The following is a 72089-nucleotide window of genomic DNA, read 5'->3' on the forward strand; positions in this document are numbered from 1 at the left end:
ACATCTTTACTCTCCCACTTAGCTCATCATTAGGAGAAATCTGTGGGAAAGAATGTACATTCTGAGGTGTGGAATTTCTTTTGTTAAATAGTAAATACTTCCCAGATTATTAAGTGATAGGGGAGATTGAAAATGTCACTCAGAGGAGCTCTTGTGCTGCTGCTGAAGGCAATGACAAGATTTTAATTAACTGAAAGTCACCCAATGATCAAGAAGTGGGAGTGCTGTGTCATTCCCAGAGATAAATGGATAGAGAATTTTTATGGAATGGAGGCAGTTGTGTTTGTGGATAAAATTGTGATTTGGTTTGCAATAATCATTTTTGCAACCAGAATTCTACCTGCAGTGAGAGCTCCAGGGTCAAGATCTTTTTAAAAGCAGAGATGGGGAAAATTCTAACTGTGCTCATCACTGTAGCACTGAAAATGAGACATGAAATTGGATGAAGATTTGGATAAAAATATGCTGAAAAATAAAATAGGGGCTTTTTTTCCCCTCTGCAGTTATAACTCTTAATTAAAAAATAAAATAATTAAAATATATTTGCTTTAGGTCATGAAAAATGAGGCATGGTTAGGGTTATTTAATGACTGATGTAACTTCTGCTAATAGTACCTATAAAATTTATATCTCTGTAATTAGAGAGTGAGAAAAGTTTAATATTTCAGAAGTATCTCTGGATGTATCATTTCAGCTGATTCTCACAGTCCTGAATAAGGTCCTTTGAATTACTTTCTAAACAATTCTGGATAAATGATCAGTCACATCTTTTGTTGCTTTTTCTGGGTTGAAACCTTAATTTTCTCACATGTGAGATGATAAAATCAGATCAGCATTAAAATGCAGTTGAAATGTAACAATTTTGTAAGGAAAGGTGCTGCACAGGCTGTGCTGGAGAGAGGCTGATGAGGTGATTAAACATCCTGCAAGGAGGAATTTCATTTGGAAGATTGAGAGCTGTGGTGAGAACTCCTCTCTGCCTACACACTTTTACCACTTCTCACTCGAACTGAAGATTTATAAAGGGTTTATAAATTTAAAAAATTAACCCCAGCACTCCCAGACTTACAATTTTCACATGTGGTTCTATTAATAGTGGATAAAAATTAACTCCTGCAACCAGGGCATGCATTAAAATAGAACAGAGTTGGAAAGATCAGGAGCTGGTGCACTTTTCCAGGCAAATATATGGATTTGCAAGGAATAGATGGATAATTTGCAGTACAATGATGATTTAGTACAATAATAATTTCCTGGCTAGCTCTAGATCTTTGAAAAGAATGCCAGTGTTTTTAAAAAGTGAATAATGTAATGACCAAATTCAATAAATTACAGGAATTAAACTCTTTTTTTTTTTTTTTTTCTCCTGCTTCTCCCCAAACCACCACGTGTCCAAAGCCTCCCCAGCCCTGCACTTCTTACAGCATGCCTGGAAGCCTTAGTTAATCTCACCTGCAATCCAATTAAAAGCCTCTCAAAACTCTGCACCTGCACTAATTGTAGATTCACATCACTGCTTTGCAGTCATTAAGTCCACGAGTTAAAGTTTTGATGAGTGCAGCTAATCTGGTTTATCAACAAAGTGCTGCAAGGTTCCCGTGCTAAACCAGGAGAATCAGCAGGGGTCAGGCAGGAATTATCTTGTCTGGCCAAGCATTTCAAAATGGCTAATTATGTTTGTGCATGAAAGTTGGACCTAAAACAGCTGAAATCTGAGGGAAAAGCTTTGGAACTTTTTACTGGAAATAACTGATTTGGCTGAGGTGTTGGTTTAGATCAGAAAGTTCTGTCAGTGTTTTATTCTTCAGCAAAAACAAAGATCCTGGGGTTGTGTTTTCAAATTTCAGCAGGTAAAATCCCCATCTCCATGCTGCTGGGCCCATATTTCTATGGATGTCTGTGTGCATGGATGGATATTCCCCAAGAAACACACAAAGAGGTCCTCCCACCTCATAGAATAAAGATTGTTAAATATTAACCCTGCTGCCAAATTCCTGTTGTAGATCCCAAAGCTGCAGTATCCAAACTTCAATATTTCACCAGATATTTTTTTGTTAAGAAGTTTCTTTATGCTCATCCAGCTGCAATAGAAAACCCACCTAGATCTGTAGATGAGGATAAATAAAACCAGAGCATGGAGAAACACAGAAACACTTGTCATTCAGCCAGGAACTTTTATTTTTTTCCCTAAAGGATTCTTGCACCCATTTCACCTGGAGCAAAGGCAGGGAGAAAGGAGGCAGCTGGTAGCAGCAGAGAGCCTCCAAGGCTGAGCCAAACCTGCCCTGCTCATTCCTCACCCAGCTCTGAATCACTGTCAGATTCCTCAACTTATTTGGCAGTTCAGGGGGAGGAATTTTTGGCTGGAGTTATTGGAACAGAGACTCTGGGATATTTAGTGCCTCAGTGGATGGTGTTAAACCTTCCATGGTTGATCACTCTGGGGCAGATGCTCTTGTGTGAGGTCTTTTCATTCATTTCCCCCTTACTTTTTGGGTTATTTTCACACCTTATTTTTTATCACTCCCATCTTCTGCCACCCTTCCTTCCTTCCTTCCTTCCTTCCTTCCTTCCTTCCTTCCTTCCTTCCTTCCTTCCTTCCTTCCTTCCTTCCTTCCTTCCTTCCTTCCTCCTTCCTTCCTTCCTTCCTTCCCTTCTGCTTCCTTCCTTCCTTCCTTCCTTCCTTCCTTCTTCCTTCCTTCCTTCCTTCCTTCCTTCCTTCCTTCCTTCCTTCTCTTCCTTCCTTCCTTTCCTTTCCTTCCTTCCTTCCTTCCTTCCTCCTTCCTTCCTTCCTTCCTTCCCTTCCTTCCTTCCTTCCTTCCTCTTCCTTCCTTCCTTCTCTTCCTTCCTTCCTTCCTTCCTTCCTTCCTTCCTTCCTTCCTTCCTTCCTTCCTTCCTTCCTTCTTCCTTCCTCCTTCCTTCCTTCCTTCCTTCCTTCCTTCCTTCCTTCCTTCCTTCCTTCCTTTCCTCCTCCTTCCGTTCCTTCCTTCCTTCCTTCTTCCTTCCTTCCTTCCTTCCTTCCTTCCTTCCTTCCTTCCTTCCTTCCTTCCTTCCTTCCTTCCTGCTGCCTTCCTTCCTTCCTTCCTTCCTTCCTCCTTCCTTCCTTCCTTCCTTCCTTCCTTCCTTCCTTCCTTCCTTCCTTCCTTCCTTCTTCCTTTCCTTCCTTCCTTCCTTCCTTCCTTCCTTCCTTCCTTCCTTCCTTCCTTCCTTCCTTCCTTCCTTCCTTCCTTCCTTGCCGTCCTTTCCTTCCTTCCTTCCTTCCTTCCTTCCTTCCTTCCTTCCTTCCTTCCTTCCTTCCTTCCTTCCTTCCTTCCTTCCTTCCTTCCTTCCTTCCTTCCTTCCTTCCTTCATTCCTTCCTGTTTTTCTTCCTTTTCTTGCACTGTCCTTTTGTTGTTGGGACTTTTTGTTTGGTTGGTTTGTGTGAATTTTGGATTTTGTTCAGCTTTCTAATTTTTTTTTTTTTCCTTCCTCATTTATTTTCCTCTCCTTGTTTTCTGGGTTTTTTTGGAGTGTTTATTTTCTCATTTGTGAAATTCTCCCCTCCAGCAGAGGACAGTGACAGTGTTGAGGTCAGTGACAGCCCAGGCTGCTCTCCACTCTCTGGACACCCTGCAGGTGTAACTCAAGCACAATGATGTTTGTGATGTCTCCCTGAATAGCTCTGCTGATGGTGCAGAACTGGTGCTGAGCCAGGAGAAATGATAAAACATAATCAAGTCCCAGAAAACGAGGTTGTGGTGTTGATAGAGACAAATTTATATCCCTCCCTCCTCTGCATTATATTCAGATTAATCCATTTGGTATCTGTGTGTTATAGAAACCACTTGGTAATGATCTGGGATGGGAACATTAGAAGGACCTATTCTTTTATAAACTAATTTTCTCTCAAACCTTTTATTTCAAATAATAATTTTTTGTTTAAAAAAAAGAACAAACTTGAATTCCTTCTGTTGAAAAGACACCCTTCTGGCCCTGAGCTGGTGGAAATGAGCTGTCTCTCCATGAGGGTTTAACTGGGCACATATATCCATGTGTTTATAGAGCACAAATCTCTGCTCTATAAACAGACTGAGCCTCTACTGACCAAAGAAGGCCAAACCCCAGCCCTGCACTTCAACAGAAATTTCCCTTTTTTGGTGTGACAATATCAGGGTGACAGCCAAGGTTTGGGATGGCAAAGCCTGAACTGCCATTCCAAAAACCAAAGCTGGGAGGGGTAAAAGGCTTTGAGGGGATACAGGTTGTGAGGGTAATATCTGCAGCTGGGAGGAAGCCTGGAAATTTTGGGAGGGCCTAAATTGTGTTAGAGATTATTTTAGACTCTGCTGAAAACCAGAAATCTTCAACATTGGTTGGTCCAGCTTTGCAGACCGAGCCTGGATCAGGCACCATGAACATCCCAACTCCTCCTGAGTTTGGCACTCCAGCAGGAGAACAGGTTGGATTTCACACAAATAATTCTTACCTTTCATCTAACAAAAATTTCTTCAGACAAAACATTCAAAATGTGAAAAAAAAAAAAAAAAAAGGTGGGTTTAATTGCTGGGAAATGTCTGACTTAGTCTTCCAATGCCAATATCTAAAATAAGTGTGAAATATCTGTCATAAAACCTGGGAGATTATAAACCTAATGACAACTGGTTGAATGCCAACGTTTTTGTTGGCACTGCAGTTCATTTTGTTCTGATCTTTCATCAGCTCTGTGACTAAATTCAGAATTCTTGCTTTGGGTATCAGGGATAGTAAGAAAGAATCAACACATTTTCTCAGGTTTCACAGAGAAACCTGTGTTTCTTGGCTCTCAGGAGTGAAAATAAAGCATCAATTAACAACATTTCATCTTCAGAAAGGTCTCGGTGAGATATCCCTCTAATATATAATCATAATTTTCAGCAATCACAGTCTTTTTTTTTTTTTCACTCTTCATTACCTTAACCATTTACATACAAGTACTTCAGGCTTTCCTTGTTTTTTGTTTTTTCCAGATATGAACCATGAATGTATTGATTTCATTTGGATGATAAATGGAGAAATTATTTCCCAGCAGGTGAATAAATGCAAAGCTAACAAGTCACACCAAGAAAATCAGTAAAACCTTCAAAAAGTGGCTTAACCTTTGTTTTGCTCAAACAAAAACCACCTTTGCAACCAAATATTTTATAAGCTACTTCACCACCTTTCCAAAGGTTATTTTACATTTTAATTGGCTCAAATATTTTCCCCCTATTGATTAGGCTGATCAGATGGATCAGGAAATATTGCTGTGAATGGGATGGCTAAAGAAATAAATCTGCTTTGCTGGTGCTGTCACTGTGGCAGAGCAGCACCCATACCCATGAAGAACAGCACAAAAATAAAATGGGGAGTGCCAGAAGTGCTCAGGGATGGACAAAAAATTCAGCCCTCTGCATTTTATTTTCAGTATTACATCATTAGCCTGAAGAATATTTGATAAATACTATGCTAATCAATGTAATGGGCTAATTACCTGAGGTATGAACATGTAGTGCTACATAAAGAAGGGTTTTAAATCCCAAATCATTTCAAGTTTTGATCAGCATGTTCAAAACTGATCAGTGGTTTGTTTGTTTTTATTTTTTTTCTCTGTGCAGGTTTGACTGCAGCCTTTGAAAATCCTCTGCTAAAAGATGTTTTTCCATAATGTAGTCAGGGAAATAATTTTGTTCTCTTAGAAATAACTGGAAAGATGATAAGCCATCCTCTCTTGCAGAATTTGTCCTTCATTTATAAATAAATGCTTTCAGTGCAGGGATCCTGTGTGGTCAAACTGATTGCCAGGAAGAGAACACTCTCAGTTCATTATCTGGAGTTCTTCAGCTCAATCCAAGGAGGCATTTTGCAATCACTAGCACAGAAAATAGATGCACTGAGATGCTATTGCATTTACAGAAAGCTTCAGGATAATTTATTTACGAGATGGCTTGTTGCTCTTACATACTACTTACATTCATCAAATTCTTGGCATTTATTCTTCCCAGTTGGGCCAGTGAAAAGCAACCAATTAAGGTGGTGTTCAGGCAGAAAAAAATTCCAACCCCATCCAGAAGCAGGAAGAATTACCCATGGGTTTCTTTAGAAGTTTTTAATAGTTTCAGCTCGAGCAGGTGGACAGGAGTGTGGGAGGTGCCAGCTCACAGGGCAGGGAGCTCACCTGGCCATGGAAAAAAGTCCTTTGGGTCCTTCCCATCAACATCCCTCTGCAAGGATCCCATTCCCAGCCTTCCAACCAGGACATTTCTGGCCAGGTAACACTCCCCTGGCAGTTTTGGGGCTGGGAATCTGCTGACACAGAGACTGAGGCTCTCCTGCAGGTGTAAAAACCTGTCCCTGGTGGTCCAGTAAATCTGGGGTGGCCCTCAACCAGGAGGCAGCTGAGGGGACAAAAAAAAAAATCATAATTGGAGCTTGCCTCCATAGGAGGGACCATTCCTAAGGTGTCTGAGCTGGAAAGGTGTGAATTCATTATTTGTGAGTCCACAGTTCTTTACTCCTTGAAAAATGAGGAGTGTGGGAAAGCTTATTTCACTATAGTGCTTGATTTAGGCTTTCAATACACAGCTCAAATCCTCTCCTGCCATGGCTTGTCCTACAGATTTGGCCAGAAAAAAGCACTGATTCACACTTTTATAGCAGTCTTAAAACTTTTTGGACTAACAAGCAAATATTGCCTGGTGCCTCCAGCAAAGTTATTGTATCTTTATGTTTATGTCGATGAAATTATGTCTGAAACAAGGCTTGAGTGCGGTGGCGTTGCAGCTGAAGATTAAATCTGGTTGTGTTCTGCATGGCAATGCTGTAAAACTGTTATTTCTGTTAAAAATAAAAACAAAAAAAACTATCTCTCTCTAACAGATCACATTGTTTCTTTGAAGGGTGAATTTAAGCAGCGAGTATTTATAATAATATGTACATCATTAATCTCTAGCTTTTAATCTCTACAGTCCTACTTAACCCAGGGAAGCTTCAAAGGGTGTGGGTGCCTTATATTTTCTTTATTGAGAGAGGAGGTAAAATATAAATGAAAGATCTGAAATCAGAATTGTATCTGTAACATTTCCTTTTAATCTGTATAACATATTGTGCTGGTTTGAAAGCAAAACCAGTGAGAGACTCTAAGTCAGAAATACAATTTAACTGGGAAAAAAAGAGAAAAATAAAATACATGTATAGTACAGATTTTGAATACAACCTGACACCCCACTAGTTAGAGTGGTGTAGCAGTCCAGATGAAGTGGTCTTGTTGAAGTAGTGATTTTGTAGAACAGTCTGGTAGCTGCTGTCCTCTGGAAACCAGTGTAAAGAAGGTTCTTTGGTGTTCCAAATCTCAGTTTTTATCTGGGTAGGAGAGGCTTGGCTCCTGCCCTGGCTGGAGCATCTCCCAGTGGGATGATGGAATTTTATCAGTCATGCACTGGGACTCACTGGCCATGAACAGGAGATATCTCCTGGAGGGAGGATGGGCTGTGGGAAGATAAAGATGATTGCCCCAGCTGGTTTAACAATGGCCCATTAACAGGAGATATCTCCCACAGGGATAAGAGTCACTGGCACACCCAGTTTTTAACAATGGCCCATTAACAGGAGATATCTCCCACAGGAGTAAGAGTCACTGCCACACCCAGTTTTAAACAATGGCCCATTAACAGGAGATATCTCCTGGAGGGAGGATGGGCTGTGGGAAAGATAAAGGTGATTGCCCCAGCTGGTTTAAAGATGGCCCGTTAGCAGAGGATATCTCTCACAGTGATAAGGATGACTGCCCCACCTGCTTTTTAACAAATGGCCCATTAACAGAGGATATCTCTTACAGTGATAAGGATCCCTGCCCCAGCTGGTTTCAGCAGATGGTGATAGAAATACATAATTTTGGGCACATCTTTACATTGTAACCTAGGACACACATTTGGTGCTCGACATGTTGGGAAGCTACCTGGATATTTGCCTGATGAACAATTCTAGGGACACACTGGAAAGAGTAAACATATTAATTAGAGACTGCACAGCTCCTTCTTGCTGGTGTAATCATTAAATTGATTTTTCCAGTCTGACATGTAATTGTTCCAGCGATGGAATCCTGCTTTCCACTCTCGTTCTGCTTCATCAATATTTCCTGTAAAACATGAAATGGGTTACATTAATCTAAATTTGAATCTCTTTGTATGCTAATTGAAAAATAATTTTGATTATCAATGTCATCTGCTCCAAATACATTATGGAATGGTCTTTTGCTTCTTTTCTTAAACCTGGAATGACTGAAAATTCAGTGATTAGCATTTTGTCTTTACATCAGAAAGGAAGGAGTGCAAACATATCATTCTGGTAATAAATATACTTTGGATTTATATATATAATATACATTTTGGATAATTCTGTACATAAAAATCATAATTTCAAAGTATTTTTCCCTTTTTTCCCCCTCAAAATATTCCTTTGGTTCAATATACCCTGCATTGAATCCCACATACCCTGAAGAATAAATAATGCAAAATGAGAGAGATGCTTATAAAGATAAGGTGAAATCACAGCTCTGTTTAAGGCTGCAACAGAATTTCCATTGTTTTAACGGGTTTCAATGGATGTCCAGGATCTCGACTTGCCATAGAAAAAAAATCCCCAAGTTTAAAGCAGAAAGCTCACAAGTTTGGAGTAGGATACTGTCAAATGTGCACTATGTCCCCATAAGATCATCTTTTCTTTTCTTTTTCATATCCATCTTTAAAGCATTTGCCAAGTAATCCTGAGTCTCAATGAAATATTTATTGCCAAATTTGTTATAAGCATGGGAGCTGAGGGTGAGGATGAGAAGAGTCATAAAAATACAGCATTTATTTCACAGAGTTCCCAGAGTGTTTTATGGACAGGGATCCCTTCCTGCAGCCCCACGAGGTGTTTAATACCACGGAGAAAGGCAGTGGCCCTGCAGGAACACCACCAAAAATATGATAATACCTGCAGGCTCTATCAGCCTCTGATGCCCATCATTTTGTATCAGCTGTAGAGGTTAGGAAAAAGTTCAGGAACCATGGATGATCTGTGAATGCTTTATTCACCCTGTCCCACACTGGCACAGCTCACTTCCAGAAAAACTTGGGGATGCTGTTCCAAGGTAACAGCTCCATGGTTTGTTTATGCTCCTTTGGCTTTTATGTTCTTCTGCTGCAGCAGAGCCTCGGCCCTCTCCCTCCATAAATACACCCCTTCCCCCTTTTTTATTGCTCTGCAAGTATAACTGGTGATGTGAAAATGAAATACTTCTGTGTTTTACACATCGCTGGAGAAAATATTCGGGAGAGAGAGTTCACTGATTCTGAGATTTAGCTTGGAGAAGCATCCAGTAATTTGGTCGCTTATCTGCAGTTTAGCTCAACATTTCCAAACCTTTTTGGTCTGGAAATCCAGATGGCAATTTAATGAGACTTTGAAATGAGATTTACTTCTTGGTTCCAGCGAGACCAGAAATAAAACCAAGATACTTTATGTCCGGGAAGTCCTGTGCTTTTACATGCAGTCAAAAAGAAAATTGTGAAGAAAAAATATTGGAAAAAATGTCAATAAATTAACCACATCCTTCTCCCCCAGCTCAAAGTTGTAAATAAGCTTGGTTACAACAGAGATCAAAGGAAAGTTCAGATACTTTTAAATTTTTTTTCTGCAGGCCACAACTGCCATTAACTCAGAGATGATTTGGAAATGCTGGTAACAATAAAATCTCATTTTCATTGCTAAGCTATGCAGATAGAACTCAGAAACATGAAGACTAAACATGCTCAACATTCTGCTTTCCTGACACTAAGAACTCTCCTTTTCATTTATTTAATTTAAAGATGCAGTCAGGGTCTCAGGCAAAGCCAAATTTTTCACATTAATTCAAATAGATTGGTAATTTAGTGTATGAAGCAGTAGCAGTATTATTTAGAGAAAACTGCTTGAGCTGTGCTTCTCATTCTAGCCTTGATTTTGGGTGCTCAGTTTTATTTATTCAGGCAAAACTCTCCACTTATGAATTTAAAAAGGAATCTCAAAAACTTCTCTTCTTCAATTATTCAGGTGTAGAGGTGTTTAAAGTCTGCCCAAAGACATTGGAAAATCTCTACCATAGACACATCTTGAATTAAAAGTCACTATTCTGGAGTATAAATTATGGGGCTTTTCAGTCCTTTTTTAAAGATTATGGTGAACAAGTGAGCCAGCTAGAGAAAGAAGACATCAAAAAAATTCAGAGCAGCCACCATTATGAATCTAAAAGACAAAATGGGGATGGAAAACACTGAAACAAGAACTTGGATTCCCATTTGTTTGCTTTTCTTCCCCCCAGTGATAAGATCCAAATTGAAGTCACAAGTCAATGCATCCCATTATCACCAACATCATCAATCTCTGGGAGGCAACCACCCATGACTTAGATGAGCTGACAGCTGGGAGGCAGAAAATAAAAAGATTAGAGAGTCCAAGCTGACCCTTAATTAAAGCTCAGAGCCCTGGGTGGCTGCAGAGCCAGCTGACAGTGACAACAGGGAAATTTCTATGAGCCACTGGGGCAATCCCAAACTTTTCCTTAATTCCTGTTAGCCCCATGCAAAGCCCAGTGAGGCTGACAAGGAGAAAAGAGGAAATTTTGCAGGCAATGAATCAGTGCTCTGAAAGGTTCCAGTTTAACAGATCAAAATTTTAAAAAGGGATTTTTTTTTTATTATTCTTCAGCAACGCCAGCACAATCAGCTGGAATTTCCTCTCATTCCATCTATCCCTTGCTTTAATGGTGTTACAGCAAAGTTAAATTTATCACCATCCCATCCTTTGAACTGCTGGATGTGCCAATAAAGTGCTAATCTTGATGTTAACTGACAAAAATACATTTAGCATAGGGATAAAGGCCATATAGCTGTTAATTAATAAGGGATGACAAGTTGGAATTAATTTTTCAATCCTCAACAGCTCATGATTGCAGGTACCTGCAAGGTTCAGTACTAAAATAAAATACACAGGTTTATGCAGTAGATTCTTATAGTGAAAGTTTCTTCAAAAAAGCCCAGAAAAGAGGAAAAAATATATATATATATTGAATATTCTTTAACCACTCTTTCTGGATATCAAAGCTTAGTTAGCCACAGCAGTGTATTCATTTTCACGTTTTTAAGGGCTACAGAACCCTTTCTTTTGTTTTTTGTTTTTTTGGTTTTTTTTTTTAGTTCTTCCAGAAGTCATCAGAGCTCTCTGGGAGATGAATTATTCTAAGGGCTGTTATCTTTCCAATGGCATGGAATGAAATGTTGGAAAGAAATCAGATGGTTTAGGTACAGAAACTTCTTGCTCATAGGTGCAATGAGTAAAGTCTTTTTGGGAGGTGTGGTGGTAATGGTGAGGTTATTTGTGATTAATTCACATTTCTTCATGTATCCAGCTCTGTGGAAATTTAATTTAATTATGATGGTGATTTTTCTCTTTAGTCAATTTTAAAATATTCCAACAACCCTGAGTATTTATCTCTGTAAAATCCAGATACTGGTTGGAGTATCACAGCAAATAAAATAATTTTTGTTGCTCTTTGGTTAAGAAGTTGAACATTTCTCTCCTTCCACATTAAAAAAAAAAAATCTTTTCAGAGTGATTTTAAAAAGTAATGTATTTATATGACCAAGCTTGATTTCTTCATAGATGATACATGATGCAGTAATATCAAATAAAATAGGAAAATATGTATTAGGTACACTGAAATAGTAATGGAAGAGTAAATGGAAAGTTTGGCTGCCTGCAGTGTTCTACAATCAAGAGGAAACAGGCTGATATAAATAGGAAGGGCTTTAGATGCATTAAAGGTTGTGTTGAGGAGGTAAAGTCAAACACAGAGGCTTTTATAATTAACATATGATTGCTCTAAAAGCCACTTAAAAGTCACTTACTGTTTACTGTCCCTGCAGTGTGATCCTCTCAGCAGCTGCCAGCAGAAACCCTTCTGGTTTCACAATGGACTGGGGGTGCAGGGAATTGGGTAAAATCCGTGCAGGAATTGTGTCTGGTTGGAAATGAGAGCCCAGGTCTGATTGTCCAGTTTTTGTTATCAAGCTGGACACAAAACTACAGGTTGTGACTTGTGTCTTTGTTGATGGATTTATGAATTTAAACTGGAGGAGGAGACATTGAGAAACCTTCCAAAATCATGCAAACTACTCTAGAGTACCAGGGCATTATTTTAAAAATGCTGTTATTCTTGTGTTACTGTGAGAACCTTATTTTTTACTGATTATTTTCCTACCCCACAACCATAATAATTTTTTAAAAAATGTCCATATGCTGCTTGAGGAAAATGTGAATTATCTAACAGTAAAGATACATGTTTGTCATACATTTAACTGCCTCAGGGGACTTGTCTTACCCAGCCTGTGATGGGAACAGGCTGGTTCAGATCCAAGACACATTTGGAGTTGGCCTTTAAAGGCTTTAAAATCCCTCAGTGGGTGTTAAGGCTTGGGCTAGGAGAGGGTCAGGAATTAAGAAAGGGGTTACCAAGCACATCCATGGCAAATCCTGATCACTTGATGCTGAACAATCATAATTTCTGCAAAATAAGTTGTTTTGATTATCCTCTTTGGGTTCTGACTAGGATAGAATTCTGCTTTGCCTATCTGAACCCTACTTGAACTTGTAACAATGAGAACATAAAACTTCCTTACTTGTTCCCTGTCATCTTATATCACCTCATGTTAAAACAACCTTCTTTTCCTAAGAATATTTCATTAAAGGAGAAATGAGAGAACCTCAGAATAAGAGGAAACCTCTGCATTAATGGTGTGCACTGTCCTTTGGGCATAAAAGCAGAGAGAAAATGCAAAATAACATTTCAGTGAAAAGAATTATTGCAATATAAGCTATTATATCACGTTTGTACACAAGATTTTAAAGGGTTTTCTGTCAGAACTGGATAATATTGTATTGGGAACATAATGGAAATACTCTGCTTTTATTATTGCAATGTTTCAAGGACTGACAGATGACACAAAACAAGGCAGTGCCACTTGTTGACAACATTTTTGCCTCAGCTCTATATTTGGACCCAGACACGACGATTCTTCTCTTTTTGCTAAGAATACGCTCGTGAATTTCTTTTAATTAAATTATGTAAATTTATGTTGTGAGCTACCAAATGTGGCACAGTGATGCATTTATGTCTGCTGGCAGATCCTGAGTGTTGCTTCATCATCCCTCACCCCACAGGACCAGCTCTTCTCTCCCCCAGGATCTGCTCAGCTCTGATAATCTGCTCCCTCCTGCTCCACACGGGCTTAGTTAAGCTCAGCCCATTTCTAGGATCCACATTATCCCCTAGGGTTTCCCAGCCAGGTTAAAGGAATATGTAAAATAATTCAGTTCTCCTGGCTCAGCACAAAGTTGTCACAATCTTTGAAACCTCCCTGAAATCCACCCGTAATTGGGAACGCTGTGATTTTAAAATCACACAGTAGGCTTCATAAATTATTCATTTTACCTACTGATTCCACGTCTCTTGATTTAATTGAAAAGCATCTGTTGAATTGAGAGGGGATAAAAGTTGAGCCATAATACAGTCACAGACTCAAATGAGGAAGGAATAAATTATTTCAGAAGGAATCATCTGTGCACCATGACAGTTTACATATTTTTAAGGCTTATGTGTTTTTTAAGACGAGCACTCAAACTGAGTCTTAGAGAAAGATTTTAAATTACTAATTAACATCTTAAAAACGTATCTCATTTTTGAAACGAGACTTTCCCTCAGTCAAGCTGTGGAATGTGATTCCAGAGCTGCAAAATCACTTTATAAAATCAATTCCTTTTGAAACCCAGAGCACAGAGGCTTCATCTGTTGCTGGTCTTTGGTAAAACAGTGCCATCATTCTTCAACAAATTTGGGTCTTATTTGTTCAACTGACCTTAAAGTTTCAAACAATTATACTGTCCTTGGCAGTGAAATCTCATAAATCTGTTGTATACATGGCCAGAGACAAATCAATTCTGTTTTCTATAGGCAAATCCTGCAGCCTCTGGGTTGTGAGCAGTGACACTCCAGAAATAAAACACAGGGCTCTCACTTGAGCTGGAAACCAGAATCCCCTCTTGGCAGTGGCAGTGCACTTCATATCCTCAGGGGATCAGTTACATAAAATAGAATCCCATAAATAACAGATAATAAAAGCCAAATATAACATCCTGTAACATCCCACAGTTTATACAGAACATCTAAAGCCTCCAGAATTCCCAGTGCAAACTCTCCTTTAGCACTGATTTTCCTGCTCTCTCTCCAGCACCCAGGAGCCCTGGTGGCACCCCGACTCTTTCAGGGAGAACCAAACAACAGAGGTTTCAACACTCAGCATCTCACATTGTGGCTGCATCTGAATTTTTGGGACAGAAAAACTCCACATCACAAAGTCCTGGCTCTTGGTGTGTCCCCAGGTTTTTATCCTGGTACAAAAGAGGGTGGTGACCCCAAAGGCAGAAGCACAGGTCACATTCTGGGGTGCACCCTCAACATGGACAGTTTGATCCAACACCAAATTCACTTTTACCCAACTGAACAGCTCAGCTACAAACAGAAATGTAAAGATCTGAACTCAATTATCACATGAACATCCAGCAAATGACCCTTGCATAAAAGTTTTATTAAAAAAGCATCTAAAAGAGAATTTTTACCTGTCATTTCCACGACTTTGGGGAAAAAGTGTTTCCAGAATCGACACTGCCGAGCTCGTAGTTTTGTCAGAACCTCAGAACTGTTGGTGTTCAGTGTCAAATATTTTTGGTCAGTACTAGTGAAGATTGGCCATTTTTTTCCATTAGTCAGGGTCCCATCTGGAGCTCTAAATGAGAAAAAAAAAAAATATCACTTCATTTAGATTGAGAAACCATCTCAGCACACAATAAAGCGTGATTTGGGTTTATTTAATACTTGTTCATCTTAAGTGTGTTAAGTGTGGAATGGCTGATGTGTCCTTTTGGAAGCAACAGGAAAAAAGCCAGATAAACTTCATTTAACCTCATTTGAAGAAAAAAAATCATCTTTTGAGGTTTTCTGGGTTCATCAAAGGGAAAAATGTAATAAATTATCATGTTCAAACAACTTTTTGAATCTGGGGATTCTCACAGGAACAGTGAATTATTAGGGATGACTCTAGAACTAACCAGCCTGCCAGTCTGAGAGGTTGACTGGTTTGTGTTTTAGTTTGAATGCCTTTGATCCTTTCAGGTGAACAAACAGACTGGAATAAATGACTGGGATAAACATGCAAGTAAAGGTAGAAATAATGTCTGAACTGGGATAAGATCTGCATTGGGAGAGAGAACAATTATTCCTCATGAAGAAGGAGCTGTCATCCTGGAGGAGTGATTGGTCCTGTTTGTGGATGGCCAAATGGGAACAATCCGAAATCTTGTGGAAACTGGGAAGAGGTACAGAGGGCTTGATCCTTCATAAAACCAGCTCTGCATGTGAAAGGAGCACAGCTGTTGGTATTAAAAGAATTGTGATAAATATTTATAATACAACAGAATTCATAAGGCTCGAAGGACAGGCATCAGATTTCACCTCCAGAAATTATAGTATCTGTATGAGGGGGGAAAAATGGTTTAAATGTGTAGGAGAGCAACTAAATGGGCAGTGTTGCATTAGGGAACAAAAAAACAGAACATGAATTTTAGAAAAATTAGTAGATTTGTATTTTAAATAGTCACAGATCACCGTTAGCTCAGAAGAGGATAAGAATAAAAATTAAACACTTTATTTCAGTGCAAGCACAAGGAACCATTTTCTTTCCTAGAAGCTGATACCAAGGAATCTGGGATTTAGGGCAGAGCAAGAGTAAGTGATGATTCTTGGTGGGATAAATTATCTCTGAGCTGAGTTCATTTGGTTCTCTCTACTTTATTTTTCACCTTCCTGGAAGGCAGAAGCAAAGAGGAGTCCAGGGAGTGGAGCCCATTTGGGTTCTGCTTCCCAAGAGAGGGAGCAAGGCAAGAGGGTGGGAGCACTCAGAGCACAAGATGCTGATCAATATCTCATTTAATTCCCAATTAATCAACTTTTCAGCCCATGTTTTTGTGTTCTGGGGTTTTTGGCATTGGCAGCTTCAAGAACCAGTGTTGGAATAAGAGCTTCAGGCAGACATTTCCTGGACTGCTCCTTTCTTCACCGATTTTTCTTGCCTAATTCAGCTCTAGTTAACCCATGGCACCTTTTTTAAGAGCACATTTACTTGTGGCTCCTGAGAATGATGACTTAAGCAGAGCTGACTTGCACTTCAGCTCAAGATCAGGACACTAATGGTGCTGTCAGTATTCATTTAACAGCTTTTATGCTATGAAATAAATCATGACATCCCACATTATAATTTACAGGTGTGTGGGGGGATTACACAATGCCTCGATGGCTACAGATGTATTTTACTAAAAAATGATTGAAAGAACTGTCAGGTGAACACAGCACTTTGAAGCCCATGAATCTGCTGATTATGACAATCTCTGCATTTCTAGGAAGTTTACTGTTCAAAGAAATGCCCACTAATTTCCTTCTTGGCTTTATTATTGAAAATTTCCCAAGTTAAAAAGCAGCTCCCAGTCAGAGCAGAAGGGAGATCACAGGAGTATAATTTGGAACAAGTTATGATTATAACCTTGTTGTTCCCTCACAATTACTGTTCATTCCTTCTTACTAATAACTTCATGATGAGAATTGCAGTGCCCAGAATAGGCTGTAAAATTCCCTGTTCTTTGCACCAAATTCAAAGTCTAATAATATTCATGCAGAACAGTGAAAGTATGGTGGGAATATCTTCAGACAGGAATCCAGTTCCCTGCACAAATTTGTGGCTGCCCATTTAGGTCTGGATGAACAATCTTTGGTGATCAATTACAGAAACTTGTTTGTACTAAAAATAAACATGCCATTTGCATGGAAATCTCCATTCTATCATCTTTTATCAATTCCTTAAATCTCTGTTCTTTCACCTTCTGGTTGTATTTAATCATCATTGCTTTAGTAATTCCAGTTTGCCACTTCAGTGCTGGCATTGGGTCTGATGGTGTGTCCTGAAAAGGGTTTGGGCTGTGCATCTTCCAATATGATTTTATCTTATCAATTCACCTTTCTTGACAAGATTTATTCAGAGAAAGCCTTAATTTTGTTGGGAGAAAATGATCAAATGGTATGGCTTGGAAGGGAAGCTGGAAGATCCAACCTCCTGGAATGAGCAGGGACATCTTCAGCTCTACCAGGAATATGAGCTTCACTGAGGATCTTAGAAAGAATCTTTTTCCTTTTCCACCCTTTTTACCATTTGCAGGAGCAAGTCTTAAGGCAATGAAGAAATACAATCCTTTGAATTGCTCCCAGAAAAGAAATGCGAGACAGAAAAACAAAACAGAACAAAACAGAGCAAAACAAAAAACAAACTCAAGCCACCTGTGTTGAAACTCTGGTGTAAATAGAATTTGTCTCATTCCTGCAGTTATGTTTTTTCTCTTTGTATATGCCCTGAAATTACTGGCTGGATTCTCTGCTCTGCTAGTGGCACAGCAGCTCATTCATAGTAAATTATTTTGTTAAGATATGTCTTTAAGTGGAATTTTTTTAGTTGTACTTGTTGTTACTTAGATCATGTTCTTCCCCCTTTGGGTTTTTCCATCCACAATTGCCAATTACTTTTAGTTTTCAAGATTAATTTATAGCAATGTACTAAATTTGATAGAAGCATGAAGAGGGTTTTGGAAGAGCTCATTCACCAATTATTTCTCTGTATTTAATATTCATCTTCAGCAACTTCAGAAAGAGAAAGTTAATTTCATTCAAATGGAAAATGCAACATGACCAGAGCTCTGTTAATCATAATAAACATACATACATTACCATTCTCATTAATATGAGCAATATAGCCTGAGAAACAATAGCAGCTCACTGCATTTTTATTAATATTCACACAGCATTACCTTTACAAATGGTTTCTCATACAGATACACAAAAAAAAAAAAAAAAAAAGTAATTCATCATCTGAGTGGTTTTGGTAAACATTCAGGATATAAAGTACCTGGAAAATATTCCCTTTATTTTTGTGAGCAAGTTCTGAATCGCAGAGTGAAAACTCGCAGAGTGAAAACTCACAGAGTGAATTCCATTATTACCACAGAAGTTATTCTTTTGTAGTGTTAAGTTGCATTTTGAAGAAGTCCAGAATGGAAAATATTCTCTGCTAACCCTCCTGAAAACATGTTTAGATGCTTTAGGATTTACCTTTGTACAAGTGTCCTACAGTTGAGCTTGGACTGTCCCAAGCTTTCCCCATGCTCCTCTTTAGCTGCTCTGTTTGTGGCTTAGGTTGTGTGTTTCTCCAGAGGACAAGGAAAACAATCTCACATCTCAGTGCCCACTCAGATAAATCAAAATTAATGGTAATTCTGCTGCACCCTCCCTGTGTAGGAGGAATTGAAGTCCAGTGGAGACCTGTCCCTCCCAGTGTGGGTGGGTTGGCTTCACCCTGGGTGGAACTGCTGATGCTGATCTCCAGTTTGGCCTCTTTTCATTTAAAAGCTGGTTTAAAGGCAGGAGAGAGGGAGTGTGAATCCCTTGTATTGTTTTTTGTGATTCCAGGTGGCTGCTGGGCAGTTTCCATGGGATGGAGTTTTATGGAGTGCTACCATGGGCACAAGAAAACTGGGAGGGGGAATGGCCTGGGAGGAAATGCAACAGCAAAAATGACCCCAACTCCTGCAGATCTCCTGCTGCTGCAGTACAAAACCTCTGAGAATTATGGAAACAGCATCAAACCAGAAGGACAACCTAAAAGTTTCATCCCAAGGGTAGCTCTGGGAGCCAGAGCCACATCTGGTGGCTGGATGACCTTAAAAATCTAAACCAAAGAGGTGAAGCTTGCATAATTTATTTTTTTTTTCCCTCACATCTTTGTAGGAAACATTTGGCTGTTTTTCCTCTTTCCCACTTGGACAGGAGGCCACTCCTAATTAGCAGGAATGTTGATGATGAGCCCCAGGCTGTCCTGTGCTGCCCCAGCCCCACTCTGGAGGGATGGGAAGTGTTTGTGGCATTAGTCAGGCCAGCACAGCAGATGTCTCACATGATTCCTGAAGGCCAGGATGGGGGATATTTATATCTGTGCTCATTTTCCCCAGTGCAGCACACTGGCTGCCAGGTTAATCTCAATTTGGGGGGCTGGTGTGGTCCCTGGGGGGATGATGGGGTGGTGACAGCAAAAGGTTTTGTAAGGCTTTGCTTGGATGGCACCATGGATGTGAGAAAATAGTGACCAGTTTCTGAAAATACAAATAATTAAACATTTTACTTATAATTGATTTAAATTATCATATAATTTAAATTTTAAAAAAATATCTCATATAATTGTTCCTTAAAAAGTTGCTAACCCCCTGATTTTGTGGCATTTGAGCCATACTGAGATTCCCACAGTAAGGAAAAGAAAGGGCTGCTCTGATGAGCACTGAGTGTGAGGGATGTGCAGTCTCCAATCCTTCAAAGTCCCTTTTTAATCAGCTGCCTCTGGGAAGTTCATTACACCCTGCTGGGCTCAGTTCTCACTCCCAGATCACACACACCAGTCCATAATCCAGTGAGTGCAAAGTGTCCCTGAGCCAGAGTGAAGGAAACTGCTTTGCAAGTCCCAGCCTGGGTAAATATTATTCCTTCTGCTGATCCCTGAAGAAAGCAGCAGGATCCAGCTGGCAAAGTCCTTAACTGAGAGAAACTGGAGAAGAACCTTTGCAGCCAGCTTTCTTACACCTTCACAGCTAAATAAAGCTCAGGATATTCCTTCCAGATTCCAGCCTGGACACAGCAGCTGCCTGTTTAAATGCCTTTAACTATAAATTATCATGGCATGTGCTATTACAACCAATATCAGTTTCAGGAAATGAAGCAACAAGCTGTCATTCTTTTTTGTTGTTGTTGTTGTTATTTGTGCCCTTTGTTAAGATGTTTTTTTGTCTTGTGTTCTGCTCCAATGAGCTTTGTGGAGCACCCATTGAGTTGAAACAATTCTTGCTCGTGCATGTCATAAATCCCTGCTGTATACAAGGCAGGCCTCAAGGTGCTGGCCATAAATAATGGAACATTTGAGACTTTTAGATGCAGGATGTTCTGCCTCAGCTCTTTGCTGAGCATTCAGGAGCTGGGTGCTCCAAGCCCTGGTTCCTGGACAGAGAAATAATGAGTTTGAGCCAGAGCTAATGAGCCCTTCAACCCCTGCCTGCATTTCTGACCCTCTGAAATGTTCCAGCCAAGTTTGGGGCTCCTTCAGGACCCCCAAACTCCACACAGAGCATGGATGGGATGGGATTTCACCATACCAGGCTCTGTGTCAGAGCCACAGTGATGATTTCACATCTTCTCCAGGACTGGTGTGAATATTCACATTTCCTATTTACATCACTTTTGCACAGACATGAGAGGGGCAACCCTGCAGCTTAGTCCTTCTTGATGCTGAAAGAACAATTTTACCTTTATTTTTCCAATGTTCCTGTAAAATATTTTGTAAGATCCTTCTGCCCTTTTGTGTGGTATCAATTTCAGCTTTCAAGGGCCACTTTTCAAAGCTGTTATTTCTTAACAGTCCTGGCTGCAGGAAGAAATCAAATGGAACTATAGCTTTTAGTCTTAACTTGTTGGAGGGGGATATTTGGAAATGGAAGAAGGTCCTGAACCCCACAGAGACCTTGAAGGAGGAAGAACCATCCATAACAGGTAAGTAAAAGAATAAATAGACAGGAAGGCACATGGCACTTGCCCTTTTTGCCATCCTCTGAGGGTTTTTTATCTCCTCTGCAACCCCTCTTCCTCCTCATGACCTGGAAAAACACAAACTTTCACAGTGTTTTAACCAGAACTACTCCCTGGAACAAACCAGGGCTTCATCAGAAACAAAAAAGAGAGTGTGAAGGGAGAGAAAAATATTTTTATAGCCATAAAACTATTAATACAGTGTTTCAAATTCCCAGTGTCTTTGGTAAAATTTATCAGCCCAGCTGGTTTTGAGAAAGAGTAAATACTGTGCTCATGGATATTATTGCTGGTTCCATTCCTTCCTTTCTCTGCCATTAATAAAGTTCATCCCAGGCACTCAGAAATTGTTGGATAAATGAGTTCAGTGCTTTTCTTATCTCTAGAGACTAAATTTGCAATTGAGACTGGGTAGTTGATGCTATGCCAGGATATGATATTTGAGATTTGTTTTCAATGGAAATTGCCCTAATCATGATTTATTTTCAGGATGGATGCTCCACAGAGCCCTGCACCAACTAAAATCCTCTGGATTTGTCGTGTCCTGATGGATTTCATCACAGTGGCATTTTTCTTTATATTTTCTACTACTCTTTTATTTCTGTGAGTGGGAGGAAGTGCATGAGTCACAAACTTTCACGACCATGTAATCTAGGCCAAATTGAGCAGTCCTAAAAATGAAACTATTGGGTAGCTTTCAGAAGGGGGAATTTGTGTTACTGCTTCATCAGAAACAGAACCACTGCAGCTTCATGCTGGGGAATGTAAACAAGAAGATAGAGTGCTCTCCCAAACATAATAATAATAATAATAATAATAATAATAATAATAATAATAATAATAATAATAATATCATCATCATCATGATTTCTTATGGTATAAATTCATTGTAGGTTTGACATTGACAAGTGGAAGTTGAATATTACTTCCTTTGATAAAGAAATTTGAATTATGTCCCATTTTTGTAAATTCTGAGTCTCTGTTTTGAACTGCAGCGAAAGGGAATCTCCAAATACCAGCTTGGATTGAAGAGCCATGGAAGGGTTGCTCTTAGAAGAAACAATATGAAAAGAGAGGAAGAACCTCTTTGAAGTTATTTTCTTTCAAAATTGAGGGGGGTTTTTGTGGAAATTATGGTATGCAGATTATTTTATTACTAGGAAAAAAAACCTGGTAAACATCTGAGTATTTCCAGTTGTACAGAAAATTCACTTGGAAGATGCACCATGAATAAGATCCATGAGAGGCAGATGTTTAAAAGTTCATTACAATGAAAACTTCATTAGAATTTTAAAAATCACTGTGTTTAAACAGCTGATCCTGTAGGAAAAGGATCTCTTAGGTGCAAATTTGAGGCAATGCTCTTTAGGCTTTGCGTTTTATGAAATTAAGAAGTTCTCTTGTGTTCCTGCAAGGAAATGTAGAGGACACAGATGGTGGCCAGAGGTGTCTGGCAAAGCAGAGAATGGCATCTTTCAATCTTATATTTTTACAGAATTGTGCAACATCACCAACTGTGAGCACAGAATGTCCAATTTCTACCAACACTGCTTCATATTCTCGGGGGACAGAATCTCCCAAATCCCAGCACTGGATCTCTAACCACATTTCCCCACCACTGCCTCCTCCTGCAGCTGATTGAAAACAGAATTAAACACTTGAACACCACATTGTGCTCCTTTCAAAATGTGGTTTCAGGCAACCTCTGCTGCTCATTTTCTCTCCCCTCACCTTTGCCTCTTCCCTGGTACAGCCAAGCCCTGGCCTTGGGGAGTGAATTAAAACCTGCACTGAAAGGTTTCCATTCCTCCCATGAAACTTCTCTGCATCACTTCAGATTCGTGTTCCACCTGGAGAAATGGGGTTTGCAGACCTTTCAAACTTCCATTTCTGCCTTCTGCTGATGGAACAAGGACTGAGCTGCAGAACAGCAGCATGGAAGAAGAGAGGCCCTTCAAAAGGGGATTAACTGTGGGTGAGCATTAATTAGAATTTCTCGGTGCCTTTTGGAACCCTGTGTTTGCCTGCCTGTAAAATGCCTTCTCTCTGAAGTGCCTGGCTTTATATGTGAACCTGCCTCAGATACAGCTCATAAGTTCATATATGCCCTTCCTTCATTTCTCTCTTCTCACATTTGTTCTCCCTCTCAAATAGTTTGCAAGTCTTTCAGACATTTTCTGCTTTCATATTTCCATCTCTTTTTTTGTTCTTTCTTTGTGCATTTTTTTGGTCACCTGATGTCTTGCAGCAGTCACATTTCCCCCTCTTGCTTTTCCATTTTCCTTACTTCCCACCAAACACTAAATTGTTTCCATGCAGGCTTCTTACACCCACTCCCAAATTTGAGGGGCAATCACACCATGGTTTTATTTCACTATTGAAAGGTTTATTTCTCTTCATGCCTCTCCTTTTCCTTTACTGTCCAGTGCAGGCTCTTCAACCTATCTCAATTATGAGGAAAGGTAGAGCCACATCCAAGATCTGGATCCACAGAATAACTGAATTAGGCTGGAAAAGACCTCCAGGATCTTTAAGTCCAACTGCTGACCCAGCACTGCCAAGGCCACCACTGTCCCATGTCCCCAAGTGCCACATCCACGTGGATTTTAAATCCCTCAAGGGATGGGGACTGCACCACAGTCCTGGGCAGATTTTACCAGGGCAGGACACCCCTTTCCAGGAGAAATTTTTTCCTAATATTCAACCTAAACTTCCCTTGGTGCAACTTAAGACCAGTTCCACTTGTCCTGTTCCCTGGAGCAGATCCCAAATCCTCCCTCCTGTCGGGGAGTTTAGAGACACCAGGGTCCCCCTGATCCCCTTTGCTCCAAGATGAGAAAAGCTCCATTTCTCTCTCCATCCCCTCTCCAGCCCCTCAGATCTCCCTCTGTCCCAGGGCTCAGCATTTCACCTTGCCCAGCCCCACCATGGTTTTGATAAATGATAATTGAATTCAAACACTGCCAGTGCTCTCTTCCAGTCAATCCTCTGCATTTCAGCTCTAGGTTTTAGATTTATTCTCACTCAAAGACTCCAACAATATTTGGACATTTCCTTAATGGAAGTTCTCATCTCCTGTTTGGAAATAATGGTTTGACTCATTTGTTGGAGGGAGTAAAATCCATGTGGACAGAATTGTGTTTGCTGCACATACAGAAAGGAACGAGAAATCTTCTTGTAATCTGCAACATTTGTAATAACATCAAACCAATCTTAAAAATTTGTATCCCAGGCTTATTTTCAAAAGATATCTGAATCAAATACTCCTGTTTCCAGTTTTGGAATTCAATGACAGTTTGTTAGCTTGCAAGCTGGGGAGAGAGAGATTCCTGCCAAGGTGAGTCTCTGGTTACTGATATTTTCCATGATCCACTGTTTCCTATTATTTTGCTAAAAAGGTGTTTCCATTACTGTTCCTGAATATAACAAGGGATGTAAACTCTGGTAAAGAGGATGAGTCACTTTTAAGAACTCAAAGCTGAAGGTGGAAAAATAGGAGTAAATTTTCTTAATTTTTTTTCCCTTTATTTCAAGACCATAATTTCTGCAATTTCTTTGCACAGCTCAAAAAATTACTCCCAATGATTGAGAGAGCAAATATGTCCTTTTGGGCCAAAATAAAAACACTGATTTTCCTTAACATGGGGAAGAAACACTTTCCATATATATTTTTGTATTTTTGGGAACCTCTCTCCTGCTGTTTTTTTTTTTTTAAATCCAGAAATCTTTTCTTCTCAGGAAAAATCACTTGTTAAGATGAAAATTTAATTTTTCTGGAAGGATGTGAGGAGCAACAATCTCAGGGAAAGGCTCTTCTTGATCCTCCTGAGCTCTGACTCTGGAGTTTTTGAAGACCCTGTGAGCATCAAAGTGACTCCAACCCAAAAACTTTCCCCTACCCTGTGAACACGAGCGAGTCTCTGACAGAAATACAACCCACAGTAAATCCCTTCCCTTGAAATGGCTCAGAGGGACATAAAACTTCCAACTTCCTGAAGTATGGGGAAATTAAAAGTGGTTGGGGTTTTTTTATTTTTATTTTTTCCCAGTATATTCAGTCCTCCCCATACCCAGAGTATATAGGTCCCCAGTTCAAGTGCTGCCTGGACTCTATATGAGGCTGTTGGTTTTGTTCTCACTGCTCTGAAACTACTCTCTATAAACAGGTTGTGATAAGTTGGTAACAAAAAGCACTGAAATTTATTATGTGTCTAGCAGTGGAACATCAGGGAAAGGAAATAATAACCAGACAAAGTGCTTCACAGCTTTAGTGGGACAATCAAAGCCTCACAAATTCCCCTAAAACATAGGAGGGAATATTTCAAAGGCTTCACTTTATAGAAAAAGCTGCAAAGATTTGTTTCAGCAGTTGTAAAACTGGCATGGAGACAAGTTTTGCCCGTTTCCTTTTATCTGAAGCATTTTTCACAAAGCCTTAAAAAAAAATATTATCTTTGTGTGCTCTGTTATCTTCTGGAGTTTTCAGCTCATCTGATTTGTCTGGCTTGTGTCACTTTGCATGACTAAAGAGCACAAATAGAATGGATAGAGAAATGGAAAAGGCACCCACAGATTTGAGATCCCATCTAGTTTTTCAGGATAAATAAAATTTCCCCTTCCCAGAGCTGGCAGAGCATCCTGGTGTTTGGGATTTGTAGGAGCTGTTAGTGTGACCTGCCTGCTTTCAAAAGCTTCCTGAAGAATAACAAAAGTGTGGCAGAAAAAGGAACTTAAAAAAACCCCAGATTTATATATTTTCATGAGCGTGGCTTAAAAAATCAAATGTGCTGAGAAGAATTTAAGAGAAGGCCACTGAAAATTAACAATATTGCTAAAATAAATGTTATCTCACATAATCATAATCATAATTTGTCACTGTCTGATTTTCATGACACCACACTGCAGTTTTCTGCTGAATCCATCCTTTCCATCTCTCTTTGTCCAGGTGTGATGATACCTGGTATTTCATCAAATGATTTGGAGGCTATAAATTCATATTCAACTGCCAATACTCTTAAATGCAAGAATAAACTGAGGGGATCCCAGGTCAAGGTGAAGAGAGGAATTTAACCTCCAAGTGTAAAACAAGAACTTCGATTTTTGAATCTGTTCTTTCTTATAACCCAAATATTTTATTAGGTTTGATTTATTTAGACAGCAGGAGCAATAAGTCTCTTTTTTCCCTTGCTGGTAAAACAAGGATTTTTCAGGGTATGATAAAAATGTTGCTCTTCCAAGGCTTAAATATATGAAAAATAAAAGTATTTTATGGGATATCTTAATAGCACTAGGAGTGGCTGGGATATTTGGTCAACTTGCTTGATACCCAAATTCAGCCATGAAAAAGATTTTTTGAGCAGGATCTTCACTGAATATGTAAATACATGGCAGATTTTTAAATGTGACACGATTTTCTGGGATCCAGAAGAGAAATTGGAATCCAACAGCAGCACCAACTCAAGGCTCACAGCAGGAATGTGTGTTCCTGTCTCCTAATGAATCCTCTACATCTCCATTCCCTCTTTCCATTCAAAAATAGAAATGCCTACAATTTTCCAAGAAAAAGATTCAGTAATTACTGTTGTTTATTTTTTATCAGGATGTGAAATAGGAAGTGCCCAAAATTTGGGGAATTGCATCCACTCCTGCTGGGGATGGTGGCAAACCCCTGGGCTGGCTGTGTCCTTTTAGGAACTGAGAAATGCAGAAATCAAGGATTTCACACTCCTGGGATGCTTTGAAGGAGTCACTTTCTGTCCCTTGCATCTTTTCTTTTGTCCTTACATGACATTAAGGGTTTTTCACAAGTTTTCTTTGCTTTTATCCCTCCAGTTCTTTCCTATCCCTCTGTGTGGGGTTTAGCTGCTTGGCTGGGGTTAAACCATGACACAAACAGAAAATGCTCCCAAGTGCATATTTTTAATTTTCCTATCAGTATTTTCATCCCTCACATGATAATAAAACCCAGAGATCACTAAAATTTGGGCTTGAATGCTCCTGGTGAGAAGCAGCTCTGGCACCTCTCAGTCCCTCCCAGCCAGAAAACACCAGGAAAAAACAAGATTTCTTCCAATTTTGTTGACTCTACTTCATCTCCTTTCCTCAGCAGGCTGCTCTCCCCTCCCTTGTGCTTTTGTACTTCAGCACATTAGAATATTAGGTCAAACACCCTCACTAAAAAATATGCTGTACAATATTTCTCATTTTTGCTTGATTTTCTCTTCATCTGCTGGAGACATCAATGGTAATTTCCCCCTCAGAGCTTTGCCCTTTGATCATGCCTGAGTTTCCTATAAACATTATGCCAAAACAGGGCTTCCCCAGCTCCTTAAAAATATTTGCTGTGCTCAAATGTGCCAGGAAAAAAAAAAATAAAAAAATCACTTATTAATCTTGGAATTATTAGGAATTTTTATAACTGCTTGCCCACTCTGAATAATGAGATAGAGATCTTTAGGTGTCCCTGCTCTGGATAATGAGTAAAGGGTCACACACTAATTTTCTACTAACACAGAAATTGCTGGATTGCATTATTTTTCCCAATAGTCATGGTTTGGATCCTGGTGGTGGGAGCAGAGGGAGGGATTATTTGCTGTTTGCTGTGGAAACCACTTGAAATTCAATCTGTGGGGTAATCTAATTAGAGTGTGAATGATGATCAGAGTAGGTGACAGGACTGTCTTCCACAATCTTAAACCTGAATGTACCTTATGTTATCTAATTTTAGGGGCTGCAGTGACAGCAACAGTGCTTTGCAGAGCAGGTTATTGAGATATTTATATATATATATATATACACATAAATGTTATATACATGAAAATTAAATATATACATAATCCAGTGGAAACTCAAAGTTCAAAGAAATGTAAATATGGCTCTGCAAAATCAAATATCGACCTGAATTTCTCTTTTTCCACTAAGAAATAATTCTGTGTAATGGCAGGGTGTGCTGTCTCTGGTGGGAGCTCCCTTAGGGCAGGGTGGAACAAGGAATTTCCACTCAGTTTACTCTCCAGGGAATGGTGTCCCAGCACATCTTCAGGTGCAGGAAATGTCCCCAAGCGTTTCCCAACATCAGAATTCATCTTGGGAATCTATCAGATGCATTTTTGGCATTGGTAAATCAACCTCACAGCTCAATTCCAGACTGTGAACCCCACTGAAATCTTTGCTCTGCTTCACAGCTCTCCCCACCAAACTCACACAGAGGGGTGTGCTCAAGCTCTGAGCAGGAAGAGCTCGTGGATTAAATTTTAGAATAAATTTTACAATAATTAAAGCTGTATGAAAGCATTATGCAGTGATAAGTGCAGCTATTGGTACTGTTATTTTTTAATTTAATATGCTCATCTCCTCTGGTAAGGGAAATATTACAAGCTCCAGCATATAAAGGGTATGGAAGTTGTTAAAGTAATTAATTCCCCTACCAATCAAGGCAATCAATCCATTGATAAATAAATCTGTTAAGAAAGGGATGCACATAGAAATAAGCAGTGAGTTCACCATGGAGGATGAGGTGAAGGAACAACACAGGTCTGGGGGTTGGCAGCCACCAAATTTGGGGTGTCCTGGAGCTGGAGAGAGCCCAACCAGAGGGGGACATGGATTTGGGATGGAAGGTGGAGCTTTGACAAATGGCAACCCCAAAATAACCCCACAAAGCACAAGCAGTGCCTGCCTTGGGTGGATAAAAAGGGAATATCACCTTGAATGGAAGGGAGAGGTGACACCTGGAATTACAACTCTGTGGGGGTGGCAGTGTTTAATTCTGGCAGGGAAGGTTCCAACAAGGTGTGGATGAATCACAGGTTTAAAGGTGGAGAGTTGTTATTTGAGAAAAATCACATTAGTACAAGTTTCAGGGGTATGCCCTGTTTGTTTAACAAACATTTAATAAAAAGGATTAAGGATTATTTTAATAGATCCTTGTGGAACAAAAATCATCAAATGAATCTTACAAATTGTCAAGCAAAATGTAAAACCTAGAAAATGTAGAGTTAGAATAGGCAAATTCAGTCTAGAAACACTTACTTTTATAATGTAACATTTTAAGTGGAATTAAGGTTTAAAACAACCTAACAATGTTTGTTCTGGATTTGTAATCAGTGGAAACATTTTTAATCAGTGGGAACATTTCAGTGCTACCTGTGTTTGGTGTTATGTGCAAGGTTGGGTGGACTAAATGAGCACAGTGTTCCCCTCTGGTTTCTAATCTGTTCAAAAAATTAATTAGATCCTGTTCCAATGTTGATTTCAGCCTTTACAAATCTATATATCCTCAACAAATCAGACCAAAGGTCCACCTTAGAAAGAGAATTAATGCAGGAATAAAGTTAAATAAATGTTTTTAGAGTGTGAATTGACTGTTTGGTCGTGTGTTCTCCAAGGCACAGATTTTTGTATATATAATTTTCTCAGGAGAGAGCACAAACAAAACTTGTGGAAAAAGACACCTCCCCTTCCCACCATTGGGACTAATCCTGCATGATTGTTGTGGTGAGGGCTGGTTTTGTTACTGCTCTGAAATGTTTCCATTTCAAACTGAGCATCTCATTGAGAGCCCCCAGCCCTGCTGAGAGCAGAGTCAGCGTTTCCTGACTCCATCAAACACCCAAATGAAATATTCTTATTTTCTCTTTGTGCAGGCTGGGCCATATTTCACTTCAGAATGAGTGGACTGGAACTGGAGAGTGATTTTCATGAGCTTGCACTCACAGCACACAGAGATTTCCAAAATCCCAAAAACAGAGCACATCTCCCTGTTATACACCTGAATGTTCTGAGCAAATTGCATCCTCGAGGAAATTGGGTTTTTTCCACCTACTTCTACTGCTGGAAGTCCTTTCTAGTGTTTGAAATATTTTGTTTCTAACACTTGAAACCATTACCTGCCTTTGGAACAACCGCTGCCTTGGCAAAGAAATGTTTTGTATTTGTTTTTATGGGTGGATAAACATTGTTCCCTTCAGCTTGCCCAATACAGGGAGTAACACACTGACTGTTTACTTTATTAAAACAGTGTTTTTGTCAGAACTAGAATAGAAACTCCGGATAACTGAACAATTAACCTGTTCCATCATTCCAGTCAGGCTCCAAAGCAGCACTGGAACAGCCAAGCTTTTCCCCCCTGGTGAAACAACAACCAAATAACCAAACTTGCAGGGCCAACTCACCCAGTTTTGGCGAAAGTTGCCCAGTATCTCATCATGGAGCGGCTCAGGAGCTCCTCAGCTTTGGTGTAGTTGACTCTCCTCTCCAGGGGCAGCCCAAACACAAACTCGATCTCGTAGCCGTGCATGACCCCCATCCATTCAGGCCAGGGCAGCTTGGAGGAACGATGCTCAAAGAAATAAAAGAAGAGGTGATGTCCCAGCTGGGCAAAGCTGGAGCTGAACTCCAGCACGGGGCAGATGATGTTGTAGTCGCCGATGACGTCGTCGATGGCGTCCCGGTAGTGCTCCGGCTTCCCCACGTTCTCCCAGTCTGTGTAGTGGAAGGTGATGGACTCCATGGCCAGTTTGCTGATTCCTGGGAAGGCCAGAGCTAAAGCTGCCTCAAACTGGGTTTTGTTGATCAAGCCATCGCTGTCCTTGTCGAGGCCAGGCACCCCGTATGCCAGAAAGGATAACCCTTCGTCTTTATTGACGCCCACCAAGACCTGGGTCTGTTTGAAATTTCCCTTCTCCATCAATACTTCTGGCATGTCCGCCAGGAAATCGCCATCCACGCTCGGGCAGAAATACACTTGTAAAAGAGAACCATGTGGAATGACAAAAATTTCATTTTCCAGTATTTCCTTCGGGTCCTTGTCTTGGAGGCAGAAAATGAGCTCTGACTCATTGCTGGTGGGACACTGGAGCTGTTTGGCCAAGGCCACTGCTCTGTTCCTGGCTTCAGAAGATGTGATTGCAGCCCAGGGGGCATTGGCAGAGCCACTCTGCAGGATGGCCCTGGTGAATAAAGGGTGGCTTTCAGGAGAAAGGAGGTGATAGGTGACAGAGGCCGAGCCAGCGCTCTCTCCAAACAGAGTCACGCTTTTGGGATTGCCTCCAAAGGCTGCTATGTTCTCCTGCACCCACTGAAGTGCCAACCTTTGATCAAATAAACCTGCATTTCCAGGAGCCTTCTGGTTTCCTGGCAAGGACAGAAATCCCAATGCACCAACCCTGTAGTTCATGGAAACCACGACCACTCTTTCCACCCTGGCCAGAAACTTCCCATCGTAGACAGGCAGGGAAGTGGACCCAGACTCGAAGCCACCCCCATAAATCCACACCATGACAGTGGCATTCTTGGGCTTGGGAGAAGGAATCCACACATTCAGGTATAAGCAGTCCTCACTCAGGTTGGTTTTTGGGTTCCACATCTCTGAGCCAGCAAAGCCTGGGTAGGTTGTGTCTATGGGCTGGTAACAGGAGTTTGCATGTTTGGTGGCATCCCAAACATCTGCCCATTTCTCTCGGGGTTCTGGCTTTTGGAAACGCAGCCTGCCCACGGGGGGCTGCCCATAAGGGATTCCCAGGAAGGCTGTGACTGTCCCCCCCAGCACCTGCAGGCTGGTCCCTCTGACTTTGCCCTTCTTGGTTTCAATGATGTTCTCTTCAGGAACCACCTTCCTGGTGAACGTGGACAGGAGAAGAAACCCCAGCAGGAGCGTGGTGGAGGGACTTACATAATTTGTCCAAATCATGATGCCTGGAACACAGGACAAAAAATAAATTCAAAATTAGTGTTGCAATATATTAGTACCAAAGTGGTCTGTTAAGAGTGTGGGTCATCCCAGAGGCACTGAAAATAAGAAGCGGCTGCTACACAAAGCACAGAAGTTTTTAACAGTAAGTTCTTATTGTATTTTTTGTGCTGGAGATTGTGTTCAGTATTCAGTATTTGGTCAGTACTTCAGAAAAATTCTCTTGCTAAAAACTGTTGAATTGAGGAAGACAGGCCAGGAGAGATGAAATCATAAGACAGGCTCTGACCACTGCAGATGATTTACCCACCAACCAAAGCCTAAAACTAATTTCTTCTAAGATCTTTCTAGAGTATCATAACCAAGTTTACAACAGCAGAGTGATATGAGCAACATACTTCTAATATTTAGAATCAATATTAAGATGCTAAAACATGAAGGATTTTTGAATATATGAAGATAGCGCCTAACAATTTGGGTACAGTCTGCTCTTTCCTTCCTGAGAATTTTTCTGAGTGATAATCAGTATTACCTTAAAGCTAAGTATACAAGTGTTGATTATGTATCACATTTAAGCACCCTAATAATCTTATTTACCCCAATCTTTTCAGCACCATCCCCTTGAACTGAAAATTCACAAAAAGCCTATTTGCATAAATCTATTTCTATGGTTTACATATCTGAAAATGCTCAACAAAGCTCCCTTCTATTTCTTTTTTTTTGCCTCTTTCCCTGTCACACATTGGATGCTCTGTCCTGTCCCTTTAAACAGGCCATTCTTTGTTAATGAGGACCACTTGTGTTCTTAAAAGGAATGAGGATAATTCCTCTGGAAAATACAGCTGTGGCCTAATTTGAGCTTCTCCAGCTTGTTTGCCTGTTCTTGGAAAGAAAATGCAGCAGAGGGGAGGAAGGGAAGATTTTGTGCAAAGGGGTTCCTAACTTTGAGCCATCATCAGAGGAGCAGGGAGGAATCTTCAGGGACAATATTTTCAGCATTCATCTAAACAGAGAGAAAACAGATAAATTTTGGAAAACATAAACATTTACACTCTACTTGTTTATTTAAAATAAAATAGATGATGTGGCGAATGGGGGTGGCAGACTTCAGAGCTGGTCTTACACTCCAGCAAGTCTCCAGCTTGACTGACAGAAACCTGCAATTGTCCCCTTTTTGTTCAATATCAGAGATGTGATTTGTCAGCTCCTGGGGTCTAGCAGCTCCCAGGGAGTTTGGGGTCAGCACAACCTGCCCTGGCACAGGCAGGAGGCTCAGCCACACATTCACTGGCTTTTGGCTCCCCTCTCTCTGTGCCAGGCATGGTCATGGAATATTCTGAGTTTGAAAGAACTCCCAAGGATCATCCAGTCCAGCTCCTGTTCCTGCACAGCTGTAGGATATGAGATTATAACTCTGTGAGGTCTTGGTTTGGTTTGTTGTGTAGACATTAAATGTATAAAAGGTTTTGATTTCTGCAGCAGAGGGATCTCCTTTGGATGCACAGGGGGGTCTGTGTCACTTTGCTCCCATTGCTACAAGTGGCTGGCCCCAGTTGGGACCTCTAAGGAGGTGCAGAGTGTCCCACTCCAGCAGCAATCCCACTAGGTCAAAGACCTGGCCAGGAAGAATCTGGGAAAAAGATCTGGGGAAGGATTTGGGGAGGAACTCAGGAATCCAAAAGTGCACACATCTCACCTAGAGGGTGATTAGAGCAGTGGGAGCAAATATAGGAGGTGGAATATCCCTGGAACAAAGCAGGAGCTTGGGCCAGCTATGGTGGCTCCTACATCAGCAATCAGTTAACATGGCTGGTGTGAAAATAAGCACCCTGCTGGACTGGGTGTCTAATCAGGTTAAAGATTTTCCCTTCAACCAGAATCCTGGCACGAGGCTGGGGATGGCAATGCCAAAGCTTGCAGGCACTTCACTGAATGGGAACAATCATTAAAGGAACTCATGTGAATGTTTGCCATTTTGTGCCATTGGAAGGTAATTCCCCCAAACCCTCAGTGCCACCAGAACCTGTACATGACCCTGAGATTGATCCAACTCTGCAGAATTGCCTTATCCCAAAATTCACCCAAGCCCCACAGAAATCCTGCCTGGGGGGAGCCCCTCAGTGTGGAGCTCTCACATCAGGAGCAGCAGGCTCACTCCCTGCCCAAAGTGGTCCAGCTTTGGCAAAAGTGCCAGGAAGCCACATGAAGGGTGACTTGGTGGTCTTTACAGCCTGCCCAGTAATACATGTGCCAAACCAAAGGCTGGCGTGTGAGAATTAGATTATAAAGTAATTAAAGAGGATGCTGGTTAATGCAAGTAGATATCCTCCCATCACCTAAGCTACCCAGAGTCTATCAGTACATCCTCATACCTCACAAACTGGAAAGAATAATGATAATTATTCTAACGGTGATGCAGTCAGGCTGAGAAGTGTGTCCAACCAAAGTGCTTCAGGACAGAAATCCACCCAGCAATGCTATGAGATGGGAGAAGTTAATTCTCTAAGTCTGTTGTTGTGACACTGTTACTTCACTGAATTCGATCATGACCAAGCCACAAGCTGGAAATAATAAGATATTTAAAATATTGTCATTCTGAAGAGAAAATGAAGCTGAGAAAAGCAAGAGACTTTAAAGTTCCTCAAGATTAATCCATCTAAACAGTAATTAAAATTACTTTTCCTCCTGCACTTTCCTGGTAATTAAAATGACATAAGAGAAAAACAATGTAGCATTGCAAAATATAGAGGCAATAGCTTTAGGTCATAATATCAGTGAGAAAAAAAACTCCAAAAAAATTCAGTTCTGTATCTTTAAAATTAGCTCTGTCATTTCAAAGAAAAAATTGGCTCAAGCTTGGAAAACACAGAAGTTTTGTGCTACTGAATGAGAGGACTCATCTACTCTCAGGTCACTCTGCTAATATTAACAAAAGTAACAAGTGACAGAAGATTATTATTACACCTTGAATGCCTGGCAAATATTCCATTTAATAAGGATTTTAATCCTGCTTTAAACCAATCTCAGCAACGTGAAGCACACCGAGCAAAACAAACATTACTTGATTATTACAACGAGAGTAAAAGGGTCAGAAGATTGCTTTAGCTCATCAACACCAACCCAGCACAGTCATATCACACAGTGTGTTTGCACATTTTAAAAAGCTGCTGCTGCAGTAGTTTCCCCCCAGCAAAAGTTAAACAGACTCTACTTTTGCATTCTTATTCAGCGAGGGAACACCATTTATTTCAATGCCTGTTCCCTCCCCCTTGCAGCCAAAAAAAAAAAAAAAAAAATCTATACAAAATCGCTGTTTAAACGGGAAAGATGGTTGAATTAATAAGTGATTTCTAGCTCAGCTTAATTTACTTAGCCCAGGACCCCTTGAATAATGCCCAGAGCTGGCTGCTCACTCGTTCCATTTGCAGAGCAGAGGCAGCTGCCCCAAATGGGCAGAGCAGAACATTTCCAGAGATCCCAAATCCCCCTGCAAACCAAGCTGAGCTGCAAATTACCCTGGCAGGCGCAGAGAGAGAATCACTTACCCCACTCCTACTGCAAGGAGCTACCAAGTTTGTAAGAGCTGGGCTCTGGGGATCCCTCGGGGGAGATGCAGCTGCTGCTTTCAGCCTGTAAATTGGCCAGTGCTGACATTATAATCAACTCTTTCTGACATGGAGCTCGCGAGAGTTGGCAGCAGCCACTTGATCTGCAGGCAGCCTCTGCCTCCCATCCCACATCTGCTCCCAGAGCAGCGTGGAAACGCTCCAGGGACAGCCCCAAGCTGGGCAAAACCAGCCACACAGGCATTTGTTCTGTGGGGGGGGGCATCTATTTCACAAGAATCAATTGAAATGTAAATATAATTATTCAAGCCTCTCTTTCGTCTTGCTTAGAGAACTCTCCCACCTGTGATTTTTTTTTTTTTTCCTGTACACAAACCTCGTATTTTCATTGTAAATAAGTATTTATTTTTGGTTTTAACAGCTGTTGGCAGATAAAACAGGAATGTGACCTGCCTGGACATGTCAACAACTGGCAAGCACCAGCTGCATCACTTGGCTGGTGCCCATCCAGGCCATGGCACAGATCTGCATTGTGCCCTGCTGATTTTAGGGTTGAAAATGGGACTCATGTGCTGTCACATGCTGCTTGCTCTCTTTTCTTAAGCTTAACCTGTGCTGCTGAGCACACCTGAAATCCTCCTTTTCCCTGAGCATTGCTCCCACCAGAATTCCACGCTGCAGGTGCAAAGCCAGGCTGAACCACAGCTGGGGCAATGTCCTACAGCACAACAATAACATGCAAATATTCTGCAAGGTGCAGATGAAAACAGAGGGGTGGGGAAAATAAAATAATTCCATACACCACCCTTACAAACTTTCTTGTCAAACCCCCTTCCCCATGGAACCAGAAATCCACCCTCAGAGCTGGGATTGCTGTCCACAGCAGCATCTGCTCTCTTGGCTCTGCTCTGAGAAAAAAAAAAACAAACACATTTTTTCCACAATTTAAGCTATTTTTTCTGCTGTCCACAATTGCTTCCCCCTTTAGAGCTGAACACAATTACCTTCCCTGTTTAATAATCAAACTACAGCTCTGTTTCAATTACACAAAAGCAATATTTGGCAACGCAAAGGACAGGAATAAAGCAGAAATAAAAAGTTAAGGATGGAGTTTATAGACCTTAATATGGAGATTACAAGTGGGGTTTTTAAAGCCAGCATGGGAATTAGTGTTTTAACAGAGGGAAGTTCAAGAAAGCAGGATTATTTCATTTCTCCTGGTAATTTTACTGCATCCTTTAGGATCAGACTTTCCACAGGTATTTGTTCACTGGAGAGAATATGTCCCACCCTAAACCACCATGGCAGGGGCTGGAACTGGCTGATTTTTAGGATCCCTTCAACTCAGGATTCCATAATTCTGTTAAAAAATCCCTAAACTTTCAGCACAGAGCTGTCCAATACAGTGAGATTTCAGAATTCTTCACCAAGATTGTTAACTCAGCAGTGCAATAGGAATATTTAGTAATAAAATAGGATTCATTCAGAATTATTTCTGGCTGATCAAAACCTGTCAGATGCAGGAAACACTGAATGGGGCCCCTCAGACAGAGGCATTCTCAAGGTTTTAGTGTTCTCTGCCTTTCTCTGCTGCTCCTCAGCCCATTTGGGGACAGGTGACACACACTCCCTTCATTTCTGTGACATCACAGGGATGAATCATGAGCCCCAAATCTCATTAGAAGCCACTTTAAAGCAAATTTCACATGATTATGACCATGCTGGTGCTCTCAACCTCTCTGCCTTGAGCAGCAGAGAAACAGCAGGAGACTCAAACACTAAAATGCTGCTCTGCCTTCATTTGTTTTCAAATGTTGTTTTTTTCCTTCTTTTGCTGTCAGGGCTGTTCCTTCCCCTCCCTGCTCCTCTTCAGAGAGCCCAAGGCACCTGGAGCTGCCTCCTGCTCCAAGGCTCTGCTTCACTAAATGCAAAATGTGGAGTTTTCTGACAAGGTGACCCTGGGATAAGTGAATCCACTGTCTCAGGCTGTTTCCAAGGCACCAGGAAACTCCAGGTTCAGCCTTGGGGTTACCTGGATGTCTTCAGGTAAATGCCAGACCTCTCCCCTATTGTCCTTCAGCCTCATGTTAGACTATTGTGCTGTACTTTTAAAGAAAACTAAGCCAAATTCTACATTTTTCCCCCTTTTTAATTAAAAAAATTAACATATAAATTAAAGTTTCACAACTGTGTGCTGTGAGAGGAAACACTTCTTTTAGTTATTACTCAGCTTGCTAAAAATACCTGTGAGAAAATGAGAGATTAAATACATTTAATGCCCTCAGTAATTGTGTGGAGAGTCATCATTTTCTCAGTGATCCTATGGGAGAGTGGAAGAAAAGGAGGTGCAAACCAGTGGGTGAAATATTTTTAGATATATATATATATGCTGTACACCTCCATATTTATATGTATTTATACTCCTACTTTTATAGATTTTACCTTTTTTTAATATCTCTATTCATCTACCTAATGAGATTTTATAAGGTTATGTCATTTTTGTAATTTAGGGCATGGTTCTTAAAAATCACCACAAAATACAAAAGTGTCTTTTTGTTATTTCATGTGAAATCATTGCCACATTGACATAGGGGTTTGATCAAAGAAATGTCCAATTGTCTGAAGAAATGAAATTGAAATTGATATTTGTTAGTCTAAGAAGCTTAGAGAACAATAGGTATCATATGTAAATATATATGGAAATACAAAAAATATATATACTATAAAATAGAATATTTTATTAGGATTTATTTCACTATTAACTGCCCTTCAGGATGTTACCTAAGTATTATTAATATCCTAAGTAAGACACATTCCATATTATCACAGAATCATGGAATCACAGAATGGACATTAATTCCCATCCAGTGCCACCCCAGCCATGGCAGGGGCACCTCCCACTGTCCCAGGTTGTTCCAATCCCAATGTCCAACCAACCCTGGACAATTCCAGGGATCCAGGGGCAGCCTCAGCTGCTCTGGACACGCTGAGCCAGCCCTCCCCACCCTCCCAGGGAACAATTCCTGCCCAAAATCCCATCTAAACCTCCTCTCTCTCAGTTTTAAGTCATCCCCCCTTGTCTTGTCAGTCTGTGCTCTTGAAAATTCTCTTCCCATTTATCTTCAGGACTTAGCAGAGCTGAGAAATCTTTGAGAGAGAAAAATACACAAGTCAGGAGTTTCTGGTGGAAAACATGAGCCTCCCTCCCAAGGTGTTGTTCTCTGACCTTGCACATGAAGAATCCCATTCCTCAGATTTGGTCCTGCCCTTCCAAGCCATCCACAGCCCAAAAACATCACCTGGGCTCCTGCCAGGATAACTGGGCTGAAATCTTTGCAGGTGTCACCTCAAAGGAAAGGATGCCACACACCAAGAGTGACCAGGTCTGAGGAAATATATAAAAGTAGGAAACATCCTTATTTTTTTAATGGCTGAGAGAGAGAAATCAGAAGGCAAAGTATATCCAAATGATGCTGTCATTTCTGTGAAGATGTGGGGAGGCTGTTTTAAACTCCAGCCCTGCTCAGCTGCCCTGGGAGGGCTCAGCTCTGTCTCTGGATTTCCACCCTGAGCATCTGAGTGACCTTGGCTCCAAGCTCTGAGCAAACCAAACAAGAAAACTGGAGCTCCACAGGCTCCAGAGGGTCAGGCTGCAGACAGGGGGAAGATTGCTGAGAAAGGGACACTTAGCAGCTCAAGGACTTGTGGGGAAACATATCAAAGCTGCCAGCTGGGAAATTTTCAGGTTTAAAAAAAATAAATAAACCCACAGAAGGTGGGAGCTCAGCAGCAGTAGGGAATTACTGATGCTCAGCTCTCTTATTCTACTGTGAATATCAGGGAATAAATCATTGCCTTGTCCTCTGAGCTTGTGCTGCTTGCAGAGCATCTTTTCATGCCCAAACACAGTGACCCCAAAGGTTGCACCTCTCAACCATTTCTGCATTTCTTTTTTCCAAATCCCACCCTTGTTATGAGACTGCCCACCTGTGTATCCATGGATTTCAACCCTAAATAACTCTGGACAGGGATGAAGTGTTGCAGTGATGGTCAGACCCATCTTATTCTGCTTATTCCAAAATCCACACCCCAGAGGGGCTTCCAGGACCAGCAGAAGTGCCCAACAATAGATCTGAAGTGTAATTTGAAAATACCAGAAAAGTGTTTCAGATACACACCATGAAAATGGGTTCCTATTTATTAAGTATACAGAAGACACTAACACTCATGTAAGCCATTAAACATGATTATATTTTCCCTCTTATTGGTTCAATTATGATCTGCTGTACCTTTCTGCTTATTACTCTAATTATAGATCAGTATAATTTCCTCTTTATTAGAACATTTATGGTCTGTACTTGTGTAAATGACTTGGAGAAATCAGAGCCACTGAGAAAATACAGCCAGTAAAAAGATAAAGGCATTATTATTATTATTTTGAATGTTCACATATACTTAGTTCCTTGTGGATTTACACAATTCTGTATTTTGTCTTATATAGAGATCAGGTTCAATGAAGAAAATAAAAAATGATTGATGTGTACTTAACATGACTTGCACACTATTATTGCAGCTTGGTGTTTAGCTTGCAAGAAAAAAAAAAACTAATTAAATTATAAATTTTGTTTCGCAGATTTCTGCAGACAATTAATTAATTAACTGCATAACTTTTTTTCCCTTTCTGTTTCCTCTTTCTTTCCTAGTAAAGCTCTAATTGTTTAAAATAGAGATATTTGAATTCCCATGATCACCTAACCACAGCACCTTGAAATTCACCATTTCATGTCCTCCCATACCAAAACTCTGCAAATAACTTAGAAGTTTGATGGATCAATGAGCTCATTTGAATCTCTTAAGTAGAATTTGCATCTGAAAAGTGGGAATTCTTCAAATTCCAACAGACTTTGTCTAACATGATCCTCTGTCTTTGAGTTTCTGCACCCAAAAGAGAGACAATGTCTGATGGAATAAGGATGTTCAAAGGTTCAGCCTAAGCCACTGCAGTTTTCAGATTCCCATTTCATCCAGCACAGTGAAAACAGGAATGAAAAAATTGATCCTGACACCAGGACCTGCTGGGAGCTGCAGGTTGGAAGTTACAGAAGGAACAAGCTCAGTGTCCCAGTCTGTGATCCCATAAAAGGGTCACTGCTCCTGAATGTGTCACAGCCACGGATTTTAGTGGGAACAATGGGGTGTTTGTCATGAGATGAAGCCTTGGATCCACTGGTGCCCTGCTGTAGCTCTGAAGTTTGCTGTAATTCCCAGCAGATTTGATCTTTTTGGCTGTTTTGTTTCATGAAAGAAACATAACTTTGGGTGTGAGATATAACCCTGGAGGAGGTTGAGCTTATTTTGTTGTCCTGGAGCACCACATGCCGACCTCTTCCAAAGTGTGATGCCCAGATCCCATTGGGAAACAGGCTTGGGAAGATTATTTCCCAGCAGACAAACAAACTTCTCAGGCTGGGTGACTTTTCCACAAAAGGCCACTTTGTCCTGTGGGTGTGCAAGTGTTGTGTAAGCAGGAAAATCTCATTATAAACATCTATGCAAATTGTTCAGGAAGATTCTGTGATGGGCCAGGAGCAGAAAATCCATCATGGGACCATCTGCTTGACAAACAGCCCTGTCAGAACAGGTGGGTTCCTGCTAAAGCACAGCAGGCTCCCTCAGGTGTTGCTGTATGTTTATATATTAAGTACATAACATCAAGTGAAAGGTAAGATGATGTGCAAACGATGATGCTCAGTATGGATTTTGAGGGTACAAATCAAAATAGTGAGGCCACATTGATCCCAAAGCCTATCCATGGAGAGCTATTAGGAAATATTTTATTTTAGAGGAGTTAGAATTATCTTTCATCAGTTTAATGACAGTACATTCTGCTCATGACCATCCTGCCCTGTGCAGATCCCTGATGGTTCATGCACCCCATAAACTTTCCTTTCCTTCCTCCCACGTTTGTTTGCACTATGGAAACTGTACAAGCCTGAAACTTTTCCAATCCCTTGCCCTCTATCATGTCAGAGCATTTTAACTCCAAAAATGGTCCTTGAGTGTTTTTCCCTTAGCAGGAGTTGCAAGAGGTCAAAACAGGAAAGGAAATCTTCAGTGCAGTGCAGGAGAGCTGGCAGAGCTCGTGGCTGGGGAGAGTTAGTGGCTGCAGGAATGTTCTGATTCTCTGCTCATTTTCTCCCTTTTGCCTGGAGGCAGCTTCAGTACAAAATGCATGAAGAGAGTCCAGGGCTTGAAAGACTTTCTGTTTAAGTTGTCAGACCAAGGAGCCTGGAAAGTTGAAAGATGTGCCTGAGACCATAAGAAGAGACTGGAGTGCATTCAGACACCCAGAACTTCAGGACACCACCATCCTTTTTGGTTTGTTTTAAATACCCCACTTTTATAGCTGCAGTTTTCTAGATTTTCTCTCAATATATCACCAAAAATAAGGACCTTATGATGGCAATCTTGAATAAAAATAACATTTCCATCCATTCTCCACACTAAACAGAAGTCAGGGATTCAGAAGCTGCATTTTCTAGAAGTCACTACAAGCAATAACTATAAGATGCTATCCAGAATATTTCCTGGGGAAGGAAAAACCCTTGGGATCAGCCTGTCCAGGAGCTGCCAGTGCTTTTTGGAGCCAGCAGCCCAGCTGTGAATCCTGTGTGCACAACAATCAATCCCATGAAGGCTGCAGGGAGGATCCTGCCTGGAAATGGATTTGGGAAGCACAGATGGAACCTCATGGCACAAACCCCTGTGCCTTCATTTTAGCCAAAGCAACAACTTGCTCATGCTGGAGGAAACCCACAGGTGGGTGGGTGGGAGCTGCTGAGTTTCACAGGGATTGCCTTCCCACAGCTGCCAGAAAACAGAATCAGCATCACCAAGGCTGGCAAAGACTCTCAGTCCATTTCCCAGTGCCCCTGGAGGAATAAAGCATGATGGTGAGGACTTGCAGTGAAAGCATTTGTGATTTTAATCTTCCTGTTCGTGCAAAAGGCAAAAAAAATAAAAAATCAAGGAGAGTAAATCCCATCACCAGCTGCTGAAAACACTGGAGGTTTTGAATGTCACACCAAGAACTGGAAGTGCCTGTGGGGTTGCTGCTCTGATTGAGCCCATTTGTACCTGTACCACAAATGAGCTGCCCTCCCCACTGAAGGGGCATTTACCAGTGGTCAGGATTTAACCATTCAAAAGAGAAAAGCAATTTTCTCACCCTCCCGTGCTGCCTTTCCTCTCCTCCTCCTCCTCCTTTTATTCCACACCCCCCTCCCTAAATTTTAGTCACTATTCATGTTGCCAGAATATCTGCAGTGATGTCCTTCCATGCAGAGTGTAAAACAATTCCCCTAGTAAATGTTACAGCAGCCATAAAACAGAAAAATAAAATAGCACCAAGAAAAGCTACCAATAAAAATCTGTACAAAAATTAAATATTGGTGCATGAGATAGGAAAGGGCCAGAATTTGAGTGTTTTATGGAGAACCTGGAAGCTATCCCAGAGAAGATGGGCAAGGAGTAAAAGTTATCAAATGTTGCTGGGATAATTAAACCAGAACAGACAGGAAACAAGGTGTTTTACCAAAGGGAATGTGAATGAATGGATCCAGCTCTTTCTGTGCTTCCCAAATCATAGCCCTTCTGGGCTTGGGTGTTCCCAGAGTGTCACCCTGCAAATGATTTTCAGCTAATGCTGGGACAGGTGTTGCCTGGGCAAGGGGAATTTAGTTTGTGCTGAGCATCTGGTTCATGAGAAATGGGGATTCAGTCTTTGGGATCAGCACAGAGGTTCTCCAGAGCGGGAGAAGAAAAATATACATTTTTAAAAAAATATATAAGCAAATAAAAAGAAAGCAGAAAGCCTGCAGTGCTAACACCAGCAGAACATTTTTCTTGGAGAGCTGTGCTGGGCTGGATTCATGCAGGGAAGATCAGCCAGGAGCAGCCTCAGTGGAAAAAAAACCAAAACAACTTTCCATTTATGACAAGTGGCATGGGAAGCACTGAACAACAGAGAGGTGGGACAGAGCCAGCCAGAAATGGGGTCTGGAGTTTTGGCAGCAGCTGGAATCTCTCAGCAGTGAAAACAAGAGGTGGGATGAGGGCAGAGCTTGAGGAGGAACCTTCCCAAAGGCACAGGAAGGGCTCTGGCACCATCAGGATGAAACAAACCCACCCTAATCCAGTTATTGGCATTGTGTCCCTTTGACACCATGCCTGGAGTGCTTCTCCACGGGGCAGCTGCTGAACTGCATCATGTCAGAGCTATTAATGGCTTTTAATGTGATCCCCTGGATCCTGACAATAACTGCCATTAGGCAGGACTTAATCACAGGATCACAGATATTGATATGCTTAAACCATTAAGCAAAGACTCAAAATGTTCTTCGTTCACAGGAAAATTATGAAACTTCAAATTAAAGCACAGATCCAGTGCATGCTGGAAGAAATCTGAATTTTTATTCTGCACGTCTCCACCTATTCTTGGGTTAATGACTGAGAGCTACAACCAGCTTTACAAAAATATAACCAAAAATTATTGCTGCTCATTTCCCTGGCAGTCTGCTTGCATCACTTTAATTTAGGAAGCAAACCATGTTACAACAACCACAGACATGCAAATCAGGTAAAAAAATGGTGCTAGTTTTGTTGCTTTCCAAATTTAAGCTGACCTAAATAATTTAATACAACATTTACAGCAGTGAGGACACAGTTTGGGGGACAAATATGGGAACACAGTGAATTTGTAAGAGATGATTCTCTGTGTGTACTGCAAGCAGCTTTCACTCTGGGGACAAACAATGCAGACCCTCTCCATTATCCCTCAGTTTAGCAATGGAAAAGGAGAATTTTCTTTTTTCCCAGAAAACTGGGGTTGTTCTCTGAGTGGGTGTTTGACACTCATTTGTCAACATGAAGATGGCCCTGGCAATACATGAAATTATTGCTGACAAATCCTAACATGAAAATATGGAATAATTATTTTTTGGGTTCTTTTCACACCTTATCTTTTATCACTCCCATCTTCTGTCACACTTGCTCTCACCTTGGTTGTGGGATTTTCCCATTTCTTCTCTTTGAGGCCCTTCCTTCCTTCCTTCCTTCCTTCCTTCCTTCCTTCCTTCCTTCCTTCCTTCCTTCCTTCCTTCCTTCCTTCCTTCCTTCCTTCCTTCCTTCCTTCCTTCCTTCTTCCTTCCTTCCTTCCTTCCTTCCTTCCTTCCTTCCTTCCTTCCTTCCTTCCTTCCTTCCTTCCTTCCTTCCTTCCTTCCTTCCTTCCTTCCTTCCTTCCTTCCTTCCTTCCTTCCTTCCTTCCTTCCTTCCTTCCTTCCTTCCTTCCTTCCTTCCTTCCTTCCTTCCTTCCTTCCTTCCTTCCTTCCTTCCTTCCTTCCTTCCTTCCTTCCTTCCTTCCTTCCTTCCTTCCTTCCTTCCTTCCTTCCTTCCTTCCTTCCTTCCTTCCTTCCTTCCTTCCTTCCTTCCTTCCTTCCTTCCTTCCTTCCTTCCTTCCTTCCTTCCTTCCTTCCTTCCTTCCTTCCTTCCTTCCTTCCTTCCTTCCTTCCTTCCTTCCTTCCTTCCTTCCTTCCTTCCTTCCTTCCTTCCTTCCTTCCTTCCTTCCTTCCTTCCTTCCTTCCTTCCTTCCTTCCTTCCTTCCTTCCTTCCTTCCTTCCTTCCTTCCTTCCTTCCTTCCTTCCTTCCTTCCTTCCTTCCTTCCTTCCTTCCTTCCTTCCTTCCTTCCTTCCTTCCTTCCTTCCTTCCTTCCTTCCTTCCTTCCTTCCTTCCTTCCTTCCTTCCTTTCCTTCCTTCCTTCCTTCCTTCCTTCCCTTCCTGTCCTTCCTTCCTCACGTCCTCCTCCTTCCTTCCTTCCTTCCTTCCTTCCATCCTTCCTTCCTTACCTATCCTTCCTTCCTCCTCTTCCTTCTTCCTCCTTCCATTCTCCTCCTTCCTCCCTTCCTTCCTTCTTCATTCCCCTCGTCCTTCCCTTCCTCCTCCTTCCTTTCCTTCGCTTTTCCTTCCTTCCTTCCTTCCTTCCTTCCTTCCTTCCTTCCTTCCTTCCGTCCTAAACACTCCTTCCTTCCTTCCTTCCTTCCATTCCTTCCTTCCTCCTTCCTTCCTTCCTCCTTCCTTCCTTCCTTCCTTCCTTCCTTCCCCCATTCTACATTTTTCCAAAGCTCTTTGTACAATTTTTCAGAAATATCCTCACTGGTGCTCAAAGTACTTTGTCCTATTTATGCAACAATGTGTTTCTTCTGTAAAATCCCCAAGCAGAATAATAAATATTTTCATGGATTTCAGCAGAATCCATATGCACTGGGTCACAATAACAGAAGTGAAAGCTGAGAGGAAGCCTGAGAGTCAGTTTAAATGCATGAGTCACACCTCCAGTGGACTCCAGTGCTTTCCTGAAAATGATTGTGACTCATTCCTCAGCCATGGACTGGACACAGAGGGAGCAATGAGACACCTCAGCACTCCCCTGGGGAGACAATCCTATGGGAAAACTCACTGCATAAAAATAATGAGCCTTTCACCCCAAAGCACTTCAGTCCCCAGTGGCTTTGAAAGTCCCTTTGCTCAGCTCCAAAGGCACACAGGTGAAATCAAAGCTCTTTGTGGCAGCAGGACTGAGCAGGCTGGTTCAGGTGAATAACCCAGACAGGTGTGGGCTCCCAGGCCAGGCTGGATGGGTTTGGAGCAGCCTGGGATGGTGGAAGGTGTCCCTGCCCATGGCAAGGGGTGCAGCTGGGTTAAATTGAAGGTGCCTTCAAACCCAAACCATTCTGTAACTCTGTTATTCCATGAAAAAGCCTTGCCCAATGTCAGGAGCAATGCCAGCACTGGGATGGAAACCCCTCCCTAGTCCCAGTGGCTTTTGTCCCATCCTACATGACCAGAAAATGAACTCAATCTGTAGTTTTGCTATTTTATTCAGCACCCACATCTGCATTGCTGGCAATCACACAGCCTGTGCTTCACAACCAAGCAAAACAGAACATGTAATTAATTTTGTTTGAGAATTCTCTCTGTGCACATTTGCCACCCTTTTCATTTCACTGCCACCTCTGAAGTTACACTCTGACCAACATCACTTACCCTGAAGACATACAAGAAAGAGAATAAATATTATTATTGCTGTCTGAATATTCAATCTATGTAAATGCATTGTATACTTTGCTTGGCTTTGTCATAATAGAAAGAGCAAGGCAAACCTCCTGCTCACACTCTCCTTTTGTCCTTTTTTTTTTTTTTCCCAAAATTTTGCATAGTACATATTGCAAGATGTTTTGTTCTCAGTTATATCCCTCTAGTTATTATCTTGAAAGCAAAATTCAGACATATCCAGCACCTTGAGGTTTCAGAATCAGCGATGTTGGGAAGGACCTGTTACTTCATCTTTTTTTTTTGCATATGCCCTTGCAGTCTGCTGTTTTCTATTTATTCTGAAAACCTGGGGTAAAATGGAATCTTACAAATGAATTCATGAAAACGGGCTTGCAGGCAAGGAGCTGGGGAAGGGAAATTCCTGTGCAGATCCTGATGCTTTGCAATAAGCAGAAACCACCAGGTTGTGCTGTTGCCCTTAAGCAATGCTGTGCTCAGCTCCTGGCTGCAGTTTGTCTGGGAAGACCCTGAAATCCTGGAAAACCAATTCTCTCAGACTCATTTTCACTTGTGATTATACAGCTCAGTATTTTCCCCCGGATTTTGGCTCATTTTGAAAGCCACTGGCACTGTTTGCTGGCCTTGAAATGAGAAAGAATAAAAATAAATAGTGAAATTTAAAGGATTAAAACAATGAAAATAAAACAATAAAAATAAAATAATTAAAAATACATCAGTCATCAGCATAGCCTTAGGATGTAAACACAGTACAGCTTACCCAAAAAACTGGCAGATTTTTTGATAGTTTATACCAAATCTATTAATTTTTCTTGCAAACTTCTGAACAAAATCAACGTCAGGTTTCCCACTGCACATTTTCTAAGCAAACCCAGCTAAATTGAACAGATTTGTTTCTGCAGGATGAGCAACTCAGGCAGTGGAGTGACCCAGAGTTACTTTCCCATTCTGACTAAAGAGATGTGTTAATGGCAGAGGAGTAATGCCAGCTCTCATTAAATTAAGAATATTCAAGAATGGCCATGCAGAGTCTGAACAAAGGTAAATCATGGAATCATGGAATGGTTTGGGTTGGAAGGGACCTTAAAGCTCATCCAATTCCATCCCCTGCCATGGCAGGGACACCTCCCACTGTCCAAGCCACATCCAGCCTGGCCTTGGACACTTCCAGGGGCAGCCACAGCTTCTCCCACCTTCACAGGGAACAATTCCTTCCCAATATCCCATCTAAACCTCCCCTCTCTTGGTTTAAAGCCATTCCCCCTTGTTCTGTCACTCCACATCCTTAAAAAAATTCCCTCCCCACCCTCATTTTAGTCTCTCCTTCAATAAAGGTCACATAAAATCTGCCCAGAGCCTTCTCTTTTCGAGGCTGAACAGCCCCAGCTCTCCCAGCAGAGCTGTTCCATCCCTCTGACCATCCTGGACTCTCTCCAGATGTTGGGGAAGTTTGCAGAAGTAAAGTAGAAGAGCAGGCCAAGCACAGAATCACACAAGTAAAACTTTCTAGCCAACAAAAAACCTACAGCTCACTCAGAGGTGATGTTTTATCTCCTATTGCCACCCAGAGGTTTTTTCTTCCTTGAATTCATCTGAGCACTTTTGGCAGCCTTGTGAACATTCAGCATCAGGAACATCTGGATCCAGATCCATTGCATTAGTGAGAAATGCCACGAGCTGTGGAAAAACTTCCTTTTGGTTTCCTTTGGAGCCACCACCTGCCAGCCTCCCATGTGATAAATAAAAACCTGGCAAAGATTCAAATCTGGATGCCCATTATTACCCTCAGAAATGCAGGTAACTGGATAAAAGCAGTTTTATGGATTTGTGACATAACAGATGAGACCATCCCACCACAAAAACCCAAACTGGGACCTCAAATCTTTAGTTTTAGAGCAAATAACTGAGAGGCACATTTGGAGATGATTTTGTTGAATTCACACCACTATGCAACTGATTGTTTATTCTCCTCTTAACATTCCCAAAGATTTTAGGATTCTTCCCCAACTACCCTTGCAGTTTTTCCCTGGTGCTGAGTAACTTTTCTAGTCCTGTGCTTTCCTCCTCCACATCTCCTGCCTTCCCTCAAAACACTCCAAGGAAAAAAAAAAAGCTTTTAGCTTAGTTTGAAAAGAAGAAGGAGGTAGAATCCTTTCCTTTCATGCAGCTCAGTGGGAATACAGCAGATCAGGAGTTGTTAGAACACAAGGAACACAACTCAGGTTATTCAGCTCCTGGGGGGGAGCTGGGGCTGTCCTGCCTTGTAGAGCACAACTCCAACACTGCTGCATGGGGGTTTTCTCTCCTAAAATAATCTCCCAAAGGATACAACCAGGTTTTTAGCTACTGAAATTCACAGCAGCACGTCAGAGCCTGCTCCTGTCCATCCATTTCACTCAGGTGTGGATCTGTCCTTTCACAAAGAGGTAATTACATGTTGGACACTCTCAGATTTCCTCCTGTCTGAATTATCGACAAGCAGCTCCTGCTCTGTCGAGTTCAGAGGCTCGGATGGGCTGAAAAATGTGAATATTAAACTCCAGAATATCTACAAACTAGAGATACAGGGGGAAATCCTCACCTTCCCTTTGGACTCATTCAAAATCTGGCCCCAATCTGTTGAGTGCAATCAGGAAGATTCACAGAATTAAAGCAATCTGAAGGAAAACATCCAGTGGGAGTTTTAGAAGGCCTTTGACCCAATCTATCCCCAAAGCCTATTAGGGAAATTTGAAAACTGCAGGGTAAAAGGTAAATTTCTGCCAAGGATTAAAACACATTGGTGAGATAGGAAAAACAAAGGAGAGAAAAAAAGATTAATTCTTGACACACAGAGAGGTTAATGTGGAGTGGCCTGAGATTTGCTGCTGGGACAGATTTTTTTTTTTTTTGTCCCTTTAAATCCCTGGCATAAGGCAAGAAATCTTGGCTTACTCAGCAAATATTCTGCACTTCCCTTGTGTAATAAATCCTTGTGCTTGCTTTAGCTCAGGCTCCTGAGCTGCTGTGCCCCAAATTGTGACAGCCCCACAGGACAGGCAGGCACACGAGGAGGGAGCTCAATCTCAATGTGGTTCCACTTCATCAGAAATATCCCGAGGGGGGGGATCTGTATTACTTGTGATTTCTCATAAATCACAGCAAAGACTTTTTTTTTTCTTTTAAACATCCTGCCAGTCTGAAGCTCTGCAAGGTGGATAAAACATGTTTTTTCCTTATATATGTATTAAAAAAAAATAAAAAATTGGGAACCATGCTGGCGCTGTGGAAAATGTTGCTGCTATGTGTGAATGAATGGCATCAAAAAGATTCTTCAAATTCAAAGTAAATTTTGTCTTGAAGGTTTAAGTGATGCCATGCATGTGTGCAGATGTTCAGCATGGAAATTAGCCAGCAAGTAGAGCCAACTGAAAAAAACAGTGGAGGAATTTTGATGCAGATGAAGATTTATGAGTCTACCAATAGAGATACTGATAGATTCTTAAGAAAAAAAAAACCAAACTAAACAACTCAATAAAAGTGTCTGCTTATTCTTCAAAGCCACTCCAAAATGGTTAAAAAAAAAAAAAAAAAAAAAAAAAAAAAGAAAAAGATAAAGCCCAAATAAATGTTTGGTGCTATTGCACATCTTCTTGATTTTGAATTGTTTCAGTCATGAGACAGAAAATATAGAAAACATTCGGAAGGAGCAGACAGGGAGAGCAGACAGGAATGTCTTGAGGGCAGCAAGAGCTCTGGAAAGAGTAGAAGCAGTTTTACACAAGGTTCTGCTCCTTCTTGACCATTTCAGCTGTGCAGTGACCCCAAAAGCTGACAGGCTGCCATGGGCACAGTGATCAGAGAAACCTGACTCAAATATCCTGGGCACACAGAGAAAGATAAAAATCCTGGATACTATAAATGCTCATTATTCAGAACATAAACTGATTAATGGTCAGTCCAGCAGAAAGGTCTCTTGCAGGTGTTATTTCATAGGCACCATGGCAGAAAATAAAGCTGAATATTTAATTTCCATTGTCAGTTGGTGCAGTCATGATCTCAGAAATCCACCTGCATTGATATGTGGGACTCTGGAATATTTTCATTTGTTTTATAAATAGTGCTGTCAGGTGGAGAACCCCTAAAACACCTCATTTTTCTGAAAATATGTTTGGGAACTTTCCCAACTTACACAGTATTTTGACCCTTTTGAGAATAATGGAGAACTGAAGTCGATAATTGTATTTTTTTTTTTCAGCTTTTGTGTAGCACATGCAAAGAATCCACCTTCTATTCAAGATTAGCAGCTGGGAAGTTTTGATTGTCCCTTAAGGAAGAGAATTTGACAGTCACTCATGATTGGAAACTTTACTGTTCTTTCCAGATAAACCTACACAAATCTCTTTTTATTATAAATTTTACAATTACTTCCTGTTACACTCATATGAAGGAAATGCATTTCTAAGCCACTTCAACTTAGTTTCAGTTTTTGGGGATAGAAAAACAAAAATTTCTTTCCCCCCATCATCTTTTTTCCACTCTATCCTTATTTGAAAGCATCACTCTTGATGTGGAAGGATCAAAAACATCACACCATCATTTTCATTTTATTTCTTTGAGGTCAGGCTGGTAGAGCACAGGTCACCAAAAATGATAATGCCACCAAGACCTAAAAAAATAAATAATTTGTGGAAGATACACACACACACAGTGGAAACTTCTCCAGATACAATTTCTCTTCAAAAAGCTGCTTTATGTAATTCCATATTGACTGAAAGGATTTGCAGGGGAAAATACATCCAAATTAAAATCAGCCACTTTAAAAACATGGAAAGAAAATTGCTGTGCAACAGCCACACTTCTGCCAGAGAAAACCCAAGTGTAGAAAAGGGAGGAGAAGCATTTTTGAGGGTTTTACAGCTGGGAGAGCCTGGGAACTTTATTTTTCAGAATTCTTAGAAATGCAACGATTTGCTGCTGATGGAAAAGTGTTTATGGAAAAGCAGAGATTGAGAGGATGAGGAGCTCTGGAGCAGCCTGGCTTCTCCAGGATCCAAAGCACAAATCTATAAAATGGGATTAATCCCAGCAAGGATTTAAACAAGCAGCAGTGCAGGATCTGCAGCAGGCAATGATTACCTGCAGCAGGTAATGATTGACTAAATTGTGATTAACTAGATTGTGCCAGCCCTTGGGAGAGAAAAGGGAAGGGAAAACCTGAGAACAGTTTCTGTCCTGGGAAAGCTGGAGAAGAAGGAGCCACTCCTCAGGGTTATCAGGCAGCTTACATTAATAATTGGAATTTTTAACTGTAAAAGCTCTGGGATGCCTTTTATGAGGACTGCCTAAAAACAGAGGCCAGTCAAAATTAAGGGAATACAAAGCAGCTTCTTGAAGGGCCTTCAGGTACATTTAGGGTGGATGAAATGGACCATGGGTCAGGGGTTTGAGCCCCTGATCCAGTGGCAGAGATGGTCTTTAAGGTCCCATTGCACCCAAATATTTCTAGGATTATTTATTTTGTTTTTAGAAAGGGCCAGCACCACATTTTCCCCACCAGCAATCAGTACCAGTCCTTTGGGGTTCCCCCAGAGGAAGAAACCCAATTTCCTCCTCAGCTCCTTGGACCCCTGCCCTGTGAGCAGCCCAGTCCTGGCTCTGGCTGCAGTGCTGGGGTTTTGTTTTCTGGGTTCCTGGGGCTGGCTGCAGCTCTGAGCCCCTCCCAGCAGCTCTGATGTGGTGCCATGTGGGAGCCCAGGGTGCACCCCTGACCTCCTTGGGGGTCTCAAAACCCCCCTGGTGAGGGTCTCAAAGACCCCTGAGTGAGACCCTGGTGTCACAGGTGCTGAATTCTAACCCCTGGGGGAAATTACCAACACAGAGGCAATGGAAACAAGCCACCAAAATTAGTGAAGTGTAAATTAGATTGTTAGGATGTAGATAAATAGACTTTTGGGAATGTTTATGATAAGGGACACGTGGCCAAGATGGAGAATTTGGGGGGTTGGATACCTTTTCCTCCTTCTTCTCCATGTCATCCATGTTGGGTGACACGTTGGCATTTTAGATTGGATGGGGTCAGAGCTGGACCATTTAATAAAATTGTATTGTATTGGGAAAATTTTGTAAACATGTAATATGTAGTACAAACTATATAAGATTAGCCCTGCCTTCACCAGGGGGATTCCACCACAGATGCCAGGCTGAGCAGACCCTGCTGGCCAAAAAGTCCCAGAGATAAGAAATAATAAACAATCCCTGGAAAAAGAAAAAACCGTCTCCAGCAATCTCTCTTCAGCTGCTTCAGAGAAAACCAGAGTTTGAACCACCTCATGTCCCTCTGGGGTGATCTCAGGGCAAAGGAGAAACCCCAGCCTGGGACAGGGACAGTGCAGAGTCCAGGGCTGGGGACACCAGGGAGCACCAGAGCCCCTCCTGCTCTGCTGTCCCACCCTGTGCCCCCTGAAATGCCACAGCTCTGGGGGTGGCATCAGATCAACCCAGGGCTTGGTTTGCTCAGCTGCCTGTCTGATCACATCAGCCCTTTCAGCACCCTTGGATCTGAAAAAGAAGCAGAAAAGCACCAACCTTGAGAGCTGGGTTTGCCTTCTGGCTGTTCCTTCCTTTGAATAAAAGAGTTTTCCTGGGCCAAGAGCTGAGCCAAATAATTTCTGCCCAGAATTGCTGGTTAACCTGGATTATAAACAGGAAGATGAGGAGCCACATGACTGCAAGGATTTTTTTTATCTGTAAATAATGTGCTGAAATAACAACACTCTGGCAAACAAGTGAATGAACCAGACACATTTTTCTCAGCTGTGTTTGCATATCTGTGCTTTTCCCACTTTGCTGAGACCTTTCCCTCTTATTGAATATGTTTTGTAGTTACTGATAGGAATATATCCAGTTATTGATAGGAATTTGCATGCTATTGCATATGTTCTATAGCTACTGATAGCACCAGGGGTTTGTATTTGTTTAGAAATCCTTTACAAGCTCCCAAAAATCTACATGTATGTTGATTTAATTGTTTTCTAAAAACTTTTTTTGAGTTTTAATTCATGGGATTGATTGTCATTTGAGTGGAATTTAGATTCCACATTACTTCTATTAGAAATAAAGAAGTATTAACATCTAGAATAATTCAATTATTAAGTTTTCATGTCTGGAATTTCTTGGCTGTTGCAGTGTGGAACATCAGCTCAGTGAGAAAGGGCTGGCTCTGCTCAGGGAGCTGTTGGAGCATTGAACTATTTTCTTTTCCCCTTCCTATTTTCTGACAAAAAAGAAAACAGTTGTTCTGGGGCTTTTTAAAAATACTATTTCCTGTGAGAAAATTAATTGAATATAAAACCTATGGAAAGAAAATGTTTGAAAAATAATCTCAGTTGAAGAAACTGCTGTTCAGTCCTAATCAGATCTGCAGTTGTCACTTAATTATATGTATGTATTATGTGTGTATTTTCCATCTGCATTTCAGAACCTGGAGTCTGAGCCAATAATTTGCACCTGAATTTTGGCCACCCACAACAACCCCAGAAGTTCAGCACACACAACCACTCCCAGCACAAGGAGCTTGTTGTTATCACACTCTTGATGTCATATAAAATGAAACATTAAACATCTTTAAAAGGTCCAGAGGTGACCATGGCCAAAGCTGGAGAGAGGTGTGACCCTCAGGAAATGCTCAAAGTCAAACTGGAGGAGATAAAAAAGCCAAAGGGATCCAGAGAAGTGGAAATCCTGGGGGAAGGTGATGGGAGGAAAGCTGGGCCAGGGAAATGGTCTTGAGTTTGTAAAACTCGTCAGGAAACCAGACTGGACTCTCTCAGTTGTGATTTCTGTTTATATATAAGAAAATTTGGCTTGATTTTGTTTTTCAGTAAATATTATTTCACCTAAGAAATACTTCACTGATGCCAACAGTGCATTATTACATATAAGTAACTACTGGCATTTTTATTTTGATTATTAGTGTGTGAGAAATGTTCCAATATTTCACCTCTGGGTATCTGACTTTTGCTGTGCACATAAAGGCAGCTCTGCCTTTCAGTGTTGTAATTTGGGAAGACAATCTACACACACTTCACAAGAATTTACTGTCTCCCTTGATCCTTGACCCGTTTATATAGTAATTATTAACCAGCTTCGTTCTGAGAACTCTGCACCTGTTATGTTTTTACACGAGATATCTTGGCATGGTAAAATGATGCCTCGTACAAGTCAAGGTTGTTTTTTGCTCAACCAGAACAGCCATATTAATTCTAAATTCAGTGTAAACAAGAAGCAGAATAAATATTTTCCAAGTGGAGGAACAAACCTGGCAAGGAATAAAACACATTCATGCTTTTAAGGTTCATAATACAAATGTGTAGAAATGCAGAATCTTGGTTTTCAAGAATGTCAGGCATTTTGCAGTCCATGGTTTTTGTATTGTTTTCCCTTTAATTTGGAGCTAATTCTTTACTTAACCAGCCTTAATCCTTAATCTGTTTCTTGTCAGGTATTTAGGATTTTTGCATATATCCAAGACTGGATTTAATTCGAGTCTGATCCTGAGTGGTTTTTGGTTACTGTGTAAGATTAGGAAATGCTGAGAGAATACAGTACCAAGGTGCAAGAAAGAGAGCAAAGAACAATTTATTGAAAAAAGCTTTAAATTTGCTTTAAATGAGAGAATTTGTGCAAAACAAAATAGAAAAGATTCATTGGTGAGAGAAGGAAACACCTCTTTCTCATGGTTCCAACAGGTGTTTATCTTTTGTTATAATTCTTTCTCTTATGTTTGCATTAGAGAAATGTCTCTAGCTTGGGAAAAACCCCAGCTGAGCCTGAAGTTAATCCTCAAGATTTTCCCTGGGCCTGAAACAGCCACATCTTTTCAGGCAAGTGCAAATCAGAGTTTGAATTTACTGGGGAGGAACCAGCAGTGCTGCTCTCAGAGGCCGTGTGAGGATCAGAACAGTTACTGCTTTATTTATTTTTATAATTTATTTATAACTATTTATAACTATTTATTATTTTTTTAATAACTTATTATTGCATGGTTTCTCACATCAGTGCTTCCCTGATTTCCTGGAAGTCATCCCCTAAACCATTCCTATAAACCAAATACATTCAGCTTTTAACTTTCCATAAAATATCTTTTCTGGGCATTCCACTTTCCTTTTTCAGAATATTTCCTATTTCCAGGATCAGGCTGGAAAGGAGGCTCAGAATTAAACAGGTTGTTCCAATAAAGATCTCAGCAATGCTCTTGGGCAGATGTCACCTCTGTCCTGCTTTTGCCTTCAGGAATTGTGTCCTTGCCTTTCCTGCACTGACCCTGGATATTCAGCTTCTCATCTCAGGACATGTCGATTTTCCAGGCACAAATTTATGTACAAAATGTGTTTTGCTAAAATAAAATATATTGATTCACCCGAAGACATGGGAAACCTTCCCTAGTGCTCCCTCAATCCACAATTCATTGTATCAAATCAAGACTGAAATGGCCAAGAAGTATTTTTAAATGTGTTCTCCCATAGACTGTAGCAGTGTCTAAAGTCTAAAAACTGATTTATTGTTGTTTAAGCTTATTATTGATCATTAAAACTGGTTCTAAAGTGAGTGAAGTCCTGTAATTTACCACACACTGGAATATCCCAGGCTCTGGATCCTCCCCCAGTGTAAACAGTCATGCTCAAATCAAAATTAATAAATTTGGGATCATTTACACCAAGTGAGAACTGGCATTTCCCATGTTTACAAATATTTAGCTGTATTTAAAATTGCCTTTTCCACATTGAAAGGGAAAAAAAAAAAAAGCCTTCCTCATTTATCATCTGAAATTTGTCTTTGCTTCCTACATTTGGTGGAGAGCTGGGAAATAAAATGCAGGGGGTGGAAAGAGGCAGGAATTGCTGGATGGAAATAGCTCCCTCCCCACCATGGACTGTGTGATGGAATTCAAGTCAGATTTTTATATTTTTCTCTTTGACTAATATTTTTAATCAAACTCTTTGCTACGTGAATGAGTGGGCACATGCAAACAAACAAATTTACTAATGGTCTTTAGTTTTAGTAGTTCTAGAATCTAATGACCTAAAAAAAAAAAAAAAATGAGGCCAGATAAGAAAAACTCCAGAAAAGAAGTCTTATACCACCTCTAGACAGTATTTCCAGAAGGAAAAAGAGTATTCTGAGACAAATTGAGGTAAAAAAATGTCCTCTACTAATAAATCTCTGGGTTATTGCTGCAAATATCCCCATTTCCCACCCCGGTAAAGCTTTTCTTTATTTTTCCTTTTTGGATTTTTTTTTTTTTTTTTTTTTTTTTTTTTTTTTTTTTTTTTTTTTTTTTTGCCTGAGCAGACCAAAGCAGTTTGAAGTACCCCATTTGAGAAAGGGCTGTGATCTCAGACAGGGGTGGGATCAGATTGCTCACTCAGAAGATATCAGGAGTGTTTATTCCTTATTAACAACAATTTATCTTCTGATATTTCTGCATCTCCTGCTGTGGGCTTCCAAACACGTGGAGCTTGCACAGGAAGGGGCCAGGAGAAGATCCTAATCTTTCCAAGGCAGATGCATTTCCTGGTGTCCTGGGGAATTGAAAAGATTCCTCTCTGCATTTCAATAGCTGGCATTTCAATCTGAGTTGCAGAAATCCCAGACCACAGGACTTCCATCTCCTCTATTATTCAACAGTTTAGTATTCAGCATTTCCTGATATTTACATCAAATGCTTTTCTTCCCTCATAATATATTCCCTTCACCTGTTCAACTCGTTCTGCCATGTAGCAGAGTGAATAATTATTATCCTTTATACGAGCTTATGTCCTCAGACATTTGAAAGCTGTTATTGTGTCCCTGCTTATTCCTTATTTGGCCAAATTATAACTGCTTAATTCCCTTCATTTTTCTTCCCACTTCAGTTCTCACAAAACCCCTGCATTTTTTATTCTGCCTCCTCTCTGATTTGCTGCCAATTTTAACATCTTTCTGGGAGAGCATCTCTTATTGCTGCATGCAGTGGCCAGAACAAGGCTGCAGATAATCCCTGTTTTGGGACTGCCAGCCATGTCCAAAATCCTTTGAAGTCCATGGCTGCACTTCCATTGGAAGCAAAGGGCACTGGATGCTGAACTTGTATTTTACTTTTTATAATCCCTGTAGCATCCACCTGCTCTCTTATCCATTGCCACTGTCCCATCCCTAAAACATAAACTATTGTTCATCTCTTGAGTTAGTTTGTGCTGGTTTTGTGTTTGCAGTAAAATAATGTTCTCCCCTTGATGAATCTATTTTGTTCATGTTTTATCCATGTTTCCTATCAATTCTTTTTTTATTTCACTCTCCTTATTGACACTTCAAACCTTCTAGGATGAGCATAATCTGTGTATTTAATAATGATATTGTTTATATCTTTTTTCTAAGCCATTAATGAAGATCTAAAGTGAACTCAGACTAACAATCAGAGTGTTTTACCCCACTGGACATTTCCACCCATCTTGTGACCAGCTGTTCAAATGTTGTTTATCAGCATTTTTTTCATTTGTGCTTTAGCCAGTATTCAACCCACACACCATTGTCTGAGCCAAGCTGACTTGAATTAATTTTTCAATTAAGATTTCATGAGACAGTGTCAAATGCTTTACTAAAATCCAAATATCTGTCAACTCCCATACTGAGATTTCATCTGGTTTTATCTTATTTGACTTTTTTTTTTTTTTCCCCTTGCTCCCTCTGTTTAAAGCTAATTCTTCATACAAAAACATCAACAACTCTTCCATGTCTGGATCACTTTGAAATTGTGCTTGTCAGAGGTAGACTGAGGTGTCTGTGAGCCCAAAGTCACCCAGCTCAGGGTGTGCAGAACATGAAAAGACTTTGCTCTGTTCACTCTGCAGTGAGCTGAACCAGGGTTTTCTGCCTAAATCCTCTCTCAGATTCCCATCTCTCTCCATTATTTTAATTCACACAGCCAGAAAACACCTTCTGTCCATCCCTTTTCATACAAAGAGCAGCAGATGAAGCTGTAATCCCACTCACTGATTTTGATGCCAGTGAGATAAATCTTTCTCCATCTCCAGCCATCACCTGGTGTCTGTGGTGTGCCCAAATTACCAAACTCAGGCTCCTGAAATCCTCTTCCTCAAGGGTCCAAAGATCTGAATTTACACAATCTCACTGCTGGACATCAATCCTCTGTTTCTGTTGTTTTCAGAGGGACTAATCTGCTGCTTATTGTTAATTAAAATAATCCAGTCTGGCTGTTCTAGAGCTACTCTGTGTATTTAACAACTAGTTAATTCCTTTCATTCACTGAAAATGTAATTATTCTTGTCTTTATTAACTCACTGTATCATCAGTCTTTACTAAAGAGCATTTATGTGGTTAAATAAACAGCAACTTTCTATGAACTTTCTTCCATATCCAAGTAAATCTCCAGCCAGCACTATGAATTTCTAATTAATTCATAGTAACCAGTTATAAGGTGTTCCTTCATTAATTCTGGAAGGGTATTACCAGAAAAGCATTTTATAATATATTCAAATTCCTGCCAACAGAAAGGAGCCAATAAGCAAGTTTTGAAGAATTAAAATGCTTTCTCCCTCCATGAGGAAAAATACAGGAGAACCATCAATACCCAACTTTTAGTAGCCAGACACTTAGATTAATTACTGAAGGATTATCTATTTCTTCTTAAAAAAACCCCAGATTTGAATCTATGAAAGATTTAAAGAGGCTTTTGAATAATGAAGAAACTCATTGAAATCAAAGAAAGCCAATGGCTTCTATTTTATTGCAAACATATTTTAAGGCTTGACAACAGTTGCAGTGTTCCCCTAATTTTTGCTGTAAAAAGGAAGTAAAACAACAGTTTATTGTGGCAATACTTCATAGTGCCCTACTTCTGTAAACTGCCTTTAAGCTCTAGGGTAAGGATGGAACATTCATGTTTTTAAATTGGGTCCAAAAGCTGGAGCATGTATTGCCATAAAGAGACTCCCAAATTTATCTGATGCTCTGTAAGCTGGGAAGGTTTTTCTGCCTTGCTTTACCTGCTTGTGCTCCTTTTAAATGTGTTTTTTTTAATGTTTGCGATGCAGAATACAGACTTGGAAAGTGTTGGAGGAAATTCTTCTGGAAGCAGCCCCATCCCAAAGTTCTGCAGGGTTTTAGCATGGCTAATTTATAAAATAAATTGGCTGAACTCGGTGTGGCTGCAATTCTTTCTGAGGACACAGTGCTCCACATGCACTAATGGGGACAAAATGACATTTATGAAACTTTCATGGGAGGGCAGCAGCAGGGCAGGGACAGTACTGAGGTGCTGCTGCCTCCAGGTGCCACCAGGGGTGACCAGGGGTGGCTTTGCCTCATCCCCCAGGGCCAGGTGACAGCAGGTGGCAGCTAAGGTTTTATTTATTTATTTATCTATCTATTTATTTTAAGGTCCTGCTTTAGTTACTTATCTAAGGTCCTACTGCTTTATTTATTTATTTATTTGTTTTAAAGACTTTCTTATTTATTTATTTAAAGTGCCTACTGCACATTTATTTTTTTATTTATTTCCAGGTCCCACTGTTATATTTATTTATTTGTTTGTTTGTTTGTTTGTTTGTTTGTTTGTTTATTTATTTTATTTATTTATTTATTTTAAGTTCCTACTGTACATTTATTTAGTTAGTTAGTTATTTCGAGGTCCTGCTGTTATATTTATTTATTTGTTAATTTTAAGGTCTTATTTATTTATTTATTTCTCTATCTATCTGTTTATCTTAAGGTCCTGCTTTAGTTATTTATTTAAGGTCCTACTGCTTTATTTATTTATTTATTTATTTAAAAGTATTTCTTATTTATTTATTTATTTAAAGTGCCTACTGTACATTATTTATTTATTTCAAGGTCCCACTGTTATATTTATTTATTTATTTTAATGTCCTACTGTGCATTTATTTATTTAGTTAGTTATTTCAAGGTCCTGCTGTTATATTTATTTATTTATTTATGTATTTTAAGCTCTTATTTATTTATTTATTTAAAGCACCTGCTGTACATTTATTTATTTATTTATTTATTTCAAGGTTCTACTGTTATTTATTTATTTATTTATTTTAAGGTCCTACTCTTTTATCTATTGAATTATTTACTTAGTTTGAGGTCCTACTCTTTTATCCATCTATTTATTTAGTTATTTCAAGGTCCTACTGTTATATTTATTTATTTTCTAATTTTAAGGTCCTTCTCTTTTATCTATTTATTTATTTATTTTAAGGTCCTACCATTTTATCTATTTTATTATTTTTTTTCCTTTAAGGTCCTAATGTTTTATTTATTTATTTATTTATTCATTCATTCATTTCTTCATTTATAAGAGCAGAAAGAGCAGCACAACTCCCACCTTTGAGAAGTTTCCCTGGGATTAGGGCTGCCTGCAAGAAGAATTTTGCATTCCCACAGGGGAACAAAGCCACTTGTCAACTGCAAGATTAGCAAGAATCACCCCGTGTTTTAAATAACAGGAGAGATTCTGGAACAAGAAAACAAATTAAGCCTTGCCATGGATGAGAAAACCTTACCTGAAAATTCTGTTGTGTATTTAGAGCTTAGCAACAGATGCTGCACCTGGAAAAAAAAAAAGGAATTTACAGAGCTGCCTCTGCTCCTTCCCCCCAGACTGCTCCAAAACTCACAATAATTGCAAATTCAATTCCAACACAAGGAGTGTGTGCAAGCACCAATAAGGGGAAACAGCTTCTCCTTTTTTCCTGAAATTAACACATTAACTGAGGCTTTGGATTATAACAGAACACTTTTGAAAATGGCATAATGTGTTCTTATTTGGGTTTAGTGCCTGGGTGTGAGTTTTTTTATTTATTTATTTCAAACTGATTCATGAAACCTTGAATTTGTTACAATAGGACAAGCAGCAGTTTTCTTTATTGCTGTTTTCTGCTTGAAGAAATAAAACTGAAAGACATTTCTATCAATGTTTTTACATAAGAAGAGACAGCAAAAATCACGTTTTTCCTTTTTTTTTGAACAGTTTTAAAATCCTATTTTTAAATAAATCCTATTTTTCTTCAGAGGAAAACTTGGTTGTCCCTGATATTAACACCCTTCAAAAATTATTTCCAACAAAACTGAAAGTCTTCAGCTATAACATCCATATACTGTTGATAATTGGATTAAGTCTTGGACTCTCTTTTAGGAAAGAGAGAGGTAAAACCCTTTTTATGAACTAGGCCTACAATGGATTAAACCTCAAGGCTGGGCTTAAAGAGGATGGAGCTGTGGCAGGTGAAGCTTTTCTCATCCTCCCAAAAGATAAGGGCAGGCAGGGGAGAAAGGGTGAGGAGGTGAGATACCCACAAATCAGGCTCTAAATACCTTTACAAAAATTGTATTTCTTATAGTAAAGGAAAAAAAAAATCATCAAGTGATTTTTCTCTATATTTATATTATGTTTTTTTTTTTCCTAAGGCTGACAGTGCTATATTTACTGAAACTCTTTACAAAGTCCATTTATTTCTAATGACATTCAAGAAAAAAGTGAATTATGGGCAGCATGCTCAGTTTATTCATCTTTCCCAAAAGAGTCAGGGGAGAACTGCAAACATTGGTACCTTAGGCTAAGAAAGTTTGGTCCAAAATATTCCAGGAGTGGTGTCCTGCAGCAGGTTTTGGTGTTGATTTTTTGGTGTTGTGGAATGATTTTCCCTCAATATTTGGTGTATTGTAGAAAAAAATGTTGCCAGAGAACAGAAACTGAATTTCCCACTCATCCATAGGATAATAACAAGTCAGACAATGTCAGATAAATCCTTTATTTTTGGTGGGGCTTTCCCTGGATAAATATCTTCATCTCCCTGTGATGATCAGGTATCAAATTTCTGCTCTCATCTCATCTTGGCTGCTTTGGGTGGATAAAATGGACAAAAAGCAAAGAAAGTTCCATTTGCAGTAAAAGTCCTGGCCAGACAATGTTCTATCAACCCACACTCAGCACAAGACAGACATTTTTTGCAAACTTCTTGTGAACATTCAGTTTTATTTATTTTCTTTATTTCTACATTTATTTAGGTAAAAATCCAGAAGAAATTGCTTGAACATTACAGAAGAAGGAATTTTTATTTGCAGAATAATGGCTCTTATCTATCCGTCCATATCCCAATAAGAATTCCCAGAGATTCAGACAATTTATTAAAACTCATATTCAAGCTATCAAAACCTGATTTCCAAGTTCTTCCTTGTGAGGTGTCCCAGGAAATCAGTCAGAATTGTCCCTCTCACAGACCTCAGCTGCAGGTGAAGTATTTTCTGCTCCCTCTGCAGAGTGAGAAGCAAATCCTGTTGTGCAAGGAAGAGGAATTCTGCATTTCCCTGGCAGCAGAAGGTACAGAGGTGATGCTCAGATGTGTTTTCTCACCATCAGTGAGTGCAGAGATTTCATCTCTGTGAAATACCTCCTCCCTTCTGTGCTGTAGGCAGCTCCAAAACAGCTCTGCTATTTTATTTCCTGCTTTCTAAATAATATCTGAGAAGCAGATAAAGAGGTAATTTCATGTTTTGCTTTAAGTGTGCATCATTTTCCCTTTCTGTTGTGACATTGATTTATGTATTATGCCAGAAATGGAAAATGTGTATGGAAAGAGCAGCAGCATCCCACACAAAACCACTCAATTCAGGCATTGCTTAGCCTGGAAAGTCACAGGATTTTAAATCAAATCACAGGGGTTTTTGCTCTTAGACATCACCTTTCAGTACAAGAGAATATTCTGTTTTTTCCAGTGTCCTTCCACCCTCAATTGATCCAGTTCTCACTGCTGTGTAATATAGTCATTAAATATTTAGTCTAATCACTGTTCACTGTGGTGGTTCTTGATTCCTCCCAGGTTCACCAGCCCTCCCTTTTGTCACCATCAGAAACTTTCCCTGCTTTTCACAGGAGCAGGAGGGCCAGGACCCTCCTGGAAAAGCCCCTGGTTTTGCTTTTTTTGCCATTTACTGCTTGGCAAAATCTGACTTTGGACAAGGGCATGGAGTGACAGGAAAAGGGGGAACAGCTTCAAAGTGATGGAGGGCAGGGCTCAGGGGGATATTGAGGAGAAATTGTTCCCTCTGAGGCTGGGGAACTGGAATTCCCACAGCAGCTGTAGCTGTCCCTGCATCCCTGGAAAAAACCAGATTTGAAATTGGGATTGGAGCAGCCTGGGACAGTGGGAGGTGTCCCTGCCATGGCAGGGATGATCTTTAAAGTCCCTTCCATCCCAAACCATCCTGTGGCTCTGTGATCATGAGTAATCAGTAAATAAAATATGAAACGGGGTCAGCACAGAGAGGGGACAGCACAGAAGTGGCAATAAACTGCCAGATGTGTTGTCACCTCTGGATTCCTAACGAGCATCTCTGTGCACACTGGGGGTTGAAAATCTTGTGGCAGAGCCAAATTTGTACCTGGGAGATATTTTGTGAGGGTTTCCCAGTGTTAAAAAGAGCTGTATTACATTAAAAACCCCGTGTTATGTTTGGAAAAGCTAAACCTGAAAGGTCCTGGATGTAGCAATTAGCACCATTCCTGGCTAATACTGCTAATGCAACATGAATAATTCCATTCCCTGTGCTTTGGTGCTCCTGCTCAGGGACAGTTCAGCACAACAGTTCAGCAATAGTTCAGCAGAAATTGGTTTTAAGAAATACCAACTCATGCAGTGCAGGTATTTTTTAATCTCTGTATTTCTATCTGTAGCTTTATCTATGTTTACAGCTCGTTCCACCACATAGAAATTATGTTTCTCCACAAAACAACACTGAAAGCAGTTTCCTTTAAACTCACAAATGTCTGAGGTATTTTAGAAAGCAGATGCTTCTTAAATACTCCCAAGTTCAGCCTCATGGAGAGAATACTCCTTAATAATTTGGGTTACAACAATAAAAGGAGATGAAAGTGAGCCCTTCCCATAAAAAATTCCAGACAACCACAAGTGCAACCCATAAGAGGAAATGCTGAAATGCTTTTGGACCCCGTGTTGCCATCTGGTGTTTTTTACTACATGTCATCCTGGATATTTCCCCTGTACTTAGTGCTGCAATTCATAAAAATCCTCCTCTAAAGGTAACGAGGTCTGAGCTCCACTTCCAGTTGAGACTGTCTGTTGATTAAAAACTACTTCACAACAACATTAAGCTGCAAAGAACAACTCAAAAAAAAAAAAAAAAAGAAACTAAAAAAAATAAAAATTCATAAGCCCAAGCCACGCACTGCCAGTCCCCATAGATTTAACTTTAATTAAATGAGAAAACTGCAGGACTCTCTTTGTTCACACTGAAGATTCCCAGAGCTATCCAGGAGCTGTGCTCAGATATTGCAAGGCACGGGCTCAGCCTGGAATATTGTTTGCTCATTAAAGCTGCCAGTCCCCCCCATTAGGTCTGGCAGCCAAAATTCAACTTTACAACTCCCATGGTATGTCCTGGGTCCATGGGAGGCAATACCCCACTTCCCCCTGTGCTGCCAATAAATTTGATATTCCCCCCACAAAATATATATTCTTCCTAACCCCTGCAAAGAATTTGCTGTCCTTTGAAATATGGAATTATTCATTTGACATTTCACCTTGTCTATCTACCAGCACCCTCAAGAAAAATGTAACATCTTTAAGCCCAGTTTTCTAATTTTTTAAAATTCATTTTAGCTTTAATGTTTGTAGGTTTTCCCTTCTCAAAGGCAAATTAGGGAATAAATGAGCCTGCAGACCAAGCTGAGAACATTCTATTCTATTCTATTCTATTCTACTCTATTCTATTCTATTCTATTCTATTCTATTCTATTCTATTCTATTCTATTCTATTCTATTCTATTCTATTCTATTCTATTCTATTCTATTCTATTCTATTCTATTCTATTCTAGCAGTAAGGCAAAGAAATGAACATGAAAATGTCATCAGCATCATTGCCACACACCTTCTTGACAATACTTCTTTTTTCAGAAAAAAATTGGTTTATAGTGTTGGAGAGAGGAAGGGAAAGAGGCTGAGGAGATGAGAAAAGAAAAAAGAAAGGAGAGAGCTGGACAAACTGACCTCCCCTGTGCTTCTTCCTTCCAGAAAAAGGTCATTCTTGTCTTTGTAACTGCTGAATTTTTTAAACTGGCCTGCTCTGACTGTGAGGAACTGTCCTTTTGAGCAAATACTGTGACTTTTGCAGATTAAAGGCCAAACCATGTGTTCATGAATTTTAATGTAAACAAAACCAGTTTTCTTTCTTTTTTTTTTTTTTTTTTTTCTTTTTTTGTTATTTCCTTCCCCTGTTTTTAAGATCTTCCTGGGCTTTGTTGTGGAGGTGAAGGGCAGAGGAGCAGGATGGCCAAGGGGTAAAGCTGCAGCCTGCTGGAACATGTGTTTTCATCTCCTGCTGAATCTTATCCTCCATGCTCTAAAGAGATCACATTTACAACAAAGAGACCTGAGAGACTCACACTGAACCAGCACCTGCAGCAGAGCTTTTCCAAGCCACCACTGCCAGAAAAGGAATAGGAAATGAGATTGGCCCCTCTGCTCTCACAGGTTCCTCTGAATCTGCTGCAGTTTGTGCTCTGCTGCAGCAGTGGTCATTAATAACACTCATTGCCAGAGCATTGCTACCTTGGTTTTAGGGAAGGATTAAAGAGATTGGACCCTTTGCTCCCTGGGGAAGGGGCAGGGATGCTCTGGTGAGGGTGAGGAGCTGCCAGCTCCATCCCAGCCCAGCTCAGCCAGCACCCAGCTGATTCCCAGGGCAGCTCAGACAGGACTCAGCCCAGCAGCAGCAGAAAAACCCAAATTTCCCCCTTTTTCTGCCCTCTGGGCTCCTTGGGCACCAGTGAAGCTGTAACATCCTTCAGCATCCACAATTTATATCTGCAGGTGGATGTGCTCCTTACACTGATTTTTAGGAATAAAACACCTGTCACTATGGATTTATAGTTCTCTTTCCTAATTTTTGTCTGTGTTTACATATTCCCCAGCCATGCATCTTGCATGGGCTGCTGTAGCTCACAAATTGAATAATAGGAGAGTAATGGTATTAAGAATCATGAACTTTTACTTTTGATTCACATCATATTTTAATTGCAGCTGTTTTCCTGTGGAAATGCTGCTGCTGGGAGGGAAGTGATGGGGAAGCTCAGGAAAAACCCAAGCTGTTAATTTGAGCTCTGTACCCACCACAGGGTTTTTTTTTAGCAGAGCTGATTTTGCAGGATGACTCCCCTGGCCACATTTTCACCTTTGAAGCTCCTCTGAGGATGCTGACACACCCAAAATGTCATTGTCACTTAGGGGCTGGCACCTGCCCTGCTCAGGGGTGTGAAGTACCTTCAATTTATTTTATTACTCAATTTTAAGGGCATATATATATATTTTTTTTTTTGTCTTATTCAAAATTAAGAGTCTGGATGAATAATTACATTTTAAAGTGTATTTGCTCTGAAATAAAAGGAGTAATGCAGCTGGTTTTGTCACCTGCAGAATAAAGGTACCAAAATTCTGAAATTGTAAAAACCACTATAATTTTTTGTAGTGAAAATTGAAATAATTTTAGCAGTATGCAAAATTGCAGTCAAGTCACCAAAATGCAGCTGAATTAATATTTGACTCATTTGAGCTGGAAGTGTTCACTCCAGCCTGGATTTCTTCAGCAGTTCATAGAACCCCAGAATGGTTTGGGTTGCAAGGGACTTTAGAGATCACCCAGTTCCACCCCTGCAGCCTCTTCAACCTCTTGAAATTTCTATTCTGTGTCTTAATAATTGGAAGTCAAATTTATTTGCACACTCTCCTGGCTTCTGTTTGTAGTCTTCATTTCAGCATCATATTATCTGGTTTAGTTATCAAAATACAGGCAAAATTAACCTTGTTTCTCCATTCTGCACTGGTTTTTGTACAAGTTCAGCCAGGTTTGCTCATAGGGAAATGCCAGGAGTTGGAAAATCCCAAAATGTCCAGGAGACACAGGGGTGAGGATGCACAGGAGCCCTGCAGCTCCCATTGAGGAATCCAGTTTTTATCTGATTGATACAAAATCGATTCAGTGGCACAAATCACTGAGGGATGATCCATTCAGAATTGATCCGATGACACAAATCATTGAGAAGTTATCAATTTTATCAATTCAGAATGGATCCAGTGACACAAATCATTGAGGGATGATCAATTCAGAATTGATTTAATGACACAAATCATTGAGGGATGATGCAGTCAAAAACTAATTCAGTGATACAGATAATTGAGAAATAATCAATTCTGAATTGATTCAGTAATGCAAGTCACTGAGGAATTATCCACATCCTGTGGCTGCTCAGGTGTGAAAGCTCAGCCTGGGAGAAACACACTTTTGGAGCATTTATTTGAGAACTTGTTGAGTGTTTTAAGTTTCAGATCTGAGATTAAAATTAAAATCAAACTGATTTTAACTTTGGGGGTTTTTTTTTGGGGGGGTTTAGCCTGAAAAGGCTAAAAAGAGGGAATATCAACCCCCACCCCATCCCCCTCCCTGGAGGGAACTGTTTTGGTTCTGTGAAGCTGATGAGGTTAAAGCTGTGTGTGTGTGTCTTATATTCTGTTCATTGGAAAGGTTACACAGAATATAAATAAGTTTAATGAGAAAAAGACATTGTAAAACAAAGCAATGCAGTGCACCTGCTTTTAAATTACTTTTGCTCCTTGTTTCTGACACAAATAATGGCCAAGACACGATGCTCTTGCACAAATCATTTCCATTCCAATGAATCAGCTCTTACCAGCAGGACAATATTTACATTTTTGCTTGTTCCACCAGCCCCCAGATTGCAAAAATCAACTCAGAACAGCAGCTAAGCAAAAATCTTTTGGGAAGCTACAAAATGAAAAAGATTTTCTTGGCCAAGAGAGAGAAAGCTGGAGGGATGAACTCTAACATCTCTCATTTAGTGGGGAAGGATGGCAGCAGGATTGTGCTGAGTGGACAAAAATTATTTCCATTCAGTTCAGCTGCCCAAACTATTTTGGTTCCAATTAAGCAGAGAAGAGAAAATGCAGAAGATTGGGCAAAAAAGCATTGACAAAAAGTACTGATTAGCTCAACTGGAGAGGGCAGGATGCAATGGCCCAGCTCCTCAAGGGCAGAAGAGAAACTTGAACCTAAATTTGGAAATGACAAGAGCTATGGAATGAAAGAAGAGGGTGGTGATATTTACTTTGGTTTTTACAGTTCTGTCTTGAAATATTTTGAGGCCAAGGCACAGGAAAGATTGCCAGCAAGAGGTTCCATTTTACTGGTCAATGATTTGGCTCCTTTATAGGAAAAAGAAACCCAGAAAAAGCTTAAAAATAAAATAATTGTGGCCTTTGATCTGTCATTTTCCCTATTGATAAACCATATAATCATTTTATAAAACACAGCGACTGTTCTTTCATTCTTTCATTAAATCAGTTTATTTGCTGTGCCAAGGGGGTGATGGAACCACAAGTGGAAAAGTGGTGGGAATTAGGAAATTGTTCTGTGTTACAAATTCCTTTGAGTCCCTTGTTGAAGCTGTCTGGTATCAGCACCAGGGAATACATACATAATACATAATACATACAAAAAACAGGGAATTCCCAGCTGGATTGATCAATCTATCTGCAGCACACCTTTAAAAAAATATATATATATTTTGTTAAGAATTACCTATTGTTGCTTGATGTTTCAATAGGTTCCTTATCCATGAATATCACATTCCTATTATCTGCTATACAAAATTGAATTTAATGTAAATATTCTGCTTGAAAATTCATGTGGGGAACTAAAAGAAGATATCCTTAGATAATGCAGATCCCTCTTTGCAACTGAGTTTTGCCACGTGTGTTAGAGTGGAGTTTTTGGGATAGTGCTCAGCCACAGGGTGCTGTGTCACAGTGTGGGCTGTGAATAAAATCCAGCCATAAAAATCAGAGTTATGAACAGATCAGGGACTGCCAGAACAACAATTTCACTTCCTTCCTGGTACAGGTCACCCACTGATATTTGTTCTTTATGAAGAAACCAGTCATTATTTTCAGTTTTACTCTACCTTGAACAAATCTTCAGCTTAATTTTCAATACTCTTGAATAAAATTCGACCTTCCTGAGTACCAGAATCAGGCCAGATTTACTGAACAGTGTCTGCTGCACATAAAAATTCAAATGATGGTGAGGGAATTGCTCTGCTAAGTTTGCTGGAATCCAGTGAGAAAAGTATTTAATGGGACTAGTTAGGAAATTGTTCCATTTTTAATTAACATCTGAAAAGAGTAGTTTCACATTAAGTTTTCAGTCCAAAAATGCTGGGTTTTATATTAAAACACTTCAACTGATTGTGTTAATCAGTTGTGTTGATTGCTAATTCTGTTTTCCCCTTCCAAATGTTTCACAGCTTTGGAGCTTCAAAGCAGAAGGTGTAGGCTGGTTACAAAGAAATGTGAGTTTATTCTTGTTCCATTCTGATTCCATTCTTGCTTTATTTAAATTTCATTTCCCCACATTGTTTTGTTGGCATTGGTTTTGTTTGCTGCCATAATCTTAATTTCTCCAGCGTTTTTGGCTGATGGGATGCAAAGATTTTTGATAACTCTGCCTTGCAAGGTTTTGCTGCTGCTTGAACTGGAAGGGGAAATTGAGCTGGTGATGTGACAGGAGTAGCACTTTTATCAGTTTCTTTAATTTTCCAAGGAAATTGGTGCACTCTGCTCCATTCTGCCTCCTTTCCATGGAAGTGAGGTTCAGCAGGGGAACAATCACCAAACCCCCCAGATTCTCCTCTCTGGACCATCCTTTAAAATCTGGATTTGCACCAAAGCTGTGACAGTTTGACACCTGTTTGGTCACTTGAACAAACAGAATAAGTGGCCTCCATCCAGCTACTGCTGCATCCAAATATTTAGATTAAATTAGCACCTTTATCTGGAAATCTGGGCAGAGCTGAATGTCAGGGAGATTTGTCTCAAGAACCAGCTCACCCAGATTCCCAACCATTCCCAGGATGTGGGCAGCACATCTTCCCACTTTCCTTCCATCTGTCCTTTCTAGAGAAAAGTGTGATAATGATCACACCCATCACACTGGACCAGGCACCACAGTATCAGCTCCTTGCTTTACAACTCATTTAGTTTTGGGGTTTTTTTGCCTTAATCCCCCAGTTCTAAGACTGAGAAGCAGCAGCAGCCCCAGGATAACATCAGCATCCCACTGCTCTGACAGTATCTGTGAATTCCCTCATTTCAGTGCCTTCTGCACCTCCAGCATCCCCTCAGATCCCCAAGGATGTGTGAGCTCATCCCACAGCAGCCCCTGGCATGGAGTGACCCCTCTGAGCTCTCCCCATCCCCAAACCAGCATTATTTCCCATGCTATTGCAGCAATGCACACCCAATTTTCTTTAATTAAGCACTGCTAGCAGGCTGATGTCACAGAGCTGTTGTGGCCAGGCAGCTGGCAGAGCTCCAGCTCCTGGCTGGAGTGAGTTTATTCTGTGGTTTATTCACTCAGGGCTGTGTTAGTGCCCCATAAAACAAGCAGATAGCACTATTATCTCTTAATTATGCTCCAAGCTTCCTCAGACTTCAGTGTCTGCCATCCCACATCAGCCCCAGCACATTTCTCTGAACCCCAGAATGTGTAGGAAATATAAATTGCTCTGTTGGAACAAGGAGGAATAAATCCCAGGAAGCTGTTTTGTCAGTGCTGGGAGATTTATCAATGTATTATACTCAAAATGTGATAAATTGTTGCTTCAGAACAAGCCAACGAGTGCATTCCTAATAGAATTAATTTTAACAGATAATTCTGACTCATCACCTGTAATACCTTACAGAAAAAAAAAAAAAAAATCCCGGACACAGCAATAGGTTACTTATCTAGGGAATGAGGATTCACTGAGCAAAAAAAAATATAAAGAGAGAAAGAAATGTTGAAATTTAAACTGCATTATCATTAACTCTAACAGTTTGGACTGCAATAGGTATTTTTGAGGTAATTTCAATAATAAAAATATGCAAATGTCACACATAACTAATTTATTCCAGGATATCAAGTTTCCCAGTATTTTTTTGTGTGTTTGATGACCAACAGACTTTTTTTCTGTGTTGAAGCACTTGTTAAAATAAGGAAATATTGGTAAAAAAGATGCAGATACAAAAGCCAAATGGAAACAATATCAATGTCTCCTAAATCCTGATTATTTTAGGCAAATTTAAGACATAATGGCACACTAATTAGTGTAAAGCATAGGATTACTTCTTTTATACCTTATTTTTATAGTAGCCGTTATTGATTAAAGACAATAATTTATTTATTCAATTTGAAATTCATGCTGACTGAACCAATGTCTAAAATGAAGTTTGAGCCAAGTTTATATTGAAATGGAAAGCTTTTACAGTATAAAGGTATTAAATAATCCATATCTGTCTTTGGATTGGCAAAACTGTTAGGAAAGCTGGCTGGATTTCATTTCCTTTGAACCAGGCTTGGAAATGGGAAGATTTAACTTAAATTATTAAAGAAAGATTCACACACTTAAGTTTAAAAGTTATAAATGAAGGGTTTTGTCCAATTGTCTTGGTTTATTGACTTTATTGGATCCATCAGGTCTTTCAGGTCCCTCCTGTTTTGGTGGGGGATGCAGGGGAGATGAGTTCAGATGGGAGAACAGAAGGAATAAAATAAATAAAATCCTTCCCAAGCAGTAAATTCTGATCCAGGGAAGAGCTGCAGGCACTCAGGAGCAGGGCACACATGGGATGCACCAAAATTCCCTCACTGGTGGCATCAGCAGGGAAAAAAAAATCCATCTGTACCCTGCTAGAAAATCCAGAACAGCAGATTCTGCTGATCTCGTGGCCAGCTGCATTTTCACTGTGGAAAACATGAAAATAAAATTAATAAAAATAAAATTAAAAAAAAAAAAAGCTGAA

The 72089-nt window shown here is 40.3% G+C and overlaps 1 protein-coding gene across 2 annotated transcripts; it reads right to left on the reverse strand.

The window, feature by feature from the left end:
• Positions 1 to 7883: 7883 nt before the first annotated feature.
• On the reverse strand, positions 7884 to 52852 carry BCHE (butyrylcholinesterase). Of its 2 annotated transcripts, none has more exons than XM_079314748.1 (4): positions 52743 to 52852; positions 29966 to 31487; positions 14690 to 14856; positions 7884 to 8132 (listed from the first exon to the last, which is right to left on the reverse strand). In XM_079314748.1, exons 2-4 carry the CDS (start codon positions 31480 to 31482, stop codon positions 8011 to 8013), a joined length of 1806 nt encoding a protein of 601 aa, XP_079170874.1. In that variant the 5' UTR covers positions 31483 to 31487; positions 52743 to 52852; the 3' UTR covers positions 7884 to 8010. The 2 variants fall into 2 exon arrangements, with proteins under 2 accessions (XP_079170874.1, XP_079170875.1); XM_079314749.1 differs by lacking the exon at positions 52743 to 52852 and adding an exon at positions 35028 to 35233.
• Positions 52853 to 72089: the final 19237 nt, after the last annotated feature.

Source organism: Erithacus rubecula (assembly GCF_903797595.1).
Source record: "Erithacus rubecula genome assembly, chromosome: 11".
Lineage (NCBI taxonomy): Eukaryota > Metazoa > Chordata > Aves > Passeriformes > Muscicapidae > Erithacus > Erithacus rubecula.

Bases quoted from the DNA above. Each gene is read 5' to 3' on its own strand.
- BCHE (XM_079314748.1), bottom strand. From the start codon at position 31,482: ATGATTTGGACAAATTATGTAAGTCCCTCCACCACGCTCCTGCTGGGG. The intron at 14,857-29,965 runs GTGAGTTGGCCC...TTTCTCATTTAG, and splicing joins GCAACTTTCGCCAAAACTGG to AGCTCCAGATGGGACCCTGA. The intron at 8,133-14,689 runs GTAAAAATTCTC...CATGTTTTACAG, and splicing joins CAAAGTCGTGGAAATGACAG to GAAATATTGATGAAGCAGAA.